We start from the raw sequence: 56,344 nt of genomic DNA, 5'->3' as shown, positions 1-56,344 counted from the left end.
AAAGTCTCACCCATATTTGATTTAGAAGATGATATTTTGAACTTGGAATTGATTTAAGACTTTTGGGATGATGTGAGGGGGTGAACGTGTTTCTCATGTGACAAGGACATACATTTTGGGAAGTCAAAAAGTGGAATGCTGTGGGTTGAATTGTATGCCCCCAAAATATGTGTTGTAAATCCTAACCTCTATTCCTGTGGTTATGATCCCATTTGGGAATGGGTTGTCTTTGTTATGTTAAGGGACAGGATTAGTGTAGGGTGTGTCTTAAATCAATCTTTTTAATTTTTACTGTGCTTTAAGTGAAAGTTTACAAATCAAGTCGGTCTCTCCTACAAAAATTTACATACACTTTGCTATATACTCCTAGTTGCTCTCTCCCTAATTAGACGGCACACTCCTCTCCACTCTCTATTTTCGTGTCCATTCAGCCAGCTTCTGATCCCTTCTGCCCTCTTATCTCCCCCCCAGGAGCTGCCCACATAGTCTCATGTGTCTACTTGATCCAAGAAGCTCACCCCTTACCAGTATCATTTTATATCCCATAGTCCAGTCCAATTCCTGTATGAAAAGTTGGCTTTGGGAATGGTTCCTGTCTTGGGCTAACAGAAGGTTTGGGGGGACAATGACCTCTGGGGTTCTTCTAGTCTCAGTCAGACCATTAAGTCTGGTCTTTTTACAAGAATTTGAGGTCTGCATCCCACTGCTCTCCTGCTCCCTCAGGGGTTCTCTGTTGTATTCTGTCAGGGCAGTCATCGGTGGTAGCCACGCACTATTTACTTCTTCTGGTCTGAAGTTGATATAGTCTCTGATTTATGTGGCCTTTTCTGTCTCTTGGGCTGATAATTACCTTGTGTCTTTAGTGTTCTTCATTCTCCTTTGCTCCAGGTGGGTTGAGACCAATTGATGCATCTTAGATGGCCGCTTGCTAGCGTTTAAGACCCCAGACACCACTCTCCAAAGTGGTATGCAGAATGTTTTCTTAATACATTTTATTATGCCAATTGACCTAGATGTCCCCTGAAACCATGGTCCCCAAAACCCCACCCCTGCTATGCTGGCCTTTGAAGCATTCAGGTTATTCAGGAAACTTCTTTGCATTTTGTTTAGTCCAGTTGTGCAGACCTTTCCTGTTTTGTGTGTTGTCTTTCCCCTCACCTAAAATAGTTCTTGTCTACTATCTAATTAGTGAATACCCCCTCTGTCCCTCCCTCCCCACTCTTATAATTATCAAAGGATATTTTCTTCTCTGTTTAAATTATTTCTTGAGGTCTTGTAATTGTGGTCTCATACAATATTTGTGCTTTTGCAACTGACTAACTTCACTCAGCATAATGCCTTCCAGATTCCTCCATGTTATGAAAATACTTCACGGATTCATCACTGTTCTTTATCACTGTGTAGTATTCCATTGTGTGAATATACCATAATTTATTTATCCACTGATCCATTGATGGGCACCTTGGTTGTTTCTATCATTTTGCTATTGTAAACAGTGCTGCAATGAACATGGGTGTGCATATATCTGTTCGTGTAAAGGCTCTTATTTCTCCCGGATGTATTACAAGGAGTGGGATTGCTGGATTGTATAGTAGTTCTATTTCTAGCTTTTTAAGGAAGCGCCAAATGGTTAAATCAAGATATAAAAGAGATTAAACAAGCAAATGAAAGAAGTGGAGATGGGGGAAGATTGACGCCAAGCCACAGGGAGATCCCCAAGAAACCAGGAAACAATTTGAAGAGATAAGGACCTTCCTCCAGAGGCGACAGAGAGAGAAAGCCTTCCCCTAAAGCCAGCACCCTGAATTTGGACTTTAGCCTCCTAAACTGTGAGAAGATAAACTTCTGTTTGTTAAAGCCACACATTTATGGTATTTCTGTTACAGCAGCACTAGATTACTAAGACAGGGAGGAACCACAGGATCAGAAGATTTGAAAAATTATGTTCTAAGAATGTAAAATAGTAATGAGAGGGGAACTGAGGAGCATCTTCAGCTCAGTGTATGTGTGTGTGTTTGTCTGTGTTCCTCTGTAGATCAAAATGGAAACAGTATTTCAAGCACTGGATGGGAGTTATAGCTGAAAATCTGTGTAGTCTTTCTGAGATACTCTGATCTAAATACTCTCATCTTTCACACACAAATCAATTTGGACACCATCACTCTCTCGAGATTTTAATTTTAGTCTACCAGTATTTCACAGAGGGAAGACTTTGGGTCTATTTGGATGTGCTGCAAAGACAGCTGCTCAATTTTAACAATTCCATGCTTTTACCTTGTACATTTATTCCTGTAACCTGTGTGAAGTCAGGCAGTCTTACGGTCCGGTCATAGCATGGGGTCCCATTCAAAGAAATGCAGCCTGACCACCAAAGAATAACGAATAGCAATTAGGATCTTCGCTGAATTCAGGAGGAATTGCATTCTTAACATAATAACACTTTCCCCATCTTTCTCCGTCTTTGTCTGGCAAACACGTGGCGCTGCCTCCAGTCTCTCCGCGCCCCCACTTCTCCCTTGGAGAGCCCCTCCCCATCCCTCGTTACCTGGGGGTAATGTGTGATGTGTTAACTGTATGCATGCACTTATGAAATGATTAAAATTTCTTTGAACATTAAACAATCCTACACTCCCAAAAGTTTAATTAAAACTTACAAATATACCATATTAAAAACAAGCAAACAAACTAGTTGCCATTAAGTCTACTCCAACTCATGGTGGTCCCATGTGCATCAGAGCAGAACTGGGCTCCACAGAGTTCTCAGACATTGCTTTTTCAGAAGTAGATCTCCAGGCCTTTCTTCTGAGGTGCCTCTGGGTGAGCTTGAACCCCTAACTTTTTGGTTATCAGCCAGGCGTGTTAACTGTTTGCACTACCCAGGGAGTACATGCCTCATTAAACCAAACCTAAACCCCTGCCATCAAGTTGATTTAGACTCATGGCAATTCCTCGTGTTACAGAATAGAAGTGAACCCCACAGGGTTTTCTCGGCTTTACAACTCTTTCTTCCATGGCGCCACGGGGTGCGTTCGAACTGCCAACCTTTTGATTAGCAGCCAAGCACAAACTATTTACATCACTCGGGATCCCCACACCATATTAAAGTCTTGTAAATGTTTTAACACCTGAAGAGGCAATACTTACAACATTGCAATGATTACAAAACTAATCAGTACATTTACATTAAACAGGTTGCAAGATTACTAATATTATGGGGAAAAAATTCAGTAAAAAAAATCACACCCCCAAATGCTCTCACAACTGTTTTACACACATGCGTTATCATTTAGGAAATGTTCTGTAGGGGACACAAGGGCATTCACCTTTGTACCCTTCCCAGTACAGTATGTTATCCACAGATGTTGTCAGCAACTACTTACTGAATTGAATTTTATTTTTGAAGCTTCCTCCAGTGCACTGGTATTACCACCCACATTTTATAGATGAAGAAACAGAGGCATAAACAATTTAGAGCATCTTGGATCCTAACCCCCCCGACCTACCAGCCCTCTTGCATCAGAGAGACCCCTCCTCTCCAATGTGATGTCGAGGTAGGCCACTGTTACGGATTCTGTGTTGTGAATCCTAACCCCTATATCTGTGGACGTAATCCCATTTGGGAATAGGGTTTCTTTGTTATGTTAATGAGGCCATATCAGTATAGGTTGTGTCTTAAACCTAATGACTTTTGAGATATAAGGAGCAGCATAGACGTGGAGGCAACCAAGCACAGATGGGAGAAAGACAGATGCCACATGAAGATCTCTGAGGAGCCAAGGAAAGCTGAGGCTAAAGAAGCTGTACAAGGATTCCCCCCAGAACTGACAGAGAAAGACTCTCCCTCTAGAACCAGTTCCCTGAATTCAGACTTTCAGCCTTCTGAATTGCGACAAAATAAAATTTCTCTTTCTTAAAGCCACCCATATGTGGTATTTCTGTTACTCAGGACTAGGAAATAAAGACAGTCACAGTCAGGTCAGCTGGGGACTCAAGGATACAAAAAGGAACAGAACACAGAAGTCAGTCAGTGGAGTGCAACAACACAGCCAGGCAGAGACCCAAGGGTAACATGGCCCTCCTCAGCCTGGGCAGAGACCCAAGGGTGACATGGCCCTCCTCAGCCCAATGCTGTGAACACAGGAGCCTGTGGTAGATTCCTCACTCCTAGTGGGCCCCTCCTAGTGGGCTATGAGGACCTAGAACTTTGGATACACCTCTGTGAGGAATGAGAGAAGTTTTGTCACTTGTGTTCCTGTTCTTGTCTATAACTTTTGCTCTGCTTTTTGGTTGGTTTTCAAGTAAACTGAAGGAAAAACAAACATCAAGAGAGTTCAAACCATCATTTTTGTCAGTTTTTAAAACTGAACTGTTTTATGACTCTCTGAAAAGGCAGCATGGTGAAGTAAAGAACACTATATTCGGAGTCCTGGGTTTAAATCCCATTGCTTACCGTGGGCCATAAGCCCCCATGTGATTAGGGCCCCGGTTCCCCTACCCTAACAACCCCACTCCTTACCCTGGTCTCTCTTAAACTTCCTCCAGCAGTGAGGGCTTCCTGCTTCTACACCAACCCAACAAGCATTCTCCCACCTCCAGGATTTTGCAAGAACTGTTTTACCTGCCTGGAATGTTCTCCCCTAGATATTCGCTTGGATCCCTTTCTCACTTCACTTAATACTTTCCTTTAATGCCACCCCTCCTCAAAAGCCCTTCTCTGAACACACTGTCTAAAATGGCTCCCATCCCTCACTACCATCACACTATCCCCAGCCACTGCTTTGTTTCTCTTTATGATATTTATTGCTGTCAGAAAATATATCTGTTTATGGTTTGTCTTTCCCCATATATTGTAATCCCACAGGGTAGGAACTTTGTTAGTCTCATCCATTGCTGCTTTCCTTGCCTAGAATAGTCCCTGAATAAAGACACTCAATAAATATTTTGAATGAACTGAATGAATGCATGAGTATGAATGAATGGGGTACATAACCTCAGTTTCCCCTTCTATAACTTGGCTCCTCTTTACTCAGGACTGGCTCTCAGGGGTCACTGGGCAGAGCCCCAAGGGGCCAGCACTCTGTGTCACACCACCGCCATGCTAGCTTTCTGTTTTCAGCAGACAGTGAGGGGCACGGCAGCTGTGAGGAAGTGAGGAGTGCCAGAAATGCCAGCATCCCTGAAATGGCTGCTTCCCCACGTGATGGTCGCTGTGCCCCTGGGTGCCTCAGGACAAAATGAGGGGGGAGGGCAGGCAAGCTGCCCTGGAAAGAGGAGAGGTGGGGAGGGATTTGCCAAAGACAAAGCACATCTTCGTCAACATTTTGCCCAGGCCATACCTGCCCCAGATAAAAGTGTTCTGGGGATAAAGGAAAAGACAGCAGATGAGGTGGAGGAGCCTGAAAGAGCCCAAATGTCAATGCAGAAAGGAAGAGCTGGAAAGCACCATGAGAGAAGGCTCCCTCCCTGCTCTGCCCCGAGCCTGGAGCAGTTCCTGGCACATCACGGGTGCTCAGTGAGTGCGTCCTCTACCGGCGGAGGCACCTGGAGGATGCAGTGGAGGCATGTGGGGGTGAGACCTAGCAAAGGTGGCACATTGAAGAGAACAAGAGTAGCAGCAGTCAACGAAGAAGGCACACACCTAAGAGACATGTCTGTGATGAGGTGGAAGGTCAGTCAGCCATGAAGTCTACCCTGGTCCCATCGGTGACTGGCTGTGGGAACCTGGGCAAATTATTTAATTCTTTTGTGCTTTATTTTTCTCATCTGAAAAATGGATATAATGCTACTTACTTTGCAGATTGTGTATTAATGATAAGCATGAGAGGCCAGCATGGCCCTGCACATGATGGGCCATCAGTGAACCTTGTCTACCATAACGCAGGTGAGAGAGGAGGAAGGGAGAGGAATAGGACTGGACAGGGAGAGGGCAGTGAGTCAGCGCAGAGAGGACTTGGGCTGGGCAGACAGAAGGGCTTCTTCCCTCAGCACCATTGGTTCCTGATCATGTGTTAACTCCTGAAATGGCTGAACATGGACCAATTCTTTTTGTTATAGTGACTCCGCATATTCCTTCCATCTTCTTTTGATGCTTCCTGCAACATTTAGTATTTTCCTCATAGAATCCTTCAGCTTGAGAAATGCTGAGTGTGTTCTTCCCTTTTGGTTTTCTATCTCCAGGTCTTTGCACATGTCATCATAATACTTTACTTTGTCTTCTCAAGCCGCCCTTTGAAATCTCCTGTTCCACTCATTTATTTCATCATTTTTTTCCTTTGGGTACTCAGCATTCAAGAGTAAGTTTCAGAGTCTCTTCTGACATCCATTTAGGTCTTTTCTTTCTGTCCTGTCTTTTTAATGACCTCTTGCTTTCTTCATGTATAATGTCCTTGATGTCATTCCACAACTCATCTGGTCTTTGGTCGTTAGTGTTCAATGCATCAAATCTATTCTTGAGATGGTCTCTAAATTCAGGTGGGATATACTCAAGGTCGTACTTTGGTTCTTGTGGACTTGTTCTAGTTTTCTTCAGTTTTAACTTGAACTTGCATATGAGCAATTGATGGTCTGATCTGCAGTTGGCCCCTGGCCTTGTTCTGACTGATGATAGTGAGCTTTTGCATCATCTCTTTCCACAGATGTTGTCAATTTGATTCCTGCGTATTCCATCTGGTGAGGTCCACGTGTGTAGTCGTCGTTTATGTTGATGAAAAAAGGTATCTGCAATGAAGAAGTCATTGGTCTTGCAAAATGCTCGTTTCTATCACCAAGGCCATATTTTCCAACTACCGATCCTTCCTCTTTGTTTCCAACTTTTGTATTCCAATCACCAGTAATTATCAGTGCATCCAGATTGCATGTTTGATCAATTTCAAACTGCAGAAGTTGGTGAAAATCTTCAGTCTCTTCATCTTTGGCCTTAGTGGTTGGTTCATAAATTTGAATAATAGTTATATTAACTGGTCTTCCTTGTAGGAGTATGGATATTATCCTATCACTGACAGCGTTGTACTTCAGGATAGATTTTGAAATGTTCTTTTTGACGATAAATGCAATGCCATTCCTCTTCAAGTTGTCATTCCCAGCATAGTAGACCATATGATTATCTAATTCAAAATGACCAGTACCAGTCCTTTTCAGCTCACTAAAGCTTAAGATATCAATCTTTTATGTGTTCCATTTGATTTTTGACAATTTCCAATTTTCCTAGGTTCATACTTTGTATATTTCAGGTTCTGATTTTTAATGGATGTTTGCAGCTGTTTCTTCTCATTTTGAGTCATATCACATCAGCAAATGAAGGTCCCGGAAGCTTGACTCCATCCACGTCATTAAGGTCGACTCTACTTGGAGGACACAGCTCTTTCCCAGCCATCTTTTGAGCGCCTTCCAACCTGGGGGGCTCATCTTCCGGCACTACATCAGACAATGTTCTGCTGCTATTCACAAGGTTTTCACTGGCTAATTCTTTTCAGAAGGAGACTGCCGAATCCTTCTTCCTAGTCTGTCTTAGTCTGGAAGCTCAGCTGAAACCTGTCCGCCAAGGGTGACCCTGCTGGTATTTGAATACCGGTGCCATAGCTTCCAGCATCACTGCAACACACAAGCCCCCACAGTCCAACAAACTGACAGATGCATGGGGGACTCTGTCTTATAAAACCAAAACCAAACCTGTTGCCACTGAGTCAATTCTGACTCATAGCGACTGGACAGGACAGAGTAAAATGGCCACATAGAGTTTCCAAGGAGTGCCTGGTGGATTCGAACTGCTGCCCTTTTTGGTTATAGCTGTAGCTCTTAACCACTATGTCACCAGGGTTTCCATTCTGTTCTATAGGGTGGCTATAAGTCGGAATTGACTCCATGGCAAGCGGTTTGGTTTTTTTGGTTAGGATGTCCTAGGTGGTGAAGCAGGTAAGTGCTTGGCTGCTAAGTGAAAGGTTGGAGATTCAAGTCCACCCAGAGGCACCTCAGAAGAAATGCCTGGTGATCTGCTTCTGAAAAAGTGGCCACTGAAAGCCCTATGAAGCAGAGTCCTACTCTGACAAACATGGACCTGCCATGACTCAGAGTCCACGCAAGAGCAATTGTTTGTTTTTGTTATATTTTAGGATGTGGCCTGGGAAGCCTCTGTGCCCACGTGGATACTGAGAGATCTGGTGGGCAGACAGGGCAATTCAGCCCCAGGAAAGACAGGAAGGTCCCAGCAGAGGCATGGGTATGTTAGCCCAGGATCTGGCAGGCTAGGATGCCTGCTGGGAGGAGACTGAAACACAGTAAATGTATCTCAGCATCAAAATCAGGAAGGAAATTAAACATTTTGGAAGTCATTGAAAAGCAGAGTTTATGTTAATTTGAAATGAAATGTTTGGTTAACAACTGCTCTCAGAGTGACTTCTTGGTTTTGTATGCCCCGACAGATTTCAACTTGGAATACATTAAAAGGTCCATGATCTCATGCTTCTTCCAACTGTGAAATGCCTTTGATTTACCATCAGGTTCCCCCCATGTTGAGCAAAACCTCTCATGACTCTCAGTCAGCCACGTTTGCAAAGGACCAGGGTGCCTCCTAGAGTGGCCTATGCCACCGGCTGGAGCTGCCACCCAGAAATTTGGGATGAGCCACTCCTGTGGCCTGCCCAACTGTCATTTATAAATCCACAGGGAGCAATGTAATCACTACCGCTTACTGAGTACCAGTTGCCGATAAGCCGAATTCAACTCATGGTGACGCTATACGTATCAAAGTAGAACTGTGTTCCATAGGGTTGTCAAGGGCTGATTTTTGGAAGTAGATTGCCAGGCTTTTCTATTGAGGTGCCTCTGGGTGGACTTGAACCACCAGCCTTTCAGTTAGCAGCTAAGTGTTTACCCATTTGCACCACATTTAGTGGTAAAGACCCACAATATATGTAACTTGCCTCAAATACAGAAACAAAATTATGGAGAGAAAAAGCGCAAAAGATAAAGCCAAGGGAATAAAGTGCTAATAAAGGCAAATCTAGGTTCTAGTTACCAGTCACCATCCAGTCAATTCCGACTCATGTCATCCCCATGTGTGCAGAGTAGAACTGCTCCATAGGGTTGTCGGAAGCAGATTGCCAGAGCTGTCTTCAAAGGTGTGTTTGGATGGGTTCAAACTGCCAACCGTTCAGTGAGCAGCCGAGAGCTTAACTGTTTGTGCCACCCAGCTTTATTAAGTGCCGAGGTCAAAACTATTTTCATAATATACTAAGAAGTTACTTGCATTTTTCACTCCCACCCTTTCATGAGGCTACTTGATGGGTGACTAACAACAGATGGATGCAGGCACAGATGGGGGACCCAGCTATCCTCTATTAAATCAGACATTAAAAGAGATTTGTAAAAATGCGCAGAACTGTCAGTCTTCTAATGAAACTTCTTTTGGGGGGGTTGAAAATAAAATTATTTTTCCTAATTTTTTTTTAAGTTTAACATGTAATGGGTTTATTATTACTTTTTATTAACTAAATATTTTAATTAGAAATTGAACTGGAAAGTAAATTTAAGTTTTAATGAGGTAAATATTGATGGATAGACCCACATAAACGAAAGCTCTTTGGGATCCTCATTATTTTAAGAGTCAAAAGGTGGCTCAGGATCAAAACGATTGCAAACTGCTGTTCTACTTTGTGCAAAACCATGTACTTGCCTTTTACGTATATTCTTTTTAGTCTTCAGAACAAACCTGCAATACAGAGCCGGTCGTCCTCAGATCACAGAAGACAAAACGGAAGCTCAGAGAACACCCCGCCTCTGTTAAGGAACAAAGCCGCGGCTGGGCCTGCTCACTTTCCCCGCTATACCCACTTTTCTGCGCTGCCCCCTTGACATCGCTGTAGCAAAAAGAAGTTTAATGTAACAGAGAGGAAACCACAATCAGCGATTTTCAAGGGGCAAACTTCACCCTCCAATGTTTTCTGAAAAATGTTCTCTGTGTTACTTTGTCTCAAGAGAAGGAAACTAATTTAGCTCAAAAAGAGATTCCTCCCTGACTAGCCCTGGGCTGCAGAGGATGCGGATGTGGGAGTTGGTGGATCTGTGTGGTCAAGGTCCTTAGGAAGATCAGGGCTCACCACTTCTGCACAGCGCCCTCTGCTGGCTCCTCTCTGCTCCAGCCACTCAGTGGTCCAGTACGGCAGGCTTAGACGTTGCGCCCCCTTCTGGTGAGAGCCATCAGCACCCAGTGGCATCTTACAGGGGCTTGGGAATTCCTCCACGGGAAACCGGTCTTTTATATGACTAAATTAAGTTGCCTCCAAAAAGAACCCTCCCTTGGGGCCTGTCCTGGTTTGCAGCTCCATTTTTTTCTACATTGTTTGGCACATCTGGAGCTCAGAACAAACCAAGGAACCACCCTCTCTACTTACTGTCATTTAAAGAGATAGCTGGTATGAGATCTGGATCCACACAGACCTGGATTTGAATCCAGGTTCTTCTATCTGTAGTTAGGCAAGTTACTGAAATTTTCTGAAACCCACTTTTTTCATTTTTAAAATGGAAATGCTAATATTTACCTTGGAGTCCCTGGGCGGCGCAAATGATTAACATGCTCAGTTGCTAACTGAAAGTTTGGAGGTTCCAGTCCACCCAGAGGTGCCTCAGAAGAAAGGCCTGGAGATCTATGTCCAAAAAAATCAGCCGTTGAAGATTCTGTAGCACAGTTCTATTCCAACATACATGGGGTCACCATGCATCAGAATCTATTCAATGACAACTGTTTGTTTGTTTGTTTAGGGCTATTGGAAATCTTAAGCAAGAAAATACGTAAGTTTTTTGCCCAGGGCCTGTGTGGAACACGGTGGTTTACAGTTCCCCACTTCCATTCTGGCTGCAGGAGGGCCAGCACATTGGAAGGGGGGGCACTGTTACCGAAGGCTACGTGGAGCCTCACCACAACCCTGGCTTCCTCCCAGCCTTTGGTCATGGATACAGTCCCACTTCGTACCAGGCACTTCTGAGGCCCTCAGGATATAAAATTGAAGGAAGTTATGGTCTTTTCAGTTTGTTTCCTTGGCCCCAACCTTTTCAAGGACATTTCTCAGACCATTATCCCTTAACAGACTTTCGAAAAGGCTAAACTGGATTTCTCTCCTGGGAGAAAATGCACCTGCTAGTCTGGCCCAGATAAGTGCTCACGGAAGCTTTGTCACCAGTATTTCAAATACCAGCAGGGTCACCCATGGTGGACAGGTTTCAGCAGAACTTCCAGACTAAGACAGACTAGGAAGAAAGCCTTGGTGGTCTACTTCTGAAAATTAGCCAGTGAAAGCCTTGTGGATCACAACAGAATATTGTCTGATACGGTGCTGGAAGATGAGCCCCCTAGGTTGGAAGGCACTCAGAATACACAGTGGTTGCAACAGTGGAGCAGACCAATGACCCTGAAGCTGGAAAAGGACCAGGAATGTTTTGTTCTGTTGTACGTGGGGTCTCCGTGATTTGGAGCCAACTTCATGGCAACTAACAACTGAGTGAAGAGCATAGCAGGTAATCTCTCTTCAGCCTGGATGGAGTCATCAGGCCTGTGTCTCATCTCAGGAACCCCAAGGCAAGGAGACCTGTTTGGGTGGCCCTTGTGGTGCCTCTTGCTTCTCAGCCCGAGGAAGCAGATTCTTCAGAGCTTTTTCATAGGTGGAGCACTGTGATGGGCAGCATAGTGTTCCCCGCCCCAGTATGTCCACACCCTAATCCCTGGAGCCTGTGTGTTATGGATTGGATTGTGTCCCCCAAAAATGTACGTCAGTTTGGCTAAGCCACGATTTCCAGTATGGAGTGGTGGTCCACCATTTTGTCACCTGATGTGATTGTCCTATGTGTTGTAAATCCTAACCTCTATGAAGTAGGATTAGAGGGAGTTATATTAATGGGCAGGATTCAATCTACAGGATTCGGTTGTATCTTGAGTCAACATCTTTTGAGATATAAAAGAGAGAATCGAGCAACAAAGAAGCACTGGGAACAGAGCATGTCCTTTGGACCCAGGGTCCCTGAGTTGAGAAGCTCCTAGACTAGGAAAGATTGATGACAAGGACCTTCCCCCAGAGCCAACAGAGAGAGAGAGTCTTCCCGTGGGGCTGGCACCCTGAATTTGGACTTCTAGCCTCCTAGACTGTGAGAGAATAAATTTCTTTTTGTTAAAGCCATCCACTTGTGGTATTTCTGTTATAGCAGCGCTAGATAACTAAGACTCTGTGAAATGTGATCTTACATGGCAAAAGGAACTTTGCAGCGGTGATTCAGTTAAGGAAGCTGAGATAAGGAGATTATCCTGCCTTATCCAGGTGGACCCCATATAACCACAAGGGTCCTTATAAGTGACAGAGGGAGGCAGGTGAGTCACAGGAGATGTGATGATGGAAGTAGGGGTCAGAGTGATGCCATTGCTGGCTTTGAAGATGGAGGAGGAGGCCATGAGCCAAGGAATGTGGCATTCTATAGACCTGGGAAAGGCAAGAAAGTGGATTCTACCCTAGAACCTCCAACAGGAATGTAGCCCTGCCAAACACCTTGATTTTTGTCCAGTGAAACCCATTTCAGATTTCTGACCTCTGGAACAGTAGAACAATAAATTTGTGTTGTTTTAAACCACCAAGTTCTTGCTAACTTGTTACAGCAGCCACAGGAAACTAATGTGGACAGAGAGGTACGAACTCCATGGTTGGCTGGAATGTGAGCACAAGCCCAGTGGGGAGGAGGAGAGGCAGCAGCCCAGTGGGTGGGGACTTCAAGGCATCAGCAAGGGAAGATGGCTGAACTGTGTGAGGTCATGGAAGGCCTCAGCATGGGCCCTCGGGCTGTGGGATGACTCTTGGCTCTGTTGGAGAGTTTGATTAGCTGTGATGGCCACAACTGAGGTACTGTGGTGTCAGTGACCTTGGGCCACTCCCAGCTAAGCAAAGGTGTAATTAATGCTGCAGTAAGGTGGTGATAAAGCCAAAGGTGTTGGAGGGATCCTGGAGTTCTCAGAGGTGACGGTATCAGGGTGAAGTCTCGGGAGGAAGCAGGAGGTGGGTGGGAGGTAGTACTGTGTAATAATGGCGTAGTAATTGCTAATGTTTACTGAGCATTTGCTATGTGCTATGATTAGTCTCATCTGACTGGTGAAGAAACTGAGGATTACAAAGGTGAATTTTGCCATTGATCAAAAACTAGCAGGTGGAAGATCTTGATTTCTTACCCAGATTTGTCTACTCAACACAACTACCCTCATTGTTTTTTTGTGTTTTGCTTCCCTTTAATCAGCTGTTATAAAAGAATATGAATTTCAATAGGGCAAGACTTATGTTCATATCTAGTTCCACCGCTCTGTGACCTCAGCCTGGTTACTTAACCTCTCTGAGCCTCTGTTTCTCACTGTACAACGGTGAAAATAATTCTCTTCAGGTGAAGTAGAGTGTTGTTAAAAATGCAGGCCTGTGAGTTAAGTCTGATAAGTCTGCCTTTGAATCCTAGCTCAGCCTTTTATAAGTCACGTGAAACGAAGGAACATATCCCATCTCTCTGTACCTCAGTTAACTCATCTGTAAAATGAAGATAATAAAAATTCTTACCTAGTAACATTGTTATAGGAAACATGGGTGATATAAATGATATGTTTTGTTGTTAACTGAAAGACTGGAGGCTTAAGTCCACCCAGAATTGCCGCAGAAGAAAGGCCCGGTGATCTACTTCCAACAAATTAGCCATTGCCAACCCAGTGGAGCACAGTTCTACTCTGACACGGGGGTCGCCATGCACTGGAATTGCCAACCCAGTGGAGCACAGTTCTACTCTGACACGGGAGTCACCATGCACTGGAATTGCCAACCCAGTGGAGCACAGTTCTACTGTGACACGGGAGTCACCATGCACTGGAATTGCCAACCCAGTGGAGCACAGTTCTACTCTGACACGGGAGTCACCATGCACTGGAATTGCCAACCCAGTGGAGCACAGTTCTACTCTGACACGGGAGTCACCATGCACTGGAATTGCCAACCCAGTGGAGCACAGTTCTACTGTGACACGGGAGTCACCATGCACTGGAATTGCCAACCCAGTGGAGCACAGTTCTACTCTGACACGGGAGTCACCATGCACTAGAATTGCCAACCCAGTGGAGCACAGTTCTACTCTGACACGGGAGTCACCATGCACTGGAATTGCCAACCCAGTGGAGCACAGTTCTACTCTGACGCGGGAGTCACCATGCACTGGAATTGCCAACCCAGTGGAGCACAGTTCTACTCTGACACGGGGGTCGCCATGCACTGGAATTGCCAACCCAGTGGAGCACAGTTCTACTCTGACACGGGAGTCACCATGCACTGGAATTGCCAACCCAGTGGAGCACAGTTCTACTCTGACACGGGAGTCACCATGCACTGGAATTGCCAACCCAGTGGAGCATATTTCCACTCTGACACGGGGGACACCAAGCACTGGAATTGCCAACCCAGTGGAGCACAGTTCTACTCTGACACGGGGGTCGCCATGCACTGGAATTGCCAACCCAGTGGAGCACAGTTCTACTCTGACACGGGAGTCACCATGCACTAGAATTGCCAACCCAGTTGAGCACAATTCTACTCTGACACGGGGGTCGCCATGCACTGGAATTGCCAACCCAGTGGAGCACATTTCCACTCTGACACGGGAGTCACCATGCACTGGAACTGCCAACCCAGTGGAGCACAGTTCTACTCTGACACGGGAGTCACCATGCACTGGAATTGCCAACCCAGTGGAGCACATTTCCACTCTGACACGGGAGTCGCCATGCACTGGAATTGCCAACCCAGTGGAGCACAGTTCTACTCTGACACGGGAGTCGCCATGCACTGGAATTGCCAACCCAGTGGAGCACAGTTCTACTCTGACACGGGAGTCACCATGCACTAGAATTGCCAACCCAGTGGAGCACAGTTCTACTCTGACACGGGGGTCGCCATGCACTGGAATTGCGAACCCAGTGGAGCACAGTTCTACCCTGACACGGGAGTCGCCATGCACTAGAATTGCCAACCCAGTTGAGCACAGTTCTACTCTGACACGGGGGTCGCCATGCACTGGAATTGCCAACCCAGTGGAGCACAGTTCTACTCTGACACGGGGGTCGCCATGCACTGGAATTGCCAACCCAGTGGAGCACAGTTCTACTGTGACACGGGACTCACCATGCACTGGAATTGCCAACCCAGTGGAGCACAGTTCTACTCTGACACGGGGGTCGACATGCACTGGAATCTATTCGACAGCAACCAGTTTTAGTAGAGTTGTTAAAAAACAAAACTCACAGTGACCCCATGTGTGTACAGTAGAAATGCACACCATAGGGTTTTCCAGGCTGTGACCTGTGGGAATCAGATTGATTGCCAAGCCTTTCTTCCAAGGCACCTCTGGGTGATTTTGAACCGCCAACCTTCTGATTAGTAGCCAAGCATTTAACCAACTGCATCATTCAGGGATTCCATGTTTGTCATAAGGATTATATTGCATAGTACACGAAGCATGGTGAGCATTCAGGGATGAAATGTAAGGGAGAGGGAATATGACTGACCTGGAGCAATCCTGGGAGGTGCTCCCTCCATAGTAGCTGAGGCTGCTGTTCTTATCTGTGGTGGGTGGGAAGCAGCCCCAAGATGAGGCCAGAGCACAGACTCCTGGGCATGGGGTGGGAGAGCTCCTCGTTTTGGGTGGCACTGTGTCTGATTGCTGGAAAGGGCTGGTGAGCACAGAGGAGACGCAGAGCCACAGAGAGACTCCGGGAAGCCCAACCCACCCAGTGCCATTGGGGAAGCAGCAACCTGGAAATCCAGCCAGGGCAGGGATCTGGCAGTGCTCAGCTGTAGCCACTAGTGAGGGGAGCTGCATGAATGTCCCAGATTACATCTCCTCGGCGATTGGATCCAGCAGCTTGGGGCAAGGGGCACCTGTGACAAGGGCTGTGGATCTGGCCCCCATCCCTGGTTAGCATGCCCTAGAGCCAGAAACGGGGTTTACATTATCACTAATACCATTTGCTTTGTAAACTTGGATTTTTGCATTTCAGCAATCCTCAAAATGAGGCACCTGTAGCATAGAAATTATTGCTTTCCTTACATGAGGGGTTATTTATCATATTATCCTTTCTGAAGTGATTACTCTCATTCATCAAATTCAATTTAATTAATTTTCATATTTCAAGGGCTTGATAGCTGTAACTATATCCACTTGGCCAATAGCTCCACAAAACAATCTGTGTTTTCTCTTCTGCGTTTATTTGCATCCTAAAAGGCTGTATTTACTTCTCTAGAGGAAAACTGCTCTGAGTACCAGGCCATATGGGCAAGTTCCCAGGAGGGAAGAGAATCCCCTAGTAAAACACAGCCAAAGAACTTGTGGCAAATAGATGAACACGGAGAACACTGTTCCAGCCAATGGAAGTGGCCAGAAGAGAGAAGGCCTTCTGTGAAGGACGCAGTGCCTCTCCCTTTAGGCTCCACGTGGGTCCTGCCAGGGGGTCTGAACCCTGGAGCACAGACAGTAGAAAACGGTGCTGTCAAGCTGACTCACGGCCAGTCCCTGAGTGTCGGAGTAGCACTATGTTCTGTAGGTCTTTCAGTGGCTGGTTTTCTCAGGAATAGACCACTAGACCTTTCTTTCAAGGTTCTTCTGGGTAGACTTGAACCACCAACTTTTGCACCACTCAGAGCAAACAGCATCAGCCTTGCAGATGACTTCAAAGGAATTTTCCACTCTCCAGCGTCTATTTCTGAACTTAATTGTCTGGGGAACCTTGGCAAATGGCTTTTCCAGATTTGTTTTCCACCAGCCTTAGAGGAAGCCCGTGTTTGTGAATGCTTTCCTGCCAACCCATCTGTTTCAGATCTCCAGCTGCCTTCGGGGCGACCTACGACCTCAGGAGCTCCATCTAGGTGTTTGGGGACTCGGCCTGCAGGGCTACATTTTGTTTTTGTGTGTCAACATGTATAGCAGCATTTATTCCCAGACTGGCCTCAGGTTGGTGCTGGAAAATGTTTCAAAACAGAAAGATGTGCACGCTGCTGGACTTATGGGTGCCTGGGTGCATAATTAGACCAAAATCTATCATATCATGTATTAATGCACATGCCTATAAAGTTTATACAGATATTTGCACTAAATGAGGGTGCCACAAACGGTTAAGTGCTCGGCTACTAACCAAAAGGTTAGTGGTTCACGCCCACCCAGAGGCGCCTCAGAAGACAGGCCTGGCAATCTGCTTTCAAAAGGCCACAGCCTTGAAAATCCTGTGGAGCAGTTCTCCTCTGCGCACATGGGGTCGCCACGAGTTAGAATCAACTTAGTGGCAACTGACAAGGACAATGTTATCGATCAGCCATTTTCACTTTAGTATATATATTATACTACATGTAATTTGTATAGGTATTTGCCTTTTGCTACATTTCTAAGTATAGAATGAGAGGACTAGTCCTTTGTCAAAAGGAAAAAAAAAATAATGAAAACATCAGGAAATAAGTACCTGTTGCTGTCAATTCTGACTCATAGCAACCCTGTAGGACAGGTTGGATTTCCAAGGAGCACCTGGTAAATTTAAACTGCCAACCTTTTGGTTAGCAGCTGTAGCTCTTAACTACTGCGCCACCAGGGTTTCTAGGAAAAAAAAGTAGAAGAGTGTATAGAGAGCAGAGAAGATCCCTTGATGTCTGAAAATCACACAGCAGAGCTGGCCAGCCCAGAGGCTGCTAGTGACACTGCTTCACATCTCCAGAGTGACAAATAGGCTCATCTGGGAAGGTTGCACTCAGCAGTGCAGCAGAGAAATCATGAGCTCCAGAGGCAGAACACGTGGGTCAGAGCGAGGCTGCCCTCTATGAGCTGTGTGGCCTTGAGAACTTCCTACCCTATCTGGTGCTATCTTCCTTGAAAACCCGGGGGGTTAACTTAGATAATGTGCCTGTGAATTGCAAGGCAAAAAGGGAAGCTATTTTTGCACATTCTTTTCAAGAAAGTCAAGGCTCCCTTTACCCTTGGCTGAGTGACAGCTCTGAATAACAAAGGAATAGCTGCCAAGGTATGCACACAATAAGCTGCTTCCCTGTGCTGCAGTTCCCAAGGGTTTGGCTGCCTCCATAGACCTGTTATTTCCCGCATGCGCTTCGAAGTCTCTTCACTGAGAAGCTACCTTCCATGTTTGCTGTTTGTGCTAAGAAGCGACTTTGCTAATCACAAGCCTGGCAATCTGTTCTACAGGCCCCAGGGGCACCGACAAGGAAGCCTACAGGTAGCGCAGATTCTCAGGAACCAAGTTACAGGATGGAGGTGGGCTTCAAGTGCAGTTTTAGAGTCTCCCAAATGCAAAACTGGCCATGTTTGCTTAGTGTCCTCATTTGTAAAATGAAGGTAACAATGTCCACGTTTTGGGGCTCCTATAAGGCCTTTTTATAAGGACTGCTCCACCACCTGTCTGTCAGTTTGTCACACCATGGTGGCTTGTGTGTTGCTATGATGCTGGAAGCTATGCCACCGATATTTCCAGTGCCAGCAGGATCCCCCATGGTGGACAGGCTTCAGCGGAGCTGCCAGACTAAGACAAACTAGGAAGAAAGGTCTGGAGATCTATTTCCAAAAATTGGCCAATGAAAACCATAAGGAACAGAACAGAATATAGTCCAATATAGTGCTGGAAGATGAGCTTCCCAGATTGGAAGCCACTTAAGACACACAGCGGCCACAATGGACTCACACGGGCCGACCATCCTGAAGACGGTGCAGGACTGGGCTACAGTTTGTTCTGCTGTACGTGGGGTGGCCATGAGTAGGAGCCGACCAGATGGCAACTAACAACAACAAATAAGGAGACAGAAAATGTTAATACAATGCCGACCACGAGCCTGGTATGTCATGGGCATTCAGTAAATGTGCTCTCTCCTATTCCCCCTCCAGCCCTTCCTCTCTTGTGCCCACGTTTTGAGGCTCTCCTTTCTGATGGACGTGCAGGCAGAAGTACCTCCAGTCAAGACTCTGAGAGGCCCTCCCTGGGCTCTGCCCCACTGTGAGAGCCACCTGGGATCACCCTGTTCAGATATTCCACCCAGACATGTTCTTCAACTCGGGCATCGATGAAGGTGACAAAGGGAATCAAGAGCTGAACCTACATATGTTAATGAGCGCAATCTTCAGGCACCTCTGTGTGCTGAGCCCTGCTGGACTGGGTGTCAGTTTCCTCCTTCTCCTCCCTAAGGACGGTGGCGTGGAGCTACCGTAGAAGCCACAGCTGGTGCTTGTCTACCACATTCACGGGACCCTCTTGTGTCTCCTGTCACGTTTGGCCTCATTGCCTCTTCCTGGAACGTCCTCTTTCTGCTGCAGGGCTTCAGGCTGAGTTCTTAGTTTTGCTTATGCAATTGCTGAAAGGGCAGCTTTTATGTTCTGTGTCTTTGTCAAGTTGCTTTCTGCAAAAGGCCTAGCTTCCTGCGCTCTGCTCTGCAAACGCTGGCTGGTGGCTTCCCTGCTGGGTGCATGTGGAGCGCATTTCACAGAACCTTGGCACTTCCCGAGAAATGCCGCTTAAACCACCCCCAGGAAGCAGCAGCTAATCAGCATGACTGTTAATACCTTCATGTCCAATCTTCTGTGATTTCATTCTAGTCTGTATGACTTGGACCCAATGTTAGAGAAACAATGAAACACAGTGAAGCGATTTACACCAAGATAATGGCCAGGATTCAGGCGTACAAGCAACCCAGTGGCATATCCTGAGCTCTGGTCACATGCAGGGGACTGTGCTAGGTGAGGTGCGGAACGTGTGTACACATGGCATGGTCATATGCATGACATAAGGTATTCCATGGTATGTATGTACCACAGTTTAACCATTCACCCACTTAAGGACATATGGGTTGTTTCCAGTTTTGGGCTATTACAAGTAAAGCTGCTATGAACATTTGTGTACAGGTTTTTTTGCGTGTGTGGAAATAGTTTTTATTTCTCTGAGATAGAAGAGTGTGATTTCTGGGTCATAAGGTAAGTGTATGTTTTGCTTTTTAAGAAATTGCCAAACTATTTTCCAGAGTAACTATCATTGTACATTCACACCAGCAATGCATAAGAGACCCAATAGCTCACAATCCTTGACAAAATTTGGTGTTATCACTTTCTTTTCTTTTTTTGGGGGGTGGGGGACGGGGGGGTTAGCTATTCTAATAGGTGTATAGTGATATCTCATTGTGGTTTTATTTATTTACTTAATTTTATTGTGCTTTGGGTGAAAGTTGGTTCCCTGCTGGCACAGTGGCTAAGCATTAGGCTGCTAAACAAAAGGTTGGCAGTTTGAATCCACCAGCTGCTCCTTGGAAACCCTATGGGGCAGTTCTACTCTGTCCTATAGGGCCACTATGAGTCAGAATCGACGACAACAAGGATTTTTTTAGGTGAATGTTTACAGCTCAAGTTAATTTCTCATCCAAAAATGTATATGCATATTGTTTTGTGTCATTGGTTGCAATCCCCACAGTGTGCCAGCATGCTCCCCCTTTCCACCACGGGTTCCCTGTGTCCATCAGTCCAGTTCGTGTCCTTTCCTGCCTTCTCGTCTTGCTTTTGGACAGGAGTTGCCCATTTGGTCTCATGTATTTGAACTAAGAAGCATATTCCTCACATGTGTTGTTTTTTGTTTTATAGGCCTGTCTCATCTTTGTCTGAAAAATGGGCTTTGGGAATTGTCTTAGTTATCTAGTGCTGCTATAACAGAAATACCACAAGTGGATGGCTTTAACAAAGAGAAATTTATTCTCTCACAGTCTCGGAGGCTAGAAGTCCAAATCCAGGGTGCCAGCTCTAGGGGAAGGCTTTCTCTCTCTGCTGGCTCTGGGAGAAGGTCCTTGTCATCAATCTTCCCCTGGTCTAGGAGCTTCTCAGGGCAGGAACCTCGGGTCCAAAGGACACACTGTGCTCCCAGCGCTGCCTTCTTGGTGGTATGAGGCCCCGCTGTCTCTCTGTTTGCTTCCCTCTTTTATATCTCAAAAGAGACTGGCTTAAGACATAACCTAATCTTGTAGATTGAGTCCTGCCTCATCAACATAACTGCCGCTAATCCATCTCATTAACATCATGGGGATAGAATTTACAACACAGAAAAATCACATCAGATGACAAAATGGTGGACAGTCACACAATACTGGGAATCATGGCCTACCCAAGTTAGCAGATATTTTACAGGGACACAATTCAATCCATGACAGGAATGGTTGCAGTTCTGGTTAGCAGAATGTCTGGGGGCCATAGTCTTGGGGATTCTTCCAGTCTGTCAGACAAGTTTGGTCTTTTGTGTGTGTGTGTGTGTGTGTGAAATTGAATTCTGTTCTACATTTTTCTCCTGGTTTGTCCAGGACTCTCTGTTGTGATCCCTGTTAGAGCAGTCAGTGGTGGTAGCTTGGCACCATCTAGTTCTTCTGGTCTCAGACTAGTGGTGTCTCTTGTGGTCCTCTAGTCCATTGGGCTAATATTGTGTCTTTGGCTTTTTACATTCTCCTTTGCTCTGGACGGGACAGGACCAATAGATGTATCTTAGATAGCTGCTCACAAGCTTTTAAGGCCCCAGACACTACTCACCAAAGTGGGATGTAGAATATTTTCTTTATGAATTATGTTATGCCAATTGACCTAGCTGTCCCCTGAGACTATGGTCCCTAGCCCCCAGCCCCAGCTACTCGGTCCATCAAAATATTTGGATGTGTCTAGGAAACTTCTATACTTTTGCTTTGGTCCAGTTGTGCTGACTTCCCTATATTGTGTGTTGTCCTTCCCTTCACCAAAATTGACACTTGTCTACTATCTAGTTAATGTTTTCCCCTCCCCACCCTTCCCCACCCTCATTACCATCAAAGAATATTTTTTTCTGTGTGTAAACCTTTTTTTGAGTTCTTATACTAGTGGTCTCATACAATATTTGTCCTTTTGTGACTGAGTTATTTCATTCAGCATAATGCTTTCCAGATTCCTCCATGTTGTGAGATGTTTTGTGAATTCATCATTGTTCTTCATTGTTGTGTAGTATTCCATCGTGTGTATGTGATGGCTCTTATTTCTCTAGAGTATATTCTTAGGAGTGGGATTGCTGGATCATATGGTATTTCTATTTCTAGCTTTTTAAGGAAGCATCATATCATTTTCCAAAGTAATCATACCATTTAACATTCCCACCAGCAATGCATGAGACTTCCAATCTCCCTGTAACCTCTCCAATATTTGTTATTTTGGATTAGTGCCAGTATTGTAAGGGTGAGATGGTATCTCATTGTAGTTTTGATTTGCATTTATTTTTTAATGGCTAATGATCACAAGCATTTCCTCATGTGTCTGTTGGCCACTTCATTATGGTTTTAATTTTGCATTTCCATATGGCAAATGAGTCCCTGGGTGGCACAAACAGTTAAGCACTTGACTGCTAGTCAAAAGTTTGGCAGTTTGAACCCAGCCAGAAGTGCCTCGAAATACAGGCCTGGCAATCTGTTTCTGAAAGGTCACAGCTTGCAAATCTTATGGAGCAGTTCTACTCCGCACATGGGGTTGGCATGAGTTGGAATTGATTTAAGGGTAACTAACAACAAAAAAAAAAAAATTTTTTTTTTTTTTTTTAACAACAACAACAATGGGTAATGATATTGAACAGCTTTTCAAGTTCTTTGTCATCTGTATATCATCTTTGATGAAATGACTGTTCATGTCTTTGGCCCATTTTCTAACTGGATTGTGATTTTTTTTTTTAATTTTATGGTGTTTTAGGTGAAAGTTTACAGCACAAATTAGTTTTTATTCAAATATTTTATACACAAGTTATTTTGTGACATTAATTGCAATCTCCATAATATGTCAGCACTCTCTCCCTTTCCCTTTCCACCCTGGGTTCTCAATGTCCATTCATCAAATTTTCCTGTCCCTTCCTGCCTTCCTTTGCTTTTGGGCAGGTGTCAACCATTTGGTCTCGTATACTTGATTGAACTAAGAAGCACATTCCTCACATGTATTATTGTTTGTTTTATAGGTCCGTCTAATCTTTGGCTGAAAAGTTTCTGAGTCTTATTATTGAGTTTTGGGGCTTTTTATATATTTTAGATATAAGTCTACAAATGTGGTTTGCAAATATTGTCTCCCAGTCTGTAGCTTGACTTTTCATTCTCTTAACAGGGTTTTTCACAGAGTAAACGTTTTTCATTTTGATGAAGTCAATTTATTGATTTTTTTTGTTATGAATCATACTTTTGATAACATGTCTAAAAACTTTTCACCTAGGCATAGGTCCTGAAGATTTTCTCCTTATGCTTTCTTCTAAAAAGTCCACGGATCTATATTTCTATCCCTTTGTGAACACCGCACTGATTATTGTAGTATGTAGTAAGTCTTAAGATTGGGTGGAGTGATTCTTTCCACTTTATTATTCTTTTTCAAAATCATTTTAGGCATTCTCATTTCCTTTGCCTTTTCATGTAAATTTTATAATAAGCTTATCTATACTACAAAAATTCTTTCTGGGATTTTAATATGAATTACATTAAATCTATACGTTAATTTGAACAGAATTGCTATCTTTATTATGTTGAGTCTTCCAATTCATGAGCACAGTATATCTGCATTTATTTAGATCTTTGATTTCTCTCATCAACATTTTGTAGTTTTCAGCATACAAGTTCTTTGCATGTTTTATTTTTATTCAAAAAATTCAATAAAATAATTTTAAGTCATTGATATAGATGTTAAGTACAGAGACAGAGATGTTTTGAAATAGAACCAGAAGCCAAAAGCAAATGCTGCATACTTATCTTTTCTCCCCCAAGGTGACAAGAAAGAAGAGAAAGGATAAAGAGCTGCCAATAGTGAGGCCAACAGCCAGAGGCTCTGGGCAGCCAGAGACACCACAGGAGAAGAAAGCCCAGAACAGAGCAAAGGGTCCCTGAAAGGGATGTGGGAAGGTACCCCAGACGGCCTTTACCCATTTCATGGTACTGCCGGGGTCACTGCCAGCTCAGAGTGAGGCATGGAGGCTCATGATCTTTAAAGCAGGAGTCTCACTAGTCCTTTTACTAAGGAGATCTTATATGAGATTCCAAGTTTCTCAAGCAACTATGGAAAGGTTGTTGTTGCTAGGTGCTGTCAAGTTGGTTCTGACTCATAACAATCCTATGTACAACAGAACAAAATACTGCCTGGTCCTACGCCATCCTCACAGTCATTGTTATATTTGATCCCATTGTTGCAGCCACTGTGTCAACCCATCTCATCGAGGGTCTTCCTCTTTTTTACTTATTGTCTACTTTACCAAGCATGATATCATTCTCCAGGGACTGGTCTCTCCTGATAATACGTCCAAAGTATTTGAGACAAAGTCTCACCACCCTCTATTCTAATGAACATTCTGGCTGTACTTCTTCCAAGATAGATTTGTTCATTCTTCTGACAGTCCATGATACATTCAATATTCTTCTCCAACACCATAATTCAAAAGCATCAATTCTCCTTTGATCTTCCTTATTCATTGTCCAGCTTTCCCATGCACATGAGGAGACTGAAAATACCGTGGCTTGGGTCAGGTGCACCTTAATCCTCAAAGTGACATATTTGCTTTTTAATACTTCACATAGGTCTTTTGCAGCAGATTTGCCCAGTGCAATACATTGTTTGATTTCTTTCTTTCTTTTAATTTTTATTGTGCTTTAAGTGAAAGTTTACAAATCAAGTCGGACTCTCATACAAAAATTTATAAACACCTTGCTATATGCTCCTAGTTGCTCTCCCCCTAATAAGACAGCATACTCCTTCCTTCCACTATTTCTTTTCGAGTCTGTTCAGCCAGCTTCTGACCGTTTCTACCCTCTCACCTCCCCTTCAGACAAGAGATGCCAACATAGTCTCATGTGTCTACTTGATCCAAGAACCTCATTCTTCACCAGTATCATTTTCTATCCCATAGTCTAGTCCAATCCCTGTCTGAAGAGTTAGCTTTAGGGATGGTTCCTGTCTTGGGATAACAGAAGGTCTGGGGACAATGACCTTCGAGGTCACTCTAGTCTCAGTTAGACCATCAAGTCTGGTCTTTTTATGAGAATTTGGGGTCTGCATCCCACTGCTGTCCTGCTCCCTCTGCGGTTCTTTGTTGTTTTCCCTGTCAGGGCAGTCATTGGTTGTAGCTGGGCATCATCTAGTTCTTCTGGTCTCAGGCTGATGTAGTCTCTGTTTTATGTGGTCCTTTCTGTCGCTTGGGCTCATAATTACCCTGTGTCTTTGTTGTTCTTCATTCTCTTTTGCTCCGGGTGGGTTGAAACCAATTGATGCATCTTAGATGGCTGCTTGCTAGATTTAAGACCCCAGATGCCACTCTCCAATGTGGGATACAGAATGTTTTCTCAGTAGATTTTATTATGCCAATTGACTTAGATGTCCCCTGAAACCATGGTCCTCAATCCCCTGCCCATGTTATGCTGGACTTCAAAGCATTCAGTTTTTTCAGTAAAATTCCTTGCTTTTGCTTTAGTCCAGTTGTACTGACCTCTCCTGTATTGTGTGGTCTTTTCCTTCACCTAAAATAGTTCTTATCTACTATCTAGTTACTGAAAACCCCTCTTCCTCACTACCTCCCTCCCCCGTCTCGTAACCATCAAAGAATATTCTCTTCTCTGTTTAAACTATTTCTCAAGCTTTTATAATAGTGGTCTTATACAATATTTGTCCTTTTGCAGCTGACTAATTTTACTCAGCATAATGCCTTCCAGATTCCTCCATGTTATGAAATGTTTCACAGATTCATCATTGTTCTTTACTGATGAGTAATAGTCCATTGTGTGAATATACCATAATTTATCCATTCATCCGTTGATGCTCACCTTTGTTGCTTCCATCTTTTTGCTATTGTAAACAATGCTGCAATGAACATGGGTGTGCATATGTCTGTTCCTGTACAGGCTCTTATTTCTCTAGGATATATTCCAAGGACTGGGATTGCTAGATAGTATGGTAGTTCTATTTCTAGTGTTTTAAGGAAGTGCCAAATCGATTTCCAAAGTGGTTGTACCATTTTACATTCCCACCAGCAGTACATTAGTGTTTCAGTCTCTCTACAACCTCTCCAACGTTTATTATTTTGTGTTTTTTGGATTAATGCCAGCCTTGTTGGAGTGAGATGGAATCTCATTGTAATTTTGATTTGCATTTCTCTAATAGCACTGGGGTTGGTTGGGTAATGGCTAATGATTGTGAGGGTTTCCTCATGTATCTGTTAGCTACCTGAATGTCTTCTTTAGTGAAGTGTCTGTTAATATCCTTTGCCCATTTTTTAACTGGGTTATTTGCCTTTTTGCAGGAGAGTTTTTGCAGTATCATGTAGATTTTAGAGATCAGGTGCTGATCGGAAATGTCATAGCTAAAAACTTTTTCCCAGTCTATAGGTAATCTTTTTACTCTTTTCATGAAGTCTTTGGATGAGCATAGGTGTTTGATTTTTAGGAGCTCCCAGTTATCTAGTTTTTCTTCTGAGTTGTTAGTAATGTTTTGTATACTGTTTATGCCATGTATTAGGGCCCCTAGCGTTGTCCCTACTTTTTCTTCCACAATCTTTATCATTTTAGGTTTTATATTTAGATCTTTGATCCATTTTGAGTTAGTTTGTATGCATGGTTTGAGGTACGGGTCTTGTTTCATTTTTTTGCAGATGGATATCCAGTTATGCTAGCACCATTTGACGGTCTTTTCCCCATTTAACTGTTTGGGGGCCTTTGTCAAGTATCGACTGCTCATATGTGGACGGATTTATGTCTCGATTCTCAATTCTGTTCCATTGGTCCATGTATCTGTTGTACCAGTACCAGGCTGTTTTGACTACTGTGGCGGTATAATAGGCTCTAAAATCAGGTAGAGTGAGGCCTCCCACTTTCTTCTTCTTTTTCAGTAATGCTTTACTTATCAGGGGCCTCTTTCCTTTCCGTATGAAGTTGGTGATTTTTTTCTCCATCTCATTAAAAAATGTCATTGGAATTTGGATGGGAATTGCATTGTATCTATAGATGGCTTTTGGTAGAATAGACATTTTTACAATGTTAAATCTCCCTATCCATGAGCAAGGTATGTTTTTCCACTTATGTAGGTCTCTTTTGGTTTCTTGCAGTAGTGTCTTGTAGTTCTCTATATATAGGTATTTTATATCTCTGGTAAGATTTATTCCTAAATATTTTATCTTCTTGGGGTCTACTATAAAATGGTATTGATTTGGTGATTTCCTCTTCAATGTCCTTTTTGTTGGTGTAGAGGAATCCAACTGATTTTTATATGTTTATCTTGTATCCCAGTACTCTACTGAACACTTCTATTAGTTTCAGTAGTTTTCTTGAGGATTCTTTAGGGTTTTCTCTACAAAAAATCATGTCATCTGCAAGTAGAGACACTTTTACTTCTTCCTTGCCAATCTGGATACCCTTTATTTCTTCATCTAGCCTAATTGCTCTGGCTAGGACTTCCAGCACAGTGTTGAATAAGAGTGGTGATAAAGGGCATCCTTGTCTGGTTCCTGTTCTCAAGGGGAATGCTTTCAGACTCTCTCCATTTAGGATGATCCTGGCTGCTGGCTTTGCATAAATGCCCTTTAGTATGTTGAGGAATTTTCCTTCTGTTCCTATTTTGCTGAGAGTTTTTATCATGAATGGGTGTTGAACTTTGTCAAATGCCTTTTCTGCATCGATTGATAAAATCATGTGGTTCTTGTCTTTTGTTTTATTTATATGATGGATTACATCGTTTGTTTTTCTAGTGTTGAACCATCCTTGTATACCTGGTATGAATCCACTTGGTCATGGTGAATTGTTTTTTTGAGATGTCGTTGAATTCTATTGGCTAGAATTTTGTTGAGGATTTTTGCATCTAAGTTCATGAGGGATATAGGTCTGTAATTTTCTTTTTTTGTTATGTCTTTACCTGGTTTTGGTATCAGGGATATGCTGGCTTCATAAAATGAGTTTGGGAGTAATCCATTATTTTCTATGCTCTGAAATACCTTTAGTAGTAGTGGTGTTTACTCTGAAAGTTTGGTAGAGCACTGCAGTGAAGCCGTCTGGGCCAGGGCTTCTTTTTTGCTGGGAGTTTTTTTGATTACCTTTTCAATCTCTTCTTTAGTTGTTCTACCTCTGTGTTAGTTTAGGTGGGTGGTGCGTTTCTAGGAATTGGTCCATTTCTTCTAGGTTTTCAAATTTGTTAGAGTACAATTTTTCATAGTAATATGATATGATTCTTTTAATTTCAGTTGGGTCTGTTGTAATATCGCCCATCTCATTGATTATTCGGGTTATTTGCTTCCTCTCCTGTTTTTCTTTTGTCAGTTTGGCCAATGGTTTATCAATATTGTTAATTTTTTCAGAGAACCAGCTTTTGGTCTTGTTAACCCTTTCAATTGTTTTTCTGTTTTCTATTTCATTTAGTTCTGCTCTAATTTTTATTATTTCCTTTCTTCTAGTGCCTGGAGGTGTCTTTTGTTGCTCTCTTTCTATTTTTTCAAGTGCTGGAGATAATTCTTTGTTTGGCCCTTTCTTCTTTTTGTATGTGTGCATTTATTGATATAAATTGACCTCTGAGCACTGCCTTCGCTGTGTCCCAGAGGTTCTGATAGAAAGTGTTTTCATTCTCATTGGATTCTATGAATTTCTTTATTCCATTCTTAATGTTTTCTATAACCCAGCCTTTTTTGAGCAGGGTATTGTTCAGTTTCCAAGTGTATGATTTCTTTTCCTTGCTTTTTCTGTTGTTGATTTCTACTTTTATGGCCTTATGGTCAGAGAAGATGCTTTGTAGTATTGCAATGTTTTAGATTCTGCTAAGGCTTGCTTTATGACCTAATACGTAGTCTACTGTAGAGAATGTTCCGTGTGCACTAGAAAAGAAAGTATACTTGGCTGCCGTTGGGTGGAGTGTTCTGTATATGTCTATAAGGTCGAGTTGGTTGATTGTGGCATTTAAATCTTCCATGTCTTTATTGAGCTTCTTACTGGATGTCCTGTCCTTCTCCGAAAGTGGTATGTTGAAGTCTCCTACAATAACTGTGGAGCTATCTCACTTTTCAGTGCTGTTAGAGTTTGTTTCATGTATCTTGCAGCCCTGTCATTGGGCGCGTAAATATTTAATATGGATATATCTTCCTGGTATATTGTCCCTTTAATCAATATATAGTGTCCTTCCTTATCCTTTGTGGTGGATTTAACTTTTAAGTGTATTTTTTTCAGAAATTAATATTGCCACTCCTGCTTTTTTTTGATTGTTGTTTACTTGGTATATTTTTTTCCATCCTTTGAGTTTTAGTTTGTGTATATAAGTCTAAGGTATGTCTCTTGTAGGCAGCATATAGACGGATCATGTTTTTTATCCATTCTGACACTCTCTGTCTCTTTATTGGTGCATTTAGTGTACTTGGTACTGGTAACATTCAGTGTACTTATGCATAGGTAGGAGTTTAGTGCTGTCATTTTGATGTCTTTTTTGTGTATTGTTGACAGTTTCTTTTTCCCACTTAGTTTTTTATGCTGAGTAGTTTATCTTTATATATTGTCTTTTCCTCTTATTTGCTGTTGCTGATTTTTTTTTCTACTGCATCTCTATTTTTTTTTCTTGTATTTTATTTTGATGACTAGGATAATTAGTCTCCTTTTGTGGTTACCTTGATATTTATCCCTACTCTTCTAAGTTTAAACCTAACTTTTATATCTTTATATCGCCTTGTCTTCCACCCCATATGAAAGATCTATGACTACATATTTTTTTTTATTTATTATTTTAATGTTGTCTTCTTTTACATAATGACGTTTTTTCCCCGTTTTGAGCATTTTTTTTATCTTGATTTATGTTGGTGATTTCCCTGTCTGGATTAACATCTGGTTGCTCTGCCCAGTGTTCCAGGCTTGGGTTGGTACCTGGTATTATTTATTGATTTTCTAGCCAAAGAACTATCTTAGTATTTCTTGTAGTTTTGGTTCGTTTTTACGAAATCCCTAAATTTGTGTTTATCTGGTAATGTTCTAATTTTACCTCATATTTGAGAGACAGTTTTGCTGGATATATGATCCTTGGCTGGCAATTTTTTCTTCAAAACTTTATATAAGTCATTCCATTGCTTTCTTGCCTGCATGATTTCTGCCGAGTAGTCTGAGCTTATTCTTATTGACTGTTCTTTGTAAGTGACTTTTCATTTATCCCTAGCTGCTCTTAAAATTCTCTGTTTATCTTAGATTTTGGCAAGTTTGATTATAATATGTCTTGGTGACTCTCTTTTTTAAAATCTACCTTATGTGGAGTTCGATGAGCATCTTGGATTGATATCTTCTCATCTTTCACAATATCAGGGAAGCTTTCTGCCAACAAATCTTCAACAATTCTCTCTGTATTTTCTGTTATCCCTCCCTGTTCTGGTACTCCAATCACTTGTAGGCTATTTCTCTTGATAGAGTCCCACATGATTCTTAAGGTTTCTTCATTTTTTAAAATTCTTTCATCTGATTTTTCTTCAAATATATTGGTGCCAAGTACTTTATCTTCAAGGTCCCCAATTCTGCTCAATTTTGTGCTCAATTTTGCTCCTCTGACATTCTATTGTGTTGTCTAATTCTGTAATTTTATTGTTAATCTTCTGAATTTCTGATTGGTGTCTCTCTGCGGATTCTTGCAGCTTATTAAATTTTTCACTCTGTTCTTGAAAACCCTTTTTAATTTCTTCAAATGTTTTATCTGTGCATTTCTTGGCTTGTCCTGTGCATTGCCTGATCTCTTTCCTTGTATCTTGAAGAGTTCTGTATATTAATCTTTTGAATTCTGCATCCAGTAATTCCAGGAAGACACCTTCATCCAGATGATCCTTTGATTCTCTGTTTTGAAAGCTTGTTGAAGTGATCATGGTCTGTTTCTTTACATGGTTTGATATTAACTATTGTCTCTGAGGCATCTGTAAGTTATTGTATTAGTTTAGTTTATGTTTGCTTACTGTATCCTAGTTTCTCGCTTTGTTTTGTTCTGATATGCCCAGATGGGTTGCTTAAGTGAGCTAGCTTGATTATTTTCACCTTTGGAGCTCTGATGTCCTGTCACCAGATGGCTAGAACTATTATCAGGTATATGAGCTTATAAGTCCATTCACTTTTATGGTGTGGATTCAGCTCAGGTATCCAGGTAGCTGGGCATCAATTGTGTGGTACAGGCTCTGTCCTACAGTCTTAGAGGGTTAGGGGTATTTGTTGTATGTACCAGTATCTAGTTGCAGCAGAGGGTCACACTCTGAACAAGGCAGGGGGCTGAAAACTGTCCCCCAAGTGTCTCTGAGGAAAGCATGTCCCTCGTCCCTAGAGTGGGCAGGTGGGTGGGTTCTGCAGATGGACCGTGGGCACCCAATGCTTTTGGTTGTAAGGACTGGGAGGTACCAGTTATCCTTGGACCCCTGTCACAGGGACTCGGTGACCTGAGATAAGCCACCAGTCCTTAGGCCCCTGATGTGGGTAGATGAGGACCCTGTTTAATAGGCAAAGCTGTATCAAATATCAAACACCCACCTCTCCACCACACAGCTTAAACAGTCACAGTCTGCCAGCAAGGTCCTGTTCTATTGGAATAGGCCCACACAGGTCCATGCAGGGGAGAAGGTATTCAAAGTCCACAGACTGTTTATACTTGGACAGGAGCCACTTCTGTCCTCAGCTCCCCTGGTTTGTGGAGCTGGCAAGTTATCTTTTCCCCGTGTTGTGTATTTATTCCTTCTCCAAGTCCAGGAGCATGGCTCAGGGCTCTGAAATGGGCCTATCTCTGGCCCAGGGAAATCAACAGCCACTGAAGCCAGCTTGGGGGCAGGGGGCACGGTAAAGTACATGCAAGTACTTAGCTTTTGCCAAGAGCGCCATTCTTCTATGGTTCTGGAGGTGTGAGTAGGCTGTGGAGCTGGCTGCTTCTACCTGAGAAAACTGTGGCCGAACGCTGCCACCAGCCCTCCGCAGCCGCTTCCAGGAATGGTGCCTGAGGGATCTCAGCGATCCAGGGCCAGCAACTCCTCTCCACTTCTGAACGAGCTCACTCTCCCCCTGTCACTTAGTCTGTTTTCTAACTTTGCTTTTGATGTTCAGGGCTCCTAGCTTGTCATAAATATACTCATGTCACTTGATTTTTCAGGCCTTTGTTGTAAGAAGGATCACCAGAAGCATCTGGCTATTCTGCCATCTTGGCCCTGCCTCTCATTTGATTTCTTGACTGCTGCCTCCATGGACATTGATTGAGGATCCAAGTAAAATGAAATCCTTGACAACTTCAATATTTTCTCCATTTATCATGATACTGCTTACTGGTCCAGTTGTGAGAATTTTTGTGTTCTTTGTGTTGAGGTGCAATCGATACTAGCCCGGTGCAATCCTCCAGCCCAGGGAACCACACCATACCATCCCTGTGCCCTGCACAGGTGTGTGTGGTAGATGGTGTGCAGACTGCTTGCTAGAGTGTGCCACCAGATACAGGTGGTGGCCCAAGAAGCCCCCCAGTGAGAGGGCCCCTAAAGGTGTCTTCCTTCTAGCAATGGAATGCCCTGGGTCCTGGGTGCAGCTGTAGGGGAGGCTGCGGGCCCTGAGCCCTGTACATGAAGAAGGCTGCTCCACCCTGACTGTTCCCCATGCCCTGCTGTGTCCCTAGCCTGTGCAGTACCAAACAGGAACCTGAGTCTGGAACCAACACTAACCCACACTCCCACCTTCCTAGCGTTGATCTTCATCAGTAAGTGCTTCAAGTCCTTTCCAATTTCAGGAAGCAAGTTTTTGTCATCTGCATATCATAGTTATTAATAAATCTTGAATGAAATACTTGACAACTTCAATCTTTTCTCCATTTATCATGATGTTGCATATTGGTCCAGTTGTGAGGATTTTTGGTTTCTTTATGTTGAGGTGCACTCCATACCGAAAGCTGTAGTCTTTGATCTTCATCAGTAAGTGCTTCCAGTCCTCTTCACTTTCAGCAAGCAAAGTTGTGTCATCTGCATAACTCAAGTTGTTAATGAGTCTTCCTCCAATCTTGATCTTCTTCATATAGTCCAGCTTCTCAGATTATTTGCTCAGCATACAGATTGAATGAATATGGTGGAAGGATACAACTCTGATGCACATCTTTCCTGACTTTAAGCCACACAGTATCCCCTTGTTCTGTTCAAACAATTGTCTCTTGATCTATGTACAGGTTCCTCACAAGCAGAATTAAGTGTTCTGAAATTCCCATTCTTCACAATGTTATCCGTAATTAGTTATGATCCACACAGTCAAATGCCTTTGCATAGTCAATAAAACATACGTAAATATCTTCCTGATAGTCTTTGCTTCTGGCCAAGATCCATCTGACATCAGCAATGATATCCCTGGTTCCATGTACTCTTCTGAATCCAGCTTGAATTTCTGGAAATTCTCTGTTGATGTACTGCTGCAACTGCTTTTGAATGATCTTAAGGAAAATTCTACACGTGTGTGATATTAATGAAATTGTTCAATAATTTCTGCATTCTGTTTGATCACCTTTCTTTGGAATGGGCACAAACATGATCTCTTCCAACTGGCTGGCCAGGTAGCTGTCTTCCAGATTTCTTGGCATAGACAAGTTAGCACCTCTAGCGCTGCTGAAACATCTCAGGTGGTATTCCATCAATTCCTGGAGCCTTGTTTTTGGCCAATGCCATCAGTGCAGCTTGGACTTCTTAATTCAGTACCATTGGTTCTTGATCATAGGCTACCTCCTAAAATGGCTGAACATGGACCAATTCTTTTTGGTACAGTGAGTCTGTATTCCTTCCATCTTCTTTTGATGCTTCCTGCCTCATTCAATATTTTGCCTATAATATCCTTCAAAACTGCAACTCGAGGCTTGAATTTTTTCTTCAGTTCTTTCAGCTTGAGAAATTCTGAACATGTTCTTCCCTTTTGGTTTTCTAACTCCAGGTCTTTGCACATTTCATTATAATACTTTACTGTGTCTTCTCAAGCCATCCCTTGCAATCTTCTGTTCAGCTCTTTTACTTTATCTTTTCTTCCATTCACTTTAGCTACTTTATGTTCAAAGGTAAGTTTCAGAGTCTCTTCTGATATCGATTTTGGTCTTTTCTTTCTTTTCTGTCTTTTCAATGACCTTTTTCTTTCTTCATGTATGATGTCCTTGATGTCACCCCCAACTCATCTGGTCTTCAGTCATTAGTGTTCAATGTGTCAAATCTACCCTTGAGATGGTCTTTAAATTTAGATGGGATATACTTAAGGTTGTTATGTATATGAATTTACCCAACAATTAGAGACTCAATCCTAGAAAGCGTATCCATGACAACCTGCTCAGATGTCAGATTCACTGTCCCAGTGTCCTCTTCTTTACCAGTTCAGAATGTTTCTCCTTGTTGCCAAGGTGAACAAAGATGGAGACAGAGTTCAGTTACTTTCCATCTCACCAACTGCAAAGTCCCCAGGTCATAGCTTCCAGTAAAATTTATTCGGGTCCCTTCCACAGGGCATAGAGCCGTATGAGCTAAAATTAAGAAAGGTCATTTTCTCTCTAACACTTTTGCAAAGATAAAAGCAAAATGGCCTCAAATATCAAGTTTTTGCCTTAAATTCTCCTTCCCAGGATAAAAGAGAGAACTATACTATCAAAACTCAGAAAAACAAGGATAAAAAAATTTAATGTCCATGAAGAAAAAGACAAGTTCAATGATATCATACCTCAAAGAAATAGAATTTTGTTTTCAAGACAAATATCTTTCTCCAGCAGGAAATAATATTAGGCTCTTTTGCTACAAACAAATCACTAAAAAGCAGTAGTTTTTTTTATTATTGCACAAAGCAATTCCTGAAGAGAAGGAAACGATGAGTGTGCAGGGCCATGGCAGACTTTTGTTCAAGCTTATGGAATATCTTGAAAATCACCAGGCTAGCTGTCTATCCAAACTCCATTCAGAAACTCACTAGAATGGACACACAATAGAATATTGGTCTTTAGGAGCACACACTTTAAAAACTTGAATGAAAAGCTATTTAATATAAATTAGTTTTACCTACTGCTCGAGACAGCTTAAGAAGGTTCAGACCTAATACTAGAAGAAGAAACAGCCACAGCAATCACAACAGTCCACAGCTGAGCATTTGGAAGAAGAGCTCAGAGAAAGAGTGTGATTCTGTTGAGTAGGAGGAGTGAGCTGGGAGCCAGGGTACACAGGGGCTTTCCTGCTTCCACAGGGACTTTCTTGAGTCTTGGGCAAGTCACTGTGAAGTAATGCCACTTCCCGAATGAACTTCGTGAAATTCTTGGCAACCTGCTGCTCTAGGCAAATGTTATCTAAATAAGACATGGGGGAACAAATGATGATTTGATCAAGGTTGGAGAGGCCACAGGAAGTAGTCAGAAGAAAGAGCAGTAGCTGACTAGAGGAAGCAGTCAGTAGTGTTACTTTGGGTCATGCACTGTTCTTTGCAGTGCTGTAAGTTTGCCAGCTCATTAGTTCTCAGGACAACCCCATAAACTAAGCACTATTATGATGCCATTTTACGGGTGAAGAAAATGAGGCACAAAGAATTTAAATGAATTGCTCTAAATTATTCAAATTAGTCATTGGCAGAACTTGAGTCCATGTTCTTAACCACCACACTATGACAGAAGTTTAACAGGATACTAAATGCCAGACAAGGGGCATTGGTATTTCAGTGGTAGAATTCTTGCCTTCCAGGGGCGAGACCTGGGTTTGATTCCTGGCCAATGTGCCTCATGTGCAGCAGCCACCACCCATCTGTCAGTGGAGGCTTGCGTGTTGCTATGATGTTGAACAGGTTTCAGTGGAGCTTTCAGACTAAGATAGACTACCATGAAAATCAGCCAATGAAAAACCTATGGATCACAATGGAACTGATCCATAGTTGATCATGGGGCGGCACAAGAAGGAGCAGCATTTTGTTCTGTTGTGCACAGAGTCAACACAAGTTGGGGGCCCACTAAATGGCAGCTAACAACAAAAAACGACAGGCTGAGAATAGGATAATTGGTGCCAAGTCTTCCCACCCTCAAGAGCAAGGTGCCAGGTATCCTGTGTTGGACTAGTAACGTGGCACTGCCACTGCTGAGACTGAAAGAATCCCATTGTAATAGTGTGTTCCAAAGACCTAAACAGAGGAAGCAACCACTGAGGGACACTTTCTTCAGGAAAGAAAGGGTCTGGGAGGGAAGATTCGATTAAGATACACACAGCAAAATGCTGAAACCACAGCACGCTGGGCTTCAGGAGGCGGAGGAACCACCAATTCAACCTGAAGCAAAGAATTAAGTACGGAAAGCCTAACAAGAAAGTCTGAAGTGTCTCCAAGGGCCAGGATGAACCATTAGCCTGGTGGTGAACAAGAGAGACAAAAACGATCAGGCAACAACCATTCATTATGTGAAGCCAAATCCAGCTGACATGAATAAGCTGCAAACCTATAAATTACCTTCTTCCTGCTTTACTCATAATTTGGTAAAATGGCTTCGCCCATTAAACATCCGACTAAGAGTGTTTGTGCTGAAGACTTTTAGAAGGATGGTACCACGGCGAAACAAAGGGGAAAGCTAATCCTCCCAAGGTCTTGTTCTTTAGAGAGCGGCCCCTGGTTCCTTCACGCCACCAGTGGAAGGTGCTAGCTGTACCCAACAGGGAGCCTTCTCATTGGTCCCTTCATACAGTGGTTTCCTACTTCTCTGTCATTGTGTTTAATAGGAAAACAAAATTCATCCTCCCAGATTTCGGCTCTGAGACAGCACTGCGGCGAAACATGCGGCACTGGGATGTTTTGACCATGTGACACTGGCCAGTCCACCAGATGTGCCATGGCTGACACTGGGCTTTATGACACAGCATCATTATCAGGCATCTCAGGGCTTCCCACTGGGGTCAACACACCACTCACATGTCCATTGCATGGCTGCAAAGTAGGGGAGGAGGAAGGACTTTTTTCTTCTAAGGGCTTCTCCTTTGCAAAATCCAAAAAAATCCAAACCCATCGCCGTGGACTCAATTCTAACTCATAGGAACCCTATACGACAGAGTAGAATTGCCCCTAGAGTTTTCAAGGAGCATCTAGTGGATTCAAACTGCCGGCCTTTTGGTTAGTAGCCACAGCTCCTAACAACTACGCCACCAGGGTTTTCTCTACAAAGTAGCGGTCATTTTGGAATGAGGTAGACCACACCCTACCACGAAGAGAAGACAAAAGTCAACTCCAAATACAGCAACTCCTTAGCCCCTCCCTGATGCTCTTTAGTCATAAGGGTGTTTTCCCAGGACTCAGCACCCACCTGGGACCTCTGGCCCCTCATACCTGCTGCTTATTCTGCCTGAAACATCCTTCTCTGATCCCCTCCTTCCTCTCTAGGAAGTTTACCTTGACCACCCCAAGGTCACACCACATACACACATGGCTCCTGTACTCACCCCACTGCAGCATTAATTAAGCTGTATTGCAACTGCTTGTTACTATTCCTTTTCCTCCCAGGAGGCTGTAACCTCCATGAGATAGGAGACTGTGTGTGGGTCAAGGCTGGTAACCAGTGCTAAACAGAGCACACATTGCAGACCTGGAAAAAGGCCTGTGAAAACGAGCTGATGTTGGAACCTGGTGGGTGTAGAGAAGTGAGGAACATCATTTGGGAATGGAGTGGGCAGGAACATAATTGCTGGTGTCAGACAGGTCTGGGTTAGAATTCCAGTTCTGTCCCTTAGCTCACTAAGCAATTTTAGACCAATCTAAGTCTTAATTCTCTCATTTATAAAATAACAATCACAAAAATAATTAAAAAAAAAAAAAAAAAACTTGCCATCAAGTTGATTCCAACTCATGCCAACCCCATGTGTTTCAGAGCAAAACTATGCTTCATAGAGTTTTCAATGGCTGATCTTTCATAAGTAGATCTCCAGGCCTTTCTTCTGAGGTGCCCCTGGGTGAGTTAGAATCACCAGCCTTTCAGTTGGCAGCTGGGCACATTAACTGTGCCTGTAGGGATGCCACAACAATAATAATAAATAATAATTATGATTTGTTTGTTCAACCATTTCAGGAGGTAGCTTGTGACCAAGAACTGATGATACTGAAGAAAGAAGTCTAAATTGCAATGAGGGCATTGGTGAAAAACAATTCTCTAGGAATTGACAGAATACCAATTGAGGTGTTTTAACAAATGGGTGAAACACTGGAGATGTTCACTTGTTTATACAAAGAAATCTGGAAGACAGCTACCTGGCCAACTGACTGGAAGAGATCCATATATATGCCTATTCCCAAGAAAGGTGATCCAACAGAATGCAGATATCATTGAACAATATCATTAATATCACAAGCCAAAAAACCAAACCCAGTGCTGTCGAGTCGAGTCCGACTCATAGCAACCCTACAGGACAGAGGAGAACTACCCCCATAGAGTTTCCAAGGAGCGCCTGGCAGATTCGAACTGCCGACCCTTTGGTTAGCAGCCGTAGCACTTAACCACTACGCCACCAGGATTTCCCATTAATACCACACACAAGTAAAATTTTGCTGAAGATCATTCAAACGTGGTTCCAGCAGTACATCTACTGCCAAAAATTCACGCTGAGTTCAGAAGAGAATGTGGAACCAAGGATATCATTGCTGATGTCAGATGGATCCTGGCTGAAAGCAGAGAATACCAGAAAGATGTTTACCTGTGTTTTATTGACTATGCAAAGGCATTTGACTGTGTGGATCATAATAAATTACAGATAACATTGTGAAGAATGGGAATTCAGAACACTTAATTGTGCTCATGAGGAACCTCTACATAGGCCAAGAGGCAGTCTTTCCAATAGAACCAGGGGATACTGCGTGGTTTAAAGTCAGGAAAGGTGTGTGTCAGGGTTGTGTCCTTCCTCCATATACATTCAATCTGCATGCTGAGCAAATAATCTGAGAAGCTGGACTGTATGAAGAAGATCAGGACTGGAGGAAGACTCATTAACAACCTGGGATATGCAGATGACACAACCTGGCTTCACTTTCAGAGGACTTGAAGCACGTACTGATAAAGATCAAAGACTACACCCTTCAGTATGGAGGGACTAGTCCTTGGAGAAGGACATCATGCTTGGTAAAGTAGAGGGTCAGTGAAAAAGAGGAAGACCCTCAATGAGATGGATTAACACAGTGGCTGCAACGATGGGCTCAAGCATAACAGCGACTGTGAGGATCGCGCAGGACCGGGCCGTGTTTCCTTCTGTTGTACATGCGGACGCTATGAGTGGGAACTGACCGGAGGGCACCTAACAACCACCTCAGAACTGAAATAAAGGTTAAACACAATATTCTAAGTGCTTAAAACAGAATTTGGCGTATTCTGAAGGCTTGGCAAATATTCGTTTCCCTGAATGCTGTATAGCCCTTCCTCTGCTAGGATGTTTTGAAGGGAAAAATTAGTAATATGTTTAGAAAACCTGGAAACTTCTCTTTGCTGAAAACGAAATGGAGATTTTTTCCCCAGAGACAGCCTCCTATCTGCCAGAAGCACTTAAACAGTCGCGTTGTACAAAGCTGAGTAAATACCTATCACCCTGTCATCCCGGATGACTCACAGAAACAGAGGGTCTCCTTTCCAAGGGCGCACTTGAATTGTCTCTCGGGAGCCATTTTCACTGACCGCAAAACTCACCATTAGGTGGCAGCCGAGCCAGGACCTCCGTAAGCGCCGGCCGCAGAGGGAAGAGGCCTTAACGCTTGAAGGCAGAGATGTTTCCTGAGGCAACGCTGCTGAGAAGGTAACCTCTGAGTCACCCGGGCAGTGTTAGCCCAGAAGATGACAACGGCGTCGAAAATATAACATCCCTGGGTCTAGGGAAGTACAAAAGACACGGTAAGGCTTGACTGTTATCTCCCCAGAAATAGAAGCATTAAGGTGGTTGACAAATGGAGACATAAATGCTTACAAACTGTTTTAGGTGCTTGTAGTAAATTTGATCCCAAGATAATTGTTATTGCAAGAAGCCTCCACTAGTCATGTAGCTCCCCCCCCCCCCCCCCCCCCCCCGCCAAAAGCCTTCAAGGACATCCATTGGGTTTCTCCACCAGTGGGGGTAGGGGGTGGGATGGGTTGGTGGAGAAACTGGTGTCAGAATGTCCAGACAAATGTACAAAGTTTGAAAAAAAAAAAATGTGCCTACTGTTTTCATACGACAAACTGCAAGAAGTAAAACTTGACGGAGTCTGTATAGTGCCAATATGCGGAAGAAAAACCAAACCAAACCCAATGCCATCAAATCAATTTTGACTCATAGTGACCCTGCAGGACAGAGCCAAACTGCCCTGGTAGATTCAAACTGCTAACCTTTTGGTTAGCAGCCGAGCTGTTAACCACTGCACCACCAGGGCTCCATATGCAGAAGAAAGAATGAAAATGCATTGAAAAAAATCAAAACCCCGATGAGGTGCATCAACTTGACTTGGACTCATGGCAGCCTCATGTGTCAGAGTTGAAATGTGCTCCATAGGGTTTTCAGTGGCTGATTTTTTGGAAGCAGATCATGTCTTAGTCATCTAGAGCTGCCATAACAGAAATACCACAAGCGGATGGCTTTAACAAAGAGAAATTACTTTTCTTACAGTCTAGTAGGTTATAAGTCCAAATTCAGGGTGTTAGCTCCAAGGGAAGGCTTTCTTTCTCTGTTGGCTCTAGAGGAAGGTCCTTGTCCTCAATCTTCCCCTGGTCAAGGACCTTCTCAAGCACAGGGACCCGGTGTCCAAAGAACGCCCTCTGCTCCTGGTGCTGTTTTCTTGGTGGTATGAGGTCCCCAACTCTCTGCTTGCTTCCCATTCCTGTTATCTCTTGAGAGATAAAAGCTGGTGCAGGCCACACCCCAGGGAAACTCCCTTTACCTTGGATCAGGGAGGTGACCTGAGTAAGGGTGGTGGTACAATCCTACCCTAATCCTCTCAACATAAAATTACAGTCACAAAATGGAGGACAACCATACAATACCGGGAGTCACGGCCTAACTAAGGTGATACACACATTTTTGGGGGGACACAATTCAATCCATGACAGATCACCAGGCCTTTCTTCTGAGGCATCCCTGAGTAGGTTCAAATCTCTAACCTTTCAGTTAGTAGCTGAGCGCTTAACCGTTTGCACCACCCAGGGACTCTGAAAATACACTGAAGGAGCGTGGATTTTTTTAAAAAAGATATCAGAGACACTGGCATAATAACAACAGTAACTGCTAATCTACAGTTTGGCAGTCTGAACCCACCCAGCAGTACCGTGGGAGAGAAGGCTGTCTTCTTTCTCTTTCTCTGGTTCTAAATAGCTGGAGATTCTTCCCCAGAGGAGACCAGGTCACAACAGACTTGGTTTATTCACGATTAACTTTCAGGCTGTTTGTCTTTAGCTGTGTGGGTGTAGGGTGATAGCTCACACCCACTCTCCTATATCCCTTGAGGATATAGATGTGAACTTTTGCACACTTTTAAACTATAGAGATGTAGCACTTTAGTGCCAGGTCACTGTGCATGGTGTCAATTTAGTGCTCTCCATGGACACAAAGCCACCTCGGCCATCTTGCTGGCCCACAAGAAAAACGTTCTAATCAGCCCCTCCTAACTCTATCCTCCAAGCTTAGAGGAAGTTTCTAGCATGCCTCCTATAAAGGCAAAATAAAATGCATATTTCCCAGTCTTCTCTTGCCAGAGATTTAAAAAATACATTGTGGCTATTTTATGCTTACAGTAAAGACAGCAATACGACAGGCATCTGTCGCCACCACCCAGCTTTGTCACGTGTTCACATCCTGCCACGTTCCCAGATTGTTTTGTTTTTTTTTCTCATTCAAAAATTTACGCACAAATTATTTTTGTGACATTGGTTGCAATATGACATTGGTCGTGACAGTACTCTCCCCCTTTCCCTTTCTACCCCAAATTCCCTGTGTCCATTTGTCCAGTTTTCCTGTCCCTTCCTGCCTTCTCTTTGCTTTGGGGCAGGTGTTGCCCATTTGGTCTCATATACTTGATTAAACTAAGAAGCACGTTCCTCACATGTGTTATTGTTCATTTTATAGGCTGTCTAATCTTTGACTGAAAGGTAGACTTCGGGAGTGGCTTCAATTCTGAGTTACCGGGATGTCCAGGGGCCATAGTCTCGGGGGTTCCTCCAGTCTCTGTGAGACCAATAAGTCTGGTCTTTTTGTGCATTTGAATTTCGTTCTACATATTTTCTGTCATTCTGTTCGGGACTCTCTATTGGTGATCCCTGTCAGAGAAGTAGGTAGTGATAGCCAGGCGCCACCTAGTGCTTTAGTCCCTTGGACTAATATTTTCCTTATGTCTTTGGTTTTCTTCATTCTCCTTTGCTCCAGATGGGATGGGACCAATAGATGTAACTTAGATGGCTGTTCACGAGCTTTTAAGACCCCAGACACTACTCACCATAGTAGAATGTAGAACATTTTCTTTATGAACTATGTTATGCCAGTTGTCTTAGACATCTCCTGAAACTATGGTCCCAGCTCTCAGTCCCCGTAACGCAATCTCTTAAGGTGTTTGGATGTGTCGAGGAAGCTTCCATGACTTTGCCGTGGTCAAGTTGTGCTGACTTCCCTTATACTGTGTTGTCTTCCCCTTCAGCAAAGTTAACAGTTGTCTACTATCTAGTTAGTGATTTCCCCTCTCCACCCCTCCCCTCCCTCTTAACCACCAAAGATTGTTTTTTTCTGTATGTAAACCTTTTCTTAGGTTTTTATAATAGCCATCTCATACAATATTTGTCCTTTTGTGGTTGACTTATTTCACTCAGCATAATACCCTCCAGATTCATCCATGTTGTGAGATGTTTCTCAGATTCATTATTGTTCTGTAGTATTCCATTGTGTGTATGAAACCATTATTTCTTCATACATCTGTTGATGGGCATTTAGGTTGTTTCCATATTTTTTGCTATTATGAATAATGCTACAGTGAAGATGGGTGTGTACATGTCTATTCATGTGACAGCTCTTTTATATCTCTAGGATATGTTCTTAGGAGTGGGGTTGCTGGATCATATAGTATTTCTAGCTTTTTAAGGAGACACCATATCATTTTCCATAGTGGTTGTACCATTTTACATTCCCACTAGCAGTGCGTAAGAATTCCAGTCTCCCAGAAACCACTCCAACATTTGTTATTTTGTTTTTTTTTTTAGTGCCAGTAATGTCAGGATGCGATAGTGTCTTAACATAGATTTGATTTGCATTTCTCTAATGGCTAATGATCGAAAGCAATTCCTCATGTGTCTGTTAGGTGCCTGAATGTCTTCTTTGGTGAAGTGTATGTTCATATCCTTTGTCCATTTTTACATTGGATTATTTGTCTTTCTGCTATTGAGGTGTTGAGGTATTCTATAGATTTTAGAGATTAGACCCTTGTCGGATATGCCATAGCGAAAATTTTTTTCCCAGTCTGTAAGTTCTGTTTTTACTTTTTGGCAAAGTCTTTTGATGAGCATAAGTGTTTAATTTTTAGGAGCTCCCAGTTAGCTAGTTTATCTGCTGGTGTTCGTGCATTGCTGGTTATGGTTTGTGTTGTATTTATTCCATGTATTAGGGCCCCTAGTGTTGTCCCTATTTTTTTTTCCATGATCTTTATCATTTTAGGATTTATACTTAGGTCTTTGATCCATTTTGAGGTAGTTTTTTTTTTTTTGTATGATGTGAGGTATGGATCCAGTTTCATTTTTTTATAGATAGACATCTAGTTTTGCCGGCACCTTTTTTTTTTTTTTTTGCCAAACACATATTTATTTATTTATTGTACTTTAGATGAAGGTTTACAGAACAAATTAGTTTCTCATCAAATAGTACATGTACTGTTTTATGACATAGGTTAACATCCCCACAATATGTCAGCGTCTTCCCTTCTCACCCTTGGGTTCCCTATTACCAGCTTTCCTGTTTCCTCCTGCCTTTTAATCCCTGGGCTGTTGTACCCTTTTAGTCTCGTTTTGTTTTATGGGCCTGTCTAATCTTCGGCTGAAGAGTGAACCTTGGGAGTGACTTCATTACTGAGCTAAAAGGGTGTCTGGGGGCCATGCTCTTGGGGTTTCTCCAGTTTCTGTCAGGCCAGTAACTCTGGTCTTTTTTTGTGAGTTAAAATTTTGTTCTACGTTTTTCTGCAGCTCTGTCTGGGACCCTCTATTGTGATCCCTGTCAGAAGAGTCAGTGGTTGTCAGCACTAATTGTTAAAAACAAAAAACTGTCTTTTCCCCATTTAATGGACTTTGGTTTTTGTCAAAGTTCGCTTGACCATAGGTAGATGGATTTATGTCTGGGTTCTTGATTCTGTTCCATTGCTCTAATGTGTCTGTTGTACCAGTACCAGGCTGTTTTAACTACCACGGCTGTGTAGTAGGTCCTGAGATCAGGTAGTGCGAAGCCTTCTTCAATAATGTTTGCTTCTCCGGGGCCTTTTTCTTTTTCATATAAAATTGGTGATTATTTTTCCCATCTTGTTAAAGAATGATATTGGTATTTGGATCAGGATTGCATTATATCTGTGGATTGCTTTGGGTAGAATTGACATTTTCACAATGTTGAGTTTTCCTGTCCATGGATGGTATGTTTTTCCATTTATGTGGGTCTCTTTTGGCTTCTTGGAGGAGTGTTTTATAGTTTTCATTGCATAGGTCTTTTATGTCCCTGGTTAGATTTATTCCTAAGTATTTTATCTTTTTAGGGGCTATTATAAGTGGTATTATTTTCCTGATTTCCATTTTGAATTTCTTTTGGTTGGTATATAGGAATCCAACTGATTTTTGTATGTTGGTCTTATATCCTGTAACTCTGCTGAATCTATTAGTTCCAGGAGCTTTCTTGTGGAATTATAGTTCTCAGTTTTTTTCTATATATAGAATGGAAACCTTGGTGGCGTAGTGGTTAAGTGCTACAGCTGCTAACCAAAAGGTCTGCAGTTTAAATCCGCCAGGTGCTCCTGGAAACTCTATGGGGCAGTTCTACCCTGTCCTATAGGGTCGCTATGAGTCAGAATCAACTCGATGGCAGTGGGTTTTTGGTTTTTATATATATAGGATGGAAGCCCTGGTGGCACAGTGGTTAAGTGTTTGGCTGTTAACCAAAAGGTCGGCAGTTCAAATCCACCAGCTGCTCCTTGGAAACCCTGTAAGGCAGTTTTACCCTGTCCTATAGGGTTGCTGTGAGTCAGAATTGACTGAACAGCAGTGAGTTTGGTTTTTGGTTTTTATGTATAGGATCATATCATCTGTGAATAGGGATAGTTTTACTTCTTCCTTATTTCAGTTTGGGTGTCCTTAATTTCTTTTTCTTGCCTTATTGCTTCAGTTAGGACTTCCAGCACAATGTTAAACAGGAGTGGTAATAAAGAGGATCCTTGTCTTGTACCCATTCTTAGGGGGAGGCTTTCAGTCTCTCCATTGAGAATAATGTTGCCTGTTGAGTTTATATAGATGCTCTTTATTATGCTTAAGAGTTTCCCTTCTATTCCTGTTATATTGAGAGTTTTTATCAGGAATTGGCATTGGACTTTAGCAAATGCGTTTTCTGTATTGATTGAGATGATCATGTGGTCCTTTTTTTTGTTTTATTTATGTGGTGGATTACACTGGTTTTCTAGTGTTGAACCATCCTTGTATACTTGATATGAATCCCACTTCGTTGTGGTGTATGATTTTTTTTTATATGATGCTGAATTCCATTAGCTAGAATTTTGTTGAGAATTCTTGCATCTATATTCATGAGAGAAATTGGTCTGTAATTTTCCGCTTTTGTAGTATCTTTGCCTGGCTTTGGTACCAGAGTCGTGCTGGTTCATAGAATGAGTTTGGGAGTATTCCTTCCTTTTCTATGCTCTGAAATATTTTGTGTAGTGCTGGTGTGAGCTCATCTCTGGATGTTTGGTAGAATTCACCAGCGAAGCCATCTGGGCCTGGGCTTTTTTTTTGTTGGGAGTTTTTCTTATTACCATTTCAATCTCTTCCCTTCTTACAGGTCTGCTCAGATTTTCTATCTCAGTTTGTGTTAGTTAAGATAGGTAATGTATTTCTAGAAATTTGTCCGTTTCTTCTAGATTCTCAAATTTATTAAAGTACAATTTTTCATATTATTCTGTTATGATCTATTTATTTCAGTTAGGCCTGTTATAATGTCCCCCATCTCACTTGTAATTGGGTTATTTGCTTCCTCTCCTGTTTTTCTTTTGTCAGTGTGGCCAATGGTTTGTCAATTTTGTTGATCTTTTCAAAGAGCCAACTTTTGGTCTCATCGTCTGTTGTTTTTTTTGTTCTCTATTTCATTTATTTTTGCTCTGATCTTATTGTTTCCTTTCTTCTTGTGGCTGTGAGTTTCTATTGCTGTTCCTTTTCTATTTGTTCAGATTCTGGGCTAACATTTTGATTTGGAGCTGTTCTTTTTTGGTGTGTGCATTTATTGCTATAAATTCACCTTTGAGCACTGCCTTTCCTGTGTGCCAAAAGTTTTGGTATCATGTGTTTTCAGTCTCATTTGATTCTTTATTGTGTTTCTTACCAAGAGTGGTGTGTTGAAGTCTCCTACTATTATTGTGTAAGGGTCTATTTCTCTTTTCAGTGCTGTTAGAATTTGTTTTATGTATTTTGGAGCCTGTTGTTTGGTGTGTAGGTATTTATTAAGGTTTAATCTTCTCAATACATTATCCTTTTAATCATTATGTAATGTCGTTCCTTGTCTTTTATGGTTGATTTTACCTTAAAGTATATTTTATCTGAGATTAGTATTGCTTCTCCTGGTCTTCTTAGGTTCCTGTTTACCTGACATATTTTTTCCATCCTTTTATTTATTTATTTTTTAATTTTTATTGTGCTTTAAGTGAAAGTTTACAAATCAAGTCAGTCTCTCACACAAAACTTATATACACCTTGCTACATATTCCCAGTTGCTCTCCTCCTGATGAGACAGCCCACTCCCTCCCTCCACTTTCTCTTTTCATGTCCATTTCTCCACCTTCTAACCCCCTTTACCCTCTTATCTCCCCTCCAGGGAGGAGATGTCAACATAGTCTCAAGTGTCCACCTGATCCTAAAAGCTCACCCCTCACAAGCATCCCTCTCCAACCCATTGTCCAGTCCAATCCCTGTCTGAAGAGTTGGCTTTGGGAATGGTTCCGATCCTGGGCTAACAGAAGGTCTGGGGGCCATGACCACCAGGGTCCTTCGAGTCTCAGTCAGACCATTAAGTCTGGTCCTTTTTACGAGAATTTGGGGTCTGCATCCCACTGCTCTAATTTTTATTATTTGTTCTCTTCTGGTGCCTGAGGGTTTCTTTTGTTGCTCTCTTTCTATTAGTTCAAGTTGTAGGGATAATTCTCTGATTTTGGCCCTTTCTTCTTTTTGTATGAGTGCATTTATTGATATGAATTGACCTCTGAGTACTGCTTTCACTGTGTCCCAAAGGTTCTGATAGGAAGTGTTTTCATTCTCACTGGATTCTATGAATTTCTTTATTCCATCCTTAATGTCATCTATAATCCAGTCTTTTTTGAGCAGGGTATTTTTTTTTTTATTGTTCAGTTTCTAAGTGTTTAATTTCTTTTCCCTGATTTTTCTGTTATTAATTTCTACTTTTATGGCCTTATGGTCAGAGAAGATGCTTTGTAATATTTCAATGCTTTGAATTCTGCTAAGGCTTGCTTTATGACCTAATATGTGGTCTATTCTAGAGAATATTCCTTGTGCACTAGAATAGAAAGTATACTTGGTACCTGTTGGGTGGAGTGTTCTGTATATGTCTATGAGGTCAAGTTGGTTGATTGTGGCATTTAGATCTTCTGCGTCTTTATTGAGCTTCTTTCTGGATGTCCTGTCCTTCACCAAAACTGGTGTGTTAAAGTCTCCTTCTATTATTGCAGAGCTGTCTATCTTATTTTTCAGTGCTGATAGAGTTTGTTTTATGTATCTTGCAGCTCTGTCATTGGGTGCATAAATATTTAATATGGTTATATCTTCCTGGTAAATTGTCCCTTTAATCATTATATACTGTCCTTCCTTATCCTTTATGATGGATTTAATTTTAAAGCCTGTTTTGTCAGAGATTAATATTGCCATTCCTGTTTTGGGCTCTTTTTTGATTATTGTTTGCTTGATATATTTTTTTTTCCATCCTTTGAGTTTTAGTTTGTTTGTATCTCTAAGTCTAAGGTGTGTCTCTCGTAGGCAGCATATAGACGGATTGTGTTTTTTAATCCATTCTGCCACTCTTTGTCTCTTCATTGGTGCATTTAGTCCACTTACATTCAGCGTAATTATGGATAGGTATGAATTTAGTGCTATCATTTTGATGTCTATTTTGTGTGTTGACATTTTCTTTTTCCCATTTAATTTTATGTGCTGAGTAGATTAAATATTGTCCTTTCCTCATATTTGTTGTTGTTGATTTTGTTTCTGCTGAGTCTCTATTTTTTTCCTGTATTTTATTTTGATGAGTAGGATAGTTTGTCTCCTTTGTGGTTACCTTATTATTTACCCCTATTTTTCTAAATTTAAACCTAACTTTTATTTCTTTGTATTGCGTATCTTCCTCTCCATATGGAAGGTCTATGATTACATTTCTTAGTCCGTCTTTATTGTTTTAATGTTGTCTTCTTTTATATAATAACTTCGCTGTTACCCTGTTTTGACTTTTTTTTTTTTTTTTTCCCTGTCTGGGTTGACTTCTGATTGCTCTGCCCAGTGTTCTGGTCTTAGGTTGATACCTGATATTATTGATTTTCTAACCAAAGAACTCCCTTTAGTATTTCTTGTAGTTTTGGTTTGGTTTTTACAGATTCCCTGAACTTCTGTTTATCTGGAAATGTCCTTATGTTACCTTCATATTTAAGAGACAGTTTTGCTGGATATATGATTCTTGACTAGCAATCTTTTTCCTTCAGTTTTTTAAATATGTCATCCCATTGCCTTCTTGCCCCCATGGCTTCTGCCAAGTAGTCCAAGATTATTCTTGTTCGCTCACCTTTGTAGGTGACTTTTCGTTTATCCCTAGCTGCTCTTAAAATTCTCTCTTTATCTTTGGTTTTGGCAAGTTTGATTGTAATATGTCTTGGTGACTTTCTTTTAACGACTTCCTTATGTGGAGTTCGATGAGCATCTTGGATTGATGTCTTCTCATCTTTCACAATATCAGGGAAGTTTTCTGGCAACAAATTTTTCAACAATTCTCTCTGTATTTTCTGTTATCCCTCCCTGTTGTGGTACTCCAATCACTTGTATTATTATTTCTCTTAATAGAGTCCCACATGATTCTTAAGGTTTCTTCATTTTTTTTTAATTATTTTATCTGATTTTTCTTCAGATATATTAGTACCAAGTGATTTATCTTCAAGTTCAGAAATTCTGGCTTCTACTTGCTCAATTCTGCTCCTCTGACTTTCTACTGAGTTGTCTAATTCTATGATTTTAGTGTTAATCTTCTGAATTTCTGATTGCTGTCTGTCTATGGATTTTTCCAGTTTATTAAAGTTTTCATTATGCTGCTGAATAATCTTTCTAATTTCTTCAACTGCTTTATCTGTGTGTTCCTTGGCTTGTTCTGCGTATTGCCTCTTTTCCTTCCTGATGTCTTAAAGGGCTCTGTATATTAAACTTTTGTATTCTGCATCTGGCAATTCCAGGAATGCACTTTCATCTAGAAGATCCCTGGATTCTTTGTTTTGAGAGCTTGTTGAGCTGATCGTGGTCTGTTTCTTTATGTGACTTGATATTGACTGTTGTCTCCGAGGCACCTAGAGGTTATTGTATTAGTTTATGTTTGCTTACTGTGTTGTAGCTTCTTGGTTTGTTTTGTTTTGATATGCTGAAATGGGTTACTTGAGTGAGATAGCTTGATTATTTTCACCTTTGGAGCTCTGACATCCTGTCCCCAGATGGCTAGAGCTGTCGTCAGGTATATCAGTGTGGATGTCCATTCGCTTTCTTATATGAATTCAATTCAGATGTTCAGGTAGCTGATCATCAAGTATGTGGTACAGGCTCTGTCCTACAGTCTTAGAGGGCAGGGGTGATTGGTGTAGGTACCGGTATCTGGTTGCAGCAGGGGGTCACACTCTGAACAAGGCAGGGGGTTGAGAACCGACCCGAGTGTCTCTGAGGAAAGCACATCTGTGTTTCCTAGAGTATGCAGGTGGGTGGGTTCTGTAGACGGACCATGGGCACCCAATGTTTTTGGTTGTAAGGACTAGGAGGTACCAGTTATCCTTGGACCTCTCTCGTGGGTGGCTGGGAGACCTGAGTGGAGCTACCAGTCCTTAGGTCCCTGATGTGAGTAGGTGAGGACCCCGTTTAATAGGCAAAGCAATGTCAAACATCAAACACCCACCTCTCCACCACACAGCTGAAATGGTTGGATTCTGCCAACAAGGTCCTATTCTCCTGAAATAGGCCCACACAGGCCCGTGCAGAGGGGAAAGGTGCTCAAAGTCCACAGATGGTTTATGCCTGGACAGGAGCTGCTTCTGTCCTGATCTCCCCCAGTTAATGGAGCTGGAAAATAATCTTTTCCCGCAAACGCAAATTTTTTCCTTCTCCAAGGCCAGGAGGATGGCTCTAGGCACTCAACAGTGCCTATCTCAGGCCCAGGGAATTCAGCTGCTTGAGCCGGCTTGGGGGCGGGGGGAGGCGGTAAAATATACACAAGTACTTAGCTTTTGCCGAAAGCACCGTTCCTCTCTGGTTCTGGAGGTGTGAGAAGGCTGTGTGGCTGGCTGCTTCTCCCTGAAGAAACTGCAGCCAAGCGCTAGTACCAGCTTGTTGCTGCCACTCCAAGAATGGTGCCTGAAGTCTCCCCACGATTCAGGTCTGGTAACTCCTCTCCACTTCTGAACCGTCTCTTCCTCCCTCTGCCCCTCAGTTTGTTTTCTAAGCTTGCCTTTGGTGCTCAAGGCTCCTAGTTTGTCATAAATATACTCGTTTCATTTGTTTTTTGGGTCTTTGTTATAAAGAGGGCTCGCTGGAAGCGTCTGTCCGTACTGCCGTCTTGGCTGTGCCTCTCATCCTTTTATTTTTAATAAATTTATGTCTTTGTGTCTAAGGTATCTCTCTTGTAGACAGCATATTGATGGGTTGTTTTTTTTTTAACTGATTCTTCCACTAACAGGTGCATTGAAGCTTTTTACATTCAGTGTGATTATTGATAGGTATGAGTTTATTGCTGTCTTATTGCTGTGCTCTTTTTGTGGTATTGACATTTTCTTTGCTCCTCTTACTTTGCTGTGCTGAGCTCCCTTTGTTTGTGGATTTTCTTTTCTTTCCTTATTATAGATTTTGTGTTTATTGAGTGTTTATGTTTTCATTCTTTTTTATTTTGGTGAGTGGGCTTGTTAACTTTCTTTTTAGTTACTTTAAATTTACCCTTATCTTCCTAAGTTTGAATCAGTCTTTTATTACTTTATATTGCCTTAAGTTCCCCTCCATCTGAAAGTTTTACACCTACACAGTTTATTCCCCTTTTTATAGTTTTGACCTTGTCATTTACAGATTGACATCTCTGTCTTGGAAGTACAGCAGCCAGAATGCTGCATAGAAGCAAGGATGTTGAGATTTGATCACATGTATTTTAAACACATTATCAGGAGGGACCAGTCCCTGGAGAAGGACATCATGCTTCGTAAAGTACAGGGTAAGTGAAAAAGAGGAAGACCTTCGGTGAGATGGGTTGATACAGTGACTGTAACAATGGGCTCAGATGTAGTAATGATCGTGAGGATGGCACAGGACCAGGCAGTGTTACATACTGTTGTACATGGGGTGGCTATGAGTCGGAAATGACTAGATGGCACCTTACAACAATGTAGTGGACATTTGTGGGGGAATGGTGGGTTGGTGGTAGAATCCTCACATTCCGTGCAGGAGACCCAGGTTCAATTTTAGGCCAGTGCACCTTACGCACAGCCTCCACCTGTCTGTCAGTGGAGGCTTGTGTGAGGCTATGATGCTGAACAGGTTTCAGTGGAGTTTCTGGACTAAGACAGACTAGGAAGAAAGGCCTGGTGATCTACTTCTGAAAATCAACCAGTGAAAGCCCATGGATCACAATAGTCCAATCCCCAATTGATCATGGAGTTGGCACAGGACCAGGCAGAATATCCATTCCATTGTGCATGTGGTTGTCATGAGTAGGAGGCCAAGTTGATAGTAGCTAACAACAAAAATAGTAGATGTTTGTTGCTCGTGTCTCCAGCACCCTCATCACTTTTATTCATCTTAACAGTATCTTAAATCTCAGCCATGTGGTTTGGGTTGGATTGACTACATCCCAGCTCTAGAGGTGACCCCCGTTTATTTAGTCCAATCAAGTATCTCATGTTATTAGCCAGTCAGACCAATGACAGGCAATAGAGCTTAATTCAGGAGGCTCAGTTTGCATCATTGAAGATTGGACTGTTGTTTCCTGGAGGTGGTGAATAAGAATACTTGCAGCCTCAGGAGTTGCAGGCTGTCATCACAGAACCACTAGGGAAGCCAGCTGTATGAGGAAGCCAATTCCACAGAGGACAAAATGGAGGCATGGAATGAAACTGATCCTCAGTGACATGATTGAGCTGCTGGTTCAAGCCTCACCTGAAGCTTGACTTATCACCCTATATCTTGACTTCTTAGGAGCCTATAAATTTGCTTTATTTTTCAGGCTATGAATTTTACATAGGGCTCCTGCTGTTTGCAACCTAGAGTCTAACATTACCTATTGCCATTCAGTCAATTCTGACTCATATCCACCCTATAGGACACAGTAGAACAGCCCCATAGGGGCAGCTGGTAGATTTGAACTGCTGACCTTTTGGTTAGCAGCCAAGCTCTTAAATGCTGCTCTACTAGGGCTCCAGAGTCTAACAGAGAGAACCTGAAAATGGATTTGTGACCAGTTCCTCTTCTTTAGGCCATACCGTTCCAAGTGAATCTGACTCTAGGTCCTTACCTGTTGTAGTGGGTTGAATGGTGCCCCTCCCCGCAGAGGATGTGTTCACCTGGAACCTGAAATTATGACCTTATTTGGGAAAACGGTCTTTGCAGATGTAATTAATTTAAGGATCTTGAGATAAGATCATCCTTCATAACTCAGTTGGGCCCTAAATCCACTGACAAGTATCCTTATAACAGACAGGAGTGGAGAAGACACAGACAGAGAAGAGAGGAAGACATGTGAAAAGGAAGGCAGATATTGGAGTTACACCTGGATCCACCACAAGCTGGAAGAGGCAAGGAAGTACTCTCCTTTAGAGCCTTCGGAGGGAGTGCAGCCCTGCCAACACCTTGATGTTGGACATCTGGCTTCCAGAACTGTGAGAGAATAAATTTCTATTGTTTTAAGCCACCACATTTGTGGTAAATTTCAGCAACCCTGGGAAACTAATGTGCACATCTTAGGTAGGTAATTTGCAGATCTAGAGCTGCCAGGACCAGGGAACCCTCACTTCCATGGACCTCCACCCTGCAGAGGAAAAATTGCTCGAGTATATTTCTTCACAGCTTCTTCTTCACTATACTTCTTCCATTTATGTCTATAAAACATGATTATTTTCTGTGTTATCAGGTTTTGAAATTTTATCTAGGCCATTTTTCTCCTTTTCTATCAAAATTCAAGGCAAACTAGGGTGCCCATATGTGCTGTTTTGCCTGGGACTGTTGCCGTTTATGCCTAATGTCCCAATGCTATTTATTAATAACACTCATTTCACTCTCCAGAGTGTTGTGATTTCGACAGTAAATGAAATTATTGTTAATAAAATCTGTCAGCCTCTGCCAAACTCATTGTGCTTGAGATACCAGTCATCCCCTTCCTACTCACACTGCCTGAGGCATATGCTGTGCTCAGAGTCCTGGTCCCTCTGTGGCCAGGAACACATGCTTCCCTCACTGTGATGAACTTGGGTGGCCACCTGGCTCAAATGGATCTACTACATAGGCTGGTTAGTAGTGGGTGATTGCTATGACCTGGCTCAAAAAGATGAGCTGGATCTATAAATTCCTCTCTTGGAAATTTGAAATTGGGAAACCAAGAAACTTGGATAGTTAGGAACATAGCCATAATGAAAGGGCATGGTGCAGCATTCAAGACTTTAAGTAACAATATACACATTCCCCAATAAATGACGGTGAGAGTAAAAAAAAAAAAAAAAGCAAACCATTGCTATCGAGTCAATTCCTACCCATAGCAGAAAAAAAAAAAAAAAAAAACGTTGCCATCAAATAGATTTTGACTCATAGCGACCCTGTAGGACAGAGTAGAACTGCCCCACCGGATTTCCAAGAGTAGTGGTGGTGAATACAGCCAAGGTGTTACACATCTGGAGTGGTGCTCCAGGGGGTGCCATTCACACTGAGCACCTTATGACTCTGTGCTCCCTGACACTGTGCAGTGTGGTAGCCCTGACTCTCTTGCTTCTTGACATCTCTCTGTTTCAGTTCCAGTTGGTATATATTATGGATTGAATTATGTCCCTCCCAAAAGATGTTGAAGTCCTAACCCCGGGTACCTGTGAATGTGACTATGATGGTTAAGATTGTGTGTCAGCTTGGCTAGGCCATGAGTCTCAGTGTTTTGGCAGTTGTATAATGTTGTGGTCAATTCCCTGTTGAAGTTTGATACGTGATCACCCCCATGATGGAATCTGCTGAGTGGTACCAGGAGGGGTGGGGCCTGTGGCGGCTCATCAGCCCCTCAGCCTTTATCTCTCCACCTTCAGCTGCCTACTCCCTTCCTGCTCACCTTGGAAAGGTTGTTGGCTTGTTCTGGATCCACCAGCTGTCTCTTGTCTGACCTCTGGTTCTTAGGACTTGAGCTAGCAGCTACCTGCCCATTTTGGGATTTGTCGATCTTCACCACCTGCGAGCAAGAGTCTTGCTCCCCAACCTGCCTATCTTGGGTTCACCAGCCCCTGCAGCTATGTGAACCAGGGGAAACCTTGAGGCCTTGCCTGCTGACCTTGGGGATTCCTTGACCTTCATAGTCTGTGAGTGGGAGCCCTGCTCTCTGACTTACTCATCTTGGGTTTGCCAGCTTCTGCAGCTCTGTGAATTGGGAAAGGCCTCTATATTGATCCAAGGACTTGGCATGTTCCAATCCCTACAATTGTGTGAACTGTTTCCTTGATATAAATCTCTTTATATATATTTATACACTTTACTGGCATTGTTTCTCTAGAGAACCCAGTCTAAGACAGTGATCTTGTTTGGAAATAGGATTTTTGAAGATGTGATCATCTAAGTTAACAAGAGCTCATACTACAGTAGGGTGGGTCTTAAGCCAGTATGAGTGGTGTCCCTATAAGAGACACAGAGAGACAGACAGAAGAACGACAGCCACCTGAAGATGGATCAACAAGCCAAGGACCCCTGGGGCTACCAGAAGCTGAGAGAGACGAGAAAGGATCTTCCCCTAGGAGATTTTGGAGGGAGTATGGCCCTGCCAACACATTGAACTTCTGGCCTCCAAACTGTGAGACAATAAATTTCTGTTTTTATAAGCCATCCAGTTTGTGGTATTTTGTTACGGCAGCCCTAGGAAACTAATACTGTGTATATCTCTACCAGTGATCCTCAAACTTTGCTGTATATGAGAATTACCTGGAAACTTTTAAAAAATGCTAGTGCCCAAGTCACACTCCAACCTAATTAAATCAGATCTCAGTAGTTTGAAAAACTCCTCAGGTGAAGCCAATCAGCAGCCAAGTTTGGGAATCACTGATTCTCCATTTCCCTCTGCGAGGCCACTTGAGTGGGTATCTGTTGCAACTGTTGTTGTTAGTTGCCCTTGAGTCATCTCCAACTAATGATGAGCTTACGTGTAACAGAACAAAACATTGCCTGGTCCTGTGCCAACTTCACAACCATTGGTATGCAAGAGTTCATTGTTGCAGCCACTGTGTATTTTGAGTGTTTTCCAACCTAGGGGGGTCAGCTTCCAGCAGTATATCAGACAGTATCCTGTGGGGATCCATAGGGTTTTCACTGGCTAATTTGCAGAAGTAGATCACCAGGCTTTTCTTCCTAGTCTAGAAGCTCCACTGAAACCTGTCCACTATGGATGACACTGCTGGTATTCTAAATACCAGTGGAAGAGCTTCCAGCATCATAGCAACATGTAAGCCACCACGGTAGGACAAACTGACAGATGGGTGATAGTCTGTTCCAACTAAAAGACCCTTAATACATCACCCTTCCCAGTCTCTGATATTTTCCTGGTATTCTAGATGGTCGGATACAGTCTATGACAGTCTTAATTGACCAGCTGTCATAATCCTTCTCCGGAAAAGCTTGTGCACTTTGCCTGATACTCTAAATAGTGAGG

At 42.6% G+C, this 56,344-nt stretch overlaps 1 long non-coding RNA gene across 1 annotated transcript; it reads left to right on the top strand.

Moving 5' to 3' along the window:
- The first annotated feature begins 9,701 nt into the window (after nucleotides 1-9,701).
- LOC126058030 (uncharacterized) lies at nucleotides 9,702-54,048 on the top strand. Its single transcript, XR_007513058.1, has 3 exons — nucleotides 9,702-11,508; nucleotides 51,535-51,676; nucleotides 53,155-54,048. It is a non-coding gene; the product is annotated as an uncharacterized LOC126058030 (long non-coding RNA).
- Nucleotides 54,049-56,344: the final 2,296 nt, after the last annotated feature.

This window comes from Elephas maximus, chromosome 14 (assembly GCF_024166365.1).
Source record: "Elephas maximus indicus isolate mEleMax1 chromosome 14, mEleMax1 primary haplotype, whole genome shotgun sequence".
NCBI lineage: Eukaryota > Metazoa > Chordata > Mammalia > Proboscidea > Elephantidae > Elephas > Elephas maximus.
The sequence above is the reverse complement of the archived record's forward strand: the minus strand, read 5'-3'. Positions and strand labels throughout refer to the sequence as shown.